Source organism: Callithrix jacchus, chromosome 1 (genome assembly GCF_049354715.1).
Source record: "Callithrix jacchus isolate 240 chromosome 1, calJac240_pri, whole genome shotgun sequence".
Lineage (NCBI taxonomy): Eukaryota > Metazoa > Chordata > Mammalia > Primates > Cebidae > Callithrix > Callithrix jacchus.
This window is the reverse complement of record NC_133502.1, coordinates 211,457,328-211,528,420: the sequence shown is the minus strand read 5'-3', so window position 1 is coordinate 211,528,420 and position 71,093 is coordinate 211,457,328. Positions and strand designations below refer to the sequence as shown.

The 71,093-nt window shown below is 50.9% G+C and overlaps 1 protein-coding gene across 50 annotated transcripts; it reads right to left on the bottom strand.

Moving 5' to 3' along the window:
- Positions 1-32,274: 32,274 nt before the first annotated feature.
- Positions 32,275-63,621, bottom strand: LOC100896535 (glycoprotein Ib platelet subunit beta). Of its 50 annotated transcripts, none has more exons than XM_078341941.1 (13): positions 63,358-63,621; positions 61,157-61,280; positions 59,524-59,725; positions 57,699-57,826; positions 52,957-53,138; positions 52,178-52,351; positions 48,272-48,343; positions 46,577-46,810; positions 42,047-42,093; positions 41,252-41,377; positions 40,089-41,096; positions 38,390-38,423; positions 32,275-34,426 (listed from the first exon to the last, which is right to left on the bottom strand). In XM_078341941.1, the coding sequence occupies exons 6-10, from the start codon at positions 52,221-52,223 to the stop codon at positions 41,288-41,290; spliced, it is 489 nt and encodes a 162-aa protein (XP_078198067.1). In that variant the 5' UTR covers positions 52,224-52,351; positions 52,957-53,138; positions 57,699-57,826; positions 59,524-59,725; positions 61,157-61,280; positions 63,358-63,621; the 3' UTR covers positions 32,275-34,426; positions 38,390-38,423; positions 40,089-41,096; positions 41,252-41,287. The 50 variants fall into 50 exon arrangements, with proteins under 50 accessions (XP_078198067.1, XP_078198061.1, XP_078198062.1 ...); XM_078341935.1 differs by having other exon boundaries at positions 41,049-41,096; positions 52,178-52,374; positions 61,157-61,263; XM_078341936.1 differs by having other exon boundaries at positions 32,275-33,685; positions 41,049-41,096; positions 52,178-52,374; positions 61,157-61,263.
- Between the last annotated feature and the right edge of the window lie 7,472 nt (positions 63,622-71,093).

Sequence of the window (71,093 nt, the reverse complement as noted above, 5' to 3'; positions counted from 1 at the left end):
AAACCAAGATGTACATGGTCTCAGATGGCGCCGAGGGGGTGGCGCATGGACCCCGCTAAACCAGCCCTCGTGAGCCAGAGGCTGCGCAGAGGCACAGCAGCCCTGGGGTCAAGGAACAGGCTGGGCTTGGGGACCTCTGGGCACAGGGCCGTCAGCCTGCACTGGTGGGACTGGTTCACTAGCCTCCCAGCTCCAGGAGACTTCAGCTTAGTGCTCGGGAGAGTTCCCTCACGTGGCCTCAATGTCACTACCCCCTGAGCTCCTCCCACCCATCTCTGCACATTCAAGACAGGATGAGTCTTAGTCACTCCAACCCTCAGAGTGAATCTTTGCAGTTAAGTTCTTTCCTAACGTCTGCTACAACCAGCCAGAGTCTTAAATCAGGACAGAGTGTGTTTCAGTCTAGGGAGAGAAAACATGGCCATAGCCTACAAATGTCTGCAGGGCTGTGTGAGGAAGCAGCCAAAATCTAAGGGAAGAAACTCTGGGAAGGAAGTGACTGCCCCTAAATGAAGAAGAGCTAGGCAACATCAGAGCTGCCTGGGAGGTAAGCAAACCAGGTGCCCCAGGAGAACGCGGAGACCCTTCTCCCCTGGGGGTGGTGGGACACTGGGCTGCAGGGGCAGAATTTGAAGGGCTTTTTTCTGACTCCAGAATTGGGCTTCTGGCTTTGCTTCCTGGGGATGGAGGCACCTTCGGACACTCAGTGTCTCTGCCCCGGCCTCAATGCTACAGACTTTGGAGCTTTCTCTGGGCTTGCTCCACAGCCCTCCTTGCTAGCCCAGGACCAGGGGAGTGTGGGGTGACTGTGTTCTGGATCAGGGGCCAGGGCAGAGGTCTGAGGCTGCAATGGTAAAAGACATATCCTAGTTTGACTCCCTGGAGTCTTATAGGTGTCGTGAGAAGCGATACAATGATTATAGAATCCATAGCCTGGTGTCAGTGAATTATACCTGCCATGTATACCTGTACATACATGTATGTACACCGCTACATCAGAGCCTACAAATTCTACCATCAGGACGCAGCAAGGGTCATTGTGTAGGTGCTAAGGACACTGTCCTGGGGTCTGGACACAGCCTCTTGGTACAGGATGTCACCCCCTGCATTCTACATGTGCTACCACTTTTTCTTTTTTAAGATAGAGTCTCACTCTGTCACCCAGGCTGGAGTGCAATGGCATGATCTCAGCTCACTACAACCTCTGGTGCCCAGGTTCAAGAGATTCTCATGCCTCAGCCTCCTGAATAGCTGGGATTATAGGTGCCTGCCACCTCGCCGGGCTAATTTTTGTAGTTTTAGTAGAGACAGGGTTTCACCATCTTGGCCAGGGTGGTCTTGAACCCCTGACCTCGTGATCCACCCACCTTGGCCTCCCAAAGTGCTGGGATTACAGGCGTAAGGCACCACGCCTGGCCATGTGCTACCTTTTCTTAATGTGGCCCCAACTGTGTCCTGCTCTGATCTTGAGGCTGGAAGTCTCCAAATCGGTGCCCAGGCCCTTTCAGACCTCCTGACAGCCCCCACCCCAACCCCAGTCAATAGTTGGCCTATGGCCTGGACATAGCCCCAGAGGCTCCCCTCCGTGGTTTATAAGAACAGCCAACATCAAGCATCTTGGATTTCAGATAGGAGGACCCCCCACCTGGTGGCAGCTGACACCTGAGCCCACCCTACCCAGTGGCAAGGGGCAGGGGTTAGTGACCCAGCTGGAGAGAGCTGCCATGGAACAGTCAGAAAATCCCAATGTCACTCATCCTGGTGCCAGAGGGGAGACTGAGGCACAGAATAGGGCAAGGCTGTGGGCATCTACACAGGGCCTGGATAAGCCGGGGCCCTGCTACATCCCTGCCTCTGGTGCCCTGCCCACCCCTGTTGTCCACCCGCCCGCCCAGGCAGAAAATGGCCATTTCCTCTGGCCCCCGCCCCAGGGAGCAACATGGAGCTGGCAAAACAAACAGGCCATTCCTCCTGTGGCCGCTGGCTGGTGATGGATGGCCAGAGGGGCTGGCCGTGCTGACTGACGACCGCCCATCATGTGTGGGCTGGGGGTGGGGCCTGTCCCAGCCTCAGCCCAGGCACGGACACAGACTCCTCATCCCACCCGGAGACACTCCTGCCTTGGGGACCCATGGGGATCGAGGCCCGGCACATCAATTCCTGGAGCCTCCAGCTCCCACTAGGGCCATGAGGTATCCAGGTCCCTCACTGCAGGTGGGGATGTGCCAGGATGACAGCATCTGTGAGGGTGGGGTCTCCTGGGCACCTCCTCATCTCCTGCCAGTTGCCAAGGGCAGGAGTCCCCTCCTTACACCACTGTAGCCTAGGCTGACTGAGCTGCTATCCCCTGAAGCATGAGGCTGGGAACCTCCATGGCACAGGTCCCCCAGCAGGGCCCACCCAGGCTGGCCTGGGTCTAGGCTTCTTCCGTGGAGAGGTGTGTCTACAGGACGGACAGGGTGCCAGGTCTGGGGGCCAGGTCCTGGCTGTGGAGAAAAGGGCTTGGAGGGGCCAGGTCACTGAGCTCTGGTGGAGTTGGGTTGGCACACAGGAGGGACAGGGCATCAACAGAAGTGTGTCAGGGGCTGAGGGTGGGGGGAGGGGTGGGGTCTGACAGGACCCAGCCCACATGGCAGTGGCCTTAGAAGGCTCCAGGCTCCTCTGTCCGGGTCAGCCTCTCTGTCTGGCTGGGTCTTGGATTGTCACCTCACTGGAGAGATGGGCAAACCAAGGCTGGAGGGAAGTCTGACTGAAGGGAACACAGGCCCAGGCTGAGGCAGGCCCTGCTTCATGTCCTAAGCTCTGCTACACCAGTCCAATGGCCCCCACAGCTGCCCATACCTCCAGACTGGGCTGATTCAGAGACTTCCGGTCCTGATGCCAGGCTGGGGCTGAAGGGCACCCAGCTCCCCAACCTGAGGCCTGCTGCATCGTGGGCCACCCAGTGGCTGGCCGGCCGAAGAGGAACGGGCAGCAGCAGCCAGGCCTCTGACCCTCCGACTCATCTGGCCAAGAGGAAGCTTCCGAGACCCCTACTTCCTGGACCTCTGAGTGGGCTGAGGCCCCACTTCCGCCCAGAGCCCCCAGCCCTGCTGTCAGCCTCTCCAATCCCAGTCCTGAAGCCCCACAACCCCCAGCTACGTGTTTCCTGCTGCAGGGGATGGTGGTTGAGGGGCAGTGACCAGGACACTCACCCAGATCTGGGGTCAGCAGGAAGCCCCATTGAATAGGCTGGGTAAGGACTGAGCCGAGTGGCCTCCTGGGGACAGGGCTGCCCACGGAGGTGGCTGATGACCTCTGCCAGGAGGGCCCATCAGATCCAGGCTAGCCTACTGGTTCCAAGCCAGCCCTGCAGGGCTGTAGCCAGGAGGGTGCTTCGATGCAGCCATCAGCTTCTGGGGCTGGGCTGTGAATGGCCCAGGCCCCCAGGCCCTGTGGACAGGGCAGCGGAGCAGCAGGTGGTGCCCAAGCGAAACCCACATGGAGGAGGCTCTGTGGCTCTGGGGAAGGCTGGGTGTGGGGGCGGGGCAGGCCCTGCCTCCCTCTGACCAGGGTTGTTGGGCGGGGGATGTGGGGCCCCAGGGGAAGGTTCTTAGGTCCTGGGGTCCAGGAGGTTCCGACTGTGCCTCCCAGCCGGGGTGAGACCGAGACACCCCTGCCCCTCCATGCTATAGGGACAGGAAGTCTGGGGTCTGGCCCAGGCTGGCAGACTAGGGGCAGAACCAAGGCCCATGTGGGGCAGGAAGTGGCCCTAGACTCCATCGGGGGTGGGGTTGCCTCCCAGGAGCAATTTCCTCCCTGAAACATCCTGCCTGGGCAGCAGGAGGGAAGAGGGCTGCAGCCCGGGCTGGGCAGGAAGGGCCTGGGGCTCAGCATCCCCTCGGGCAGGGCTCTGGGAGCTCCCAGGAGGGAATGACCTCATGGCATGTCTGAGCCTCCGGAGCTGAAAGGCTAGGCTGGGCCTTCCGCCAGCCCCCAACCCAACCGGAGCTGCTGGGCCTATCGCCTCGTGCTGGCCTCCTTAGAGTTTCTGGTGCCATCAGCCTCATCGTCCCAAGGCCAGGAACTCAGAGCTGGGACGAGCCTGTTTCCCATAGCCTCCTAGCCTGCACACGACTGATGGATGGGAGAAGAAGGGAGGGGTCCTGCAAGCAGTGAGCAGCCCACGTCGGCAGCCCAGCTGCCCCTGCTTGGGCCTGGAGGGGCTCAGAGGCCCAGCCCCCACCCCGTGGCCTAAATATAACCTGAGCAGGCGCCTGGCCGGGAATAGAGACCTCTGTCAGCTCCCAGCAGGTGCTAGTGGGAAGAAGGTCAGCATGATTGGCAGGGGTGCTGGCGGGAGGGTGGCCAGACTTGGGTCATGTGAGTGTCCAGTGGCACGGTCCGAGGGTAGGGCAGCATGTCCTCACAGGACAGCTGGGTGCCCGGCCCGCCCTGCTCCAGGCAGCCCTGGCCCCTGCCCTTGCCTGCACCCACGACTGAATGTGCTGCCAGGCCCAGGGAAGGGGGGCCAGCTCGGCACTGGCAGCATGGCTGAGCTCTTGTGCGTGGGCCCAACCCTAACCAATGTCCCTCTGTCCCTTGTCCCTGCAGTTCTCTTCTGTCCCTCCACCCTCAGGCCCTATCTTGCCCTGCATGATGGTCCTTGCCCTACCCCTCCCACAAAAAGAAAAAAAATCTCACAAAACTCTCCTCAACTAGCCCCGCTGATGGCGCTTAAGCTAGTGTCCTCTGGAGTCCCCTCTGGTCCTCAGCTCCTGTCCCCGCCTCTAGTTCCCCAACTGACTGTCAGGTGAGCCCTCTTGAGCCCCACATCACTGGGCCCAGGGCTGTAAGAACAGCACAGGGGCTAGCCAGGGTGGAGTCCCTACCCCTCCCTCCCTCAGCTGCCCTCCCCAGCCTCTCAGGTGGTGTCCTGGGCCCCAGGTCCCCCAGCCTGTTTGGGAGCCCAGCACTGCACCCCTCCCTCTGCCTGCCACCCTTGAGCATGGTTCTTACCAGCTGCCCCTGCTGCTGTCCACCAAAGCACAGCCTTCTCTCCCAGTCTTTTCTGGAGAGGAAATGTCATGCTAAGAATCTGCAAATACGCTGGAAAACACCAAGCAGACACGGAAGAGATAAACCCTTCCCGGTTCCCAGCAATAGCCCTGTGCAAGGGTCCTGGGGCAGGAGCAGCGAATGCTGGAGAGGAGAGGCCTGTGTGAGGCACTGTGGGCTGCGGTGGTCTGCCTGACCCTGAGACAGGGAAGCGGGGGGGCAGGGTGGAGGCCGATGAGCCCGAGGTACCCAACTGCCCCTGGACCCCATTGAGGTGTGTGCCGATGGAATAAGCCGGTGTTTGTCCAGCCCCTACGAGGCGCCCACCCCTGTGCCCGCTGTGAAACATGTCACCATCTCAGGGTACAGAATTTCAGCGCCTTAGGCTCTAGAAGGGATTCTTGGGTCCAGGGACTCTGAACAGAACCTTGGGGAGTCAGTGCTACCCATCCAGCCTCCTGAGCCTTCTGGTACCACTTGCACACCCTACTGATGAGAAGCCCACTCCACAGAGGCGGCCTGTGGTGTCTGGGGCAGCTGGCATGGCCGTGCTCACTGTGCAGGCTGGTAGGTGGAAATCCCCTCTGCTGGGGATGCGCAGGGCCAACGTGCGGTGCCTGGTGGGGCAGGCCTTGAGCTCAGGGTCGGGTGGTCTATCGTTCCTGCCCTGGGACTCAGGGCCCTGCAGGGGCAGAACCGCAGCTCCGAGGCCCTGCTCACACTGCTCACACCGCTCACACCACCACTCACACCACTCATATCGCTCACGCCGCTCACACCGCTCATACCGCTCACACCGCTCACACTGCTCACACTGCTCATAGCTATCACACTGCTCACACCACCACTCACACCATGGCTCACACCGCTCATACCAATCACACTGCTTACACCACCAGTCACCGCTCACACCACCACTCACAGTGCTCACACCGCTCACACCGCTCACACCACTCATACCACTCACACCGTTCACACCACTCACACCACTCATACCGCTCACACCGCTCATAGCAATCACACTGCTCACACCACTCACACCACCGCTCACACTGCTCGTATTGATCACACTGCTCACACCACTCACACCACCACTCACACCACTCATACCGCTCATGCCGCTCACACCACTCATACCACTCACACCACTAACACTGCTCATAGCAATCACGCTGCTCACACCACTCACCACCACTCACACTGCTTGCACCACTCACACCACCGCTCACACCGCTCATACCAATCACACTGCTTACACCACCACCCACACCGCTCACACCACTCACACCACTCACACCGCTCACACTGCTCACACCACCACTCACACCACCGCTCACACCACTCATACCAATCACACTGCTTACACCACCACTCACCGCTCACACCGCTCACACTGCTCACACCGCTCACACCACACACCGCTCACACCACTCACACCACCGCTCACACCGCTCACACCACTCATACCGCTCACACCACACACCGCTCACACCACCACTCACACTGCTCACACCACACACCACTCACACTGCTCACACCACTCACACCACCGCTCACACCGCTCACACCACTCATACCGCTCACACCACAAACCGCTCACACCGCTCACACCACACACCGCTCACACCACTCACACCGCTTACACCACACACCACTCACACCGCTCACACCACACACCGCTCACACCACTCATACCGCTCACACCACCGCTCACACCGCTCACACCACACACCGCTCACACCGCTCACACCACACACCGCTCACACCGCTCACACCACTCATACCACTCACACCACACACCGCTCACACCACCGCTCACACTGCTCACACTGCTCACCAACATGGGCGTCCGCAGCCTAGGCTTGTTTGCTCTCAGTCTAGTTTTTCTGGTTTGGAGCCCGGGTACCCAGGCTGGGCCAGGAGGCTGGAGATGGGCAGAGGGGGGCTTTGGGTGGGGACTGGGCCTGGTGTGAGGGTATCCTGGGCCTGGCCTCACTGCTACCTCCTGCCCTTCCCTGCCCTTGCCTGTGGACAGGCAGGCGAGCTCTGCCCTGGGCTGCTGGGGGACACCACATGGGTTCCACGGGCTTTGAGGAGGGGGCCTGGTTTTGAGCCTGTTGCCTCTAGCCTCTGGCCGGGTCACAGGCCTGGAGGGGACCCAGGGTACAGCCCCACAGGAGATTCTGTGGTCAGAATGTCTGGGGCTGAGGATGGGACAGGTTTCCAGTGATCCCCCATCTTAGTTCTCAGCCATTGGCCTTCCTCAAAGAGGCCTAGAAGCAGGCTCTGAGTGCCTGAAATGATGGCTGTGGAGAGGGCAGGGACTCCACCTAGGCTGTCCCAGTGCCAGGGGCTCAAAGGCATCACCTGACAGGTGGGGAGCTAGAGCCTAGGACAGGGGCTGAGGGCCAGTGTGGACTGCAGAGGATGCCACAGTGGGTGGTGGCCGGCACTCCAGCACCAGGCACAGGGAGCCCCCACCCACACAGAGGCGTCCTGCTCGCTGTTCAAATCCTGGCTCCTCCACTTGGTCTGGTGAGCCCCTGACCTCTCTCTGCCTCTGGAGGGGACAGACGAGGGACTTGCGGCCTTCCTCCCCACCCTAGCCCCCCATGTTCCACTGCCTGCCTCTTCTCTCCCTCTCAATCCTAAGTGCCTGGATGCCCTCTCCTCTCCTCACCTCCAAATCTGCCATCTGTCATTTCCCAAGACACATGTGGGGAAACTGAGGCCCAAAGGATGAAACAAAATGCTGAGAGGAAGCGATGGGGGCTGTGAGTGGGGTTGTGGGCAGAGCTGTCAGTGGGGGTGTCATGGGCCTTGCCAGCAGCAGTAGGCCCCCTGGGGAGCACTGGTTCCCTAGGCAACCTGGCTTCAACATCCCCCCCACACTGTAGGCACAGTTCCCCATCCCCCACAGCCTGGCAGAAGTCTACCCACGGCAGCGGCCTGGCTTCTGGACCTGGTGAGAGGCCCCGAAAGTGGGAAGTGGGGCTACAGAGGCCCAGGGTGGGCACCACCCCTAGCTTTCCCACCAGCTCTGGGCAGCTCAGGGCACCTGGGCTCAACACCTGCTGGAAAACTCAACATTTCCCATCTCCATTTCAGTGCTGGGGAAGCAGGCACAGTGACATCATTTGTCTGTCCTCACAGCATGAGTCCAACACTGTCCAGTGAGGTGAGTGATAGGGCCAGTCCTGGGACTGCCCGACCTGGGTTTCCCGGGGTCATGGACAAGGAATTCCCTGTCAGGGGAGAGCTGATGAGTGCCTGGGCTAGAGCTGGCTAGGAAGTGGGGGGCATTCCTGGGCTCATATTTAGGCAGGTTTCCATCGGGTTTCAAGGGTGCACAGTAGGGCCAGTGAGAAGCAGACTAAAGTCAGGTGGTGACACCCTCCAAGGCCCCATGGGACAGTCAGGGCACAAGGTGAGCAGGCAGCACCTGGACACGGGACATGGCCAAGCTGGACTCATGCTCAGCTGGCCAGAGCTCCATCCCTCCTCCAGACTGAGGCAGGAGGGCCTCAGGGGGTGGTGGGGAAAGAGTCCACACAGCCAGGCCAGCTGTGGGCTTTCTGGAAGCACTGTCCTACCCTGTGCCTCCATTTTTCCACCTGTAAAATGGTGGAGATGGCCCAGAGGAGGCTTGTTGGCTGGCGGGTGGGAGCTTGGTGCAACCCTGCCAGCTGAGAGCAGACCAGGGCCTTGGTGCCGAGTGCTTGGGGGGCTGGGCTGGCTGGCAGGGTCCTTAGGATGGCCTGCCTTGGGAGAACCTGGGGAACATCTCTCCTGCATACCTCCACTCCCAGCTGAGCCTGGCTGGGCCCACCTCTGAAACATTTTTTAAGAGGTAAGTCTTTCATTATTAGGCCTTAATCTCTCACTGGCCAACACAGCCCCTGCCTCCCTGCTCTGCTGTCCCTGACCCAGTCACCCCTTCACTTGTGATGCTCCAGCCCTCAAAGGCCCCCAGGAGACTCCCAGAAGGAGGATGGCACCACTGAGTCCCAGTGTGGGGCCTGGAGCCTGGAACTCACACCCCTGAGCCCAGGCCAGCTTCATTCAGCCTGAGCTGAGCATCAGGCTGCTCTGTGATCCAGGCCATGGGGAGTCCTTTCTATATATAGAGAAAGAAACTCTATCATGGCCAGGTGGCGTGGCTCATGCCTGTAATCCCAGCACTTTGGGAGGCTGAAGAGGGAGGAACAGAGTTCGAGAGGCCCAGAGTTCGAGACCAACCTGGGCAACATTGCGAGATCCTGTCTACAAAATTTAAAAAAATAAATTAGCCAGGTATGGTGGTTGTCTGTGGTGCCAGCTACTCAGGAGCTGAGGTGGGAGGACCCCTTGAGCCCAGTGGTTCAAGGCTGCAGTGAGCTGTGATTTCACTACTGCTCTCCAGCCTGGGCGACAGAGCGAGATTCCATATGTTGCGGTTCCAAGCACAGGGATTCTGCAGCACCCCAGGCAGACATCACCAATCGATCCCAGATCTCTCGGCCTCTCAGCCAGGGAGCTTCAGCTGTCAGCCCTGAGCTCCAGGTGGCTCCTGCCAGTGGCTCAAAAGCAGCACCTGAACATGCCCACCCTGCTGGTGGTGGGAAAGGGAGTATCCTTGGGTTCTGGGTCAGGCAAAGCCAGCCCTAGAGGGGTTCAGGGCTCCCATCTGGTGCTGGCAGCCGAGGGCGGGACCAGCAGAGTGAAGGGCCCCCCACCCTCAGGTTTCAGAGAACCTCAAGATGCCCAAGGGGTCTCAGCCTCGCCCCCGCCTCCTGTCACCAGAAACTGCAGCCCAGGGAGGGGCAGGATTGGTTCAGGGGAGGGGTTCTCTCCTCCCCTCTGGCCCTGCCCCCACAAGGCCCGGGCGGGCGCCGAGGCCCAGCTCGGGCTCCAGAAACATTTGCTTTAAGTCTTAAAATATCAGGTTCCCGCATCATGGGGCTTCCCTTGGGGCCTGCTGGGCAGGCGGGAGGGATTTTAGGAGTAAGAAGATTCCCGCTCTGGCCCCCACCCCGCCAGCAGCTCTGCCTACCCTCGGCCTCGGCTGAAGTCAGCCAAGTGTTTTTGGGGTGACCGGCTGTGCACCCACTCTCCTGCTTTGGAGGAGCCCCCAGTTGGCCCAGCCTCTTCAGGATCCCTCCACCCTGCTCGGAACGCTGGACAGGTGGAAGCCAGGCCCCAGTGCCCTGGGTTCCTGTCCAGAGCTCAAGCTTGCTCCCACAGAGGCATGGATGCCATCAGCCAAGGACAGTTCAGATGGGGAAACTGAGGCATTGGGAAGGAGGCCTCCTTAAGGAATGAGCCTTTTGTTCCCGGGGGTGGAGGTGTGCACCCCACTCTGGTGTTCAGCCTTGTGCCAGTTGAGGGGCATTAGGAGCCTTGTAAAGAGAATGACACCAGTTGGGCACAGGACCCAGTATTTGGGGTGCTGTCCTGGGGCAGGGACACTTGCATGGGGTCTTGAAGGTTAAGAAGGAGTTTTAGGATGGCCCTGGTGCAAAGGGTCCCTCCACAGGAGGAGCAGCCACAGCAGAGGCCTGGAGGGTGTGGGCTGGGGCCAGTTCTGCCAACACAGGCCCAGGGAGGAGGTGGGCTTGAGTGCCGGTGAGGGGATGGGGGGTGATTCCAATGCTTGGAGCAGGCTTTGGGACCTGCTGTACACTGGGTTTGCGGGAACGTGAGAGCACCCCCTGCTTTCGGGCTGTGCCACTCAGCTCGAAGGCAGTTCTCTCCTACCTCTGCTGCCCAGGGACCACCGACTGGAGGAAGACATGGCCCCCACGCTCTCTTACTCCCTCCCAGGCAGACCACCGGCCTCGGCCCCAGGGACAGGCCTCGGTGCAGAGTGGGAATTGGAGCCGGGCAGCAACAGCTGGGCCCACTGGTGCATCCCCCGCCAGGGCCCCCGCCTCCGTTCCCAGGCCCCCGAACCAGCCCGTTCCCAGGCTGCACCCCACCCCCGAAAACACACTGCCTGGGATGTGGGCAGAGGAGGCTTCAAGGGGACACCGGCTGGGAGATCTCGCCTGTCCCCTGGCTACCGGGATGCAGGACCAGCCACCCACAGGCTTTCAGAAGGCCCCACCTCCGTCCCTCGAGCTTGTGTTCGTGGGCACTCCCCCTGCAGGAATACACACTCCGGAGTCGGGGCCTGGGAACTCGGCAGTGCTCACACTCTCTCTCCATCGAGGATCATGTCGTGGGGTGAGAACCCAGCAGTTCTCGGAGCAGTTTCACACGGATCTGTGTCTGTGTAGAATCATTTCATGTGGGGGCTGCTGTTCCTTCTAGGCAGCACTCATGGGCTCTCTGCTTGCCTCCCTGGGAGCAGGTACCTACACAGTTGGGGGTGCCAACTTCTTTCTGTGGCCAGCGAGGCTGTGCTGAGGCATCGAGTGCCTGTGTGGCTGCCTGATGCCCTTCAGAGAGACTTGGGTGGGCCTCTCCCCACCCACTCCCACCCCAGGATTCTGGGATGTCTGACCATCCGGCTGCCTGGGCTCAGGGCCCCCGACACCCTGTGCTGGGGTGAATCTCCCGTTTTACATGTGGGGAAACCAAGGCGGTGGCAGAGCCCTGTGGAGTGGTGGGGGCATTCGGTGGCTCAATAGCCAGGGCTGCCAAGTGACAAAGAGACAGTGGGGCAGGATGGATGCCTAAGACCCCCACTGTCTGGGCCCACCCTTCGTGTCTGGGGCCGCAGAAGGCAAGGCTGGAGTGGGTCCCACAACCCAGAGGAACCAGGCGCTGTGTCCTTAGGATCAGCGGTCGCTGGAGCCCCTGAAACCCGAGCCAGCGGCTGGCCCTGGGAATGGGCGTCTGACCCCACTGCGGCCTCCGGGATCCCAGAGAAAATCCTCGAGGCCGAGTTAATACCACGACCAATTTTTATTTCAACAAAGTTAATTCTCAACAATGTGATACTAAGGGAGAGGGATTTTCCTGCTTTGGGGGAGGGGGTGGGGGTCCTGACACGGCGCCACCCCTCCCCCTACAGCTGTCCTCACCACAGGGCAGGGAGCAGGCCTGGAGGGTGCAGCCATGCCCCCATGGAGGGCTGCCTCCCCAGACCCTGCCTGAATGCCCTCCCCTAACTTTAACGCAAGCACCTCCCCTACCCTGAGATGGGCCAGAGGACCTCTAACCACCCCCACCTCTCCTTATCTCCTCTCTGACGGTCAGGTCTGACTCTGTCTGTGACCTGAGCAGGTTGATTGGGAAGGTGTGCTAAGGAATGCATGAACTCCAGACCCTAGGGGACCCCTCACCACGCCCTGTGGTAGCCGGCCAGGATTCAGACTGTGGCTCTGTGAGCAGGAGCGGGGGCCCAGTGGCACAGAGCAACCTTCCAGGCACCTCTGCCCACCTGGAAAGCCCTAAGGGAGTAGGAGGGGAGACTGGAGGAGGAGGGGCACTAGGGCTCGACCTCACTGACCTCTCAGCTGAGCCCACGGCCGGACCCGGAAGCCACTCCTCCTGCTGGATAATCGATGGTGTGGTGGGGGGGGGTCCCAAGCCCTGTCAGAAATTCCTTCTGACAGTGACCACATGGGCTGTCTCACAGGGCTAGACCCTGCCATGGCCGCCTGGCCACCTCTCTCTGTCCTTCCCCATTCCATCACCTTAGCCTCGGCCCCTCCGGCCTTGGGTGGGCGCTCACTATTCCACACTGGACAGAGGGGATCTGGGGCCCAGGCTCGGTATGCCCCCGTCCCTGCTGGGCCCGTGCCCTCCCACCCCCTGCAAACTCCAGCACTGCCCAGGGCCTGCCACCCCAGTGCTGCAGGGAAGGCTCCCATGGGCACAGCCATGGGCACAGCTAGGGGAGCCCATGATAGGAGGACAGATGGGTGCAGGGGAGGGATGTTTCCAGCAAAGAGAGCAGAGTGTGCACAAGTTGAGGGGTTCTTCACTCTGAGGGCACTGCTAGAGGGCAGGGGTGAGGCCCAAGGGCACCGCCGATAGGCCAAAGTCAAACCAGATGGGCTGAGGGCCCTGGGGGGCAGGCGGGCCATTCGTCACCGTTATCTGCCTCACCGCCGAAATCACAAACACATTTCTAAGTGAAGGACTGCCTGCCACTGGCCTGCGGGCCCTGATGCCGCCCAGCTGTGGCCATATTGGGGGCAGGGGTGGTGTCAGAGGGAGGGGTGCCTGCTGCCTCTGGACCCACACCCTCCAGGCTGTGACAGAGGGGCTCCAGGTAGGGGATGTAACTTCCTCATGGGGCTGGTGGTTCAGTGGTCATTCCATAGGATGGGGCTGTGGGCAGAGACCCAGGAGAGAGACGAAGACAGGATAGGGGCAGTGATAAAGAGAGACAGAAATGGGTGCAGTGGGTCTGGTACTCATCAGAGACCCTCCCAGTGGATGCGGCACCAGCCATCCAAGCTTCACGGCACAGCCCAGTCTCCCTGTGGCTGTGGCTGGCCCATGTGATGTGGGCAGGGTCATGGGAGGCTCAGGGTGGCCTGTGGCTCCTCATCTCTTGGGTGCAGGTGAGGGTGGGGCTAGCGCTCCATGTGGCCATTGCTCTGGGAGTCGAATGCAGGTCCTGCCTGGTACCCAGCAGCCCCCTCAGCCCGGCACCCTGGACCCCTGGGCAGGCCCTCGGGGTTGGGGGGCGCCGGGAGAAATGGCCTGTGACGGGGTGGGCGTCCAGGGCGGGAAAGCAAACAGTGTCAGCGGCTAATGAGCGGGAACCGGGCCTGGGGCCGAGGGCCAGGGAGGGGCATGGCTATCGCTCATCCTGACAGCGGGCGGTGCGGGGGGGCCGGAGCTGAGATGGGAGGGAGCTTGAGAGCCGACAGAGGGTCCCCTGGAGACCCGACCCTGCACACAGACAGACCGACAGACAGAGGGGAGGCAGCCAGGTCCCAGCCCCCAGTTGTGGCCCTGATGGGACCAGCTTGCCAACTTGCTCCATCAGCTCCCTGTTGAGCCTTCAGCTGGAGGCCCCACCTCCAGACTTTGTAGGACACACTAGGGAGGAGGAATCTGGGATCTTGAGGCCCTCTTATCCCACCCATGTGGCCTGGGAACTCTGGTCTCCCTGGGCCTCAGTTTCCCCATCTTTACAAGGTAGAGGAGGGCAGGTGAGCTCTGGGAGGCTCTCTGCTCTGATTCAACATCCTCTCCACTCCTCCTCCCTGTGTGCAGCTCCAGCTGCCCTGGAGGCTCCTACCCTTTCTGACAGTCCTCCCCAAATCTGGATGCTCCCCACAGGTCCAGTGGCAGTAGGTGGCTGACTCAGCACCTGAGGGGAGCCACCCCCACACCTGCTCTCCTGGGGCATGGAAGCTGTCCCCTCTTTCACAGGTGGGAAAATGAGGAGGAGACTGGAAGGGGGCATGGAGGCGGGACACTGGGCTTGGCTCTGGGCCTCCATGCCTCTGGCAGGTGGGCAGCTCCTGTGCCCCCAGCCTTCACCCAGGCAGAGTGGCCTCGCCTCTCATTGCCCTGAGCACCCTGAAGTTGCAGGGTTACTGAGCAGGATGAGACCTTGGGAACACTCCTGAGTCCCTCCTGGTCCAGCCTCTGCCTCCATGGCCCCCCAACAGCTCAGTGGAGTGGCCTGGAGGTTCCTGTCTGAGAGGTATCCCAGCCCCTGTCCTGCCTCAGCCAGGAAGGGGGTGCAGCCATAAATTCACACCGCCAGCCGCCTGTGGGATAAATGTGTCATCGACTGCACAATTTACGAGCACACCCCGGCCCGAAAGGCAGAGAAAATAAGCCTCTGTGTACACATGGTGCAGTGGGCAGGGCCAAGCTGCCACGAAGGACACACGGCAGGGGAGGTGGGGTAGGAGGTGTGAGGACACACTCACGGGGGTATGGGACACAGACAGCGATGTGGGACTGCACATCTCCAGCACATCTGCACACTCACATACACAGTGGTGGGACTGGCACACTCAGAAGGTGGCCTGGCATGCCTGGAGCCACTGCAGGCTTGCCACCCAGAAGCTGAGTGGTTAGCCTTGAGGGTGACCCACTGTGGGGCTGTGATCTCTCCCAGGGAAGGAGGCCTTCTGGACTTGCATGTCAGGTTCTCACCCACCCCAGAAGGCCCAGGAGGACACTGGCGGGGAGGGGCCCTAGGGCCACTGTATGGGGAATCAGAGGCAGAGCTGGTACTGCATGACACAGGGGATGGCATCGGGAGATGGGGCATGTGGGAACAAGGGCTGGGGCAGGTGACGCCTTGGCTTTCCTTGGGGTCCCACCTGCTCCGAGGCTTGACTGGCCTTGTCTCGGAGGCCAGGGGAACACAGATAGCCACTGAGCCCACCCAGCACCAGCGGTAAGGGAGCAAGAACATGCAGCCCGAACACTCACAGGCCTGCCGTCACACCCGTGCACTGCCAACCCCCGGGGCAGTTCCAGGTTTTGGCTCCACTGGTACCCACAAAACTCCAGCCCCAGCCACCTGCCAGCACCAGTCCCAGCACAGGCTGACGCCTGAGAACACGGGGAGGACTGCAGGAGGATTCCGGGGGCACTCAGGGAGGATGTGAGGAGGATCCAGGAAGGACTGGGCGGACTCCAGGAGACAACCTGGGGAGGATTCAGGGATTTGGGGTGATTCAGGGAGGGCTCTGGGAGGATCTAGGGAGGACCCGGGGGGACTTACAACAGCAGCAGAGTCTGGCCTGGACTTGGGAGGTCCGTGGAGTCTTCCGGTTGGCCTTAGCAGGAAACATCCTTCTGCCTGTGATCTGGGGATGCTCTCTGTGCTCCAGCTGGTCCTCCTGCTGGCCTTACCACAAGAGACTCAACAGTGTGGCCCTCTGGGACAAGTCCTGTTAGCAGTGGCTCCTTGGCTTACAGAGAAGGGGCTGACTGATGTCCCAGTGACATCCATGGCAGCACACATCCCTGGCATCCCTAGGGAGAAAAAGCCCCATCACTGACCCCTAGTAGGCACCTGTCGGAGACCTGCTGAGCTGGAAACCCCGAGCTGGGACCCAGAGCAGGACTCTCCAGGCTCAGAACCCCAGACCAGGGACTCACAGACCAGAGTTCCATAGACCAGGGATTCCCATACCAGAGCGTCCCATGCCAAGGACCCCAGGGCAGGGGGTACCCAAGTGAGGCATTTAGTGCCAGGAGAGGCCCTGGGATCCCACTAACAGATCTGTCCCCACTTTCCCCACAAAGAAAGTCAATGGTCTCCCACTCTTCTCAGCATGATGCCCAGAACCTGCTTGGTCTAAGAGTGGCCAGGTCCCTGGCCTCACGTATCACTCTGGGCACTGGTGCCTTCCCTGTCCTGGCCCCCAGGATGCCCTCCTGGAGGAAGCCAGTGCAGTCTGTGCCAAGCGAGCACCCAGCAGGCAATAAGGGCACGGGGTGGGCCTGCTGGGACAGGTGGTTGTCGGGGGACCCCGTCCTCTCCAGCCCTGCTCCGACGGCAGCCCCTTCCTCAGCATCTACAAAGACCGGCTAGAACTCTTTAAGAGCATCTTAAATAAATAAAGCATAGAGAAAAACAACCTTCCCCCAAATATAAACCACAGCAAAATAGATTTTGAAGCAGACACCCAGGCAGAGCTCAGCCCTGGATCTGCCCATAGGCATCTCCTTGAAGCCCCACCCCAGCCCGGGCTGCCCTGAGAGGCAGGTACAGGTGCCGCATGGGGCAAGGCAGAAGCCTTGGTCTGCACTGTGGGCTGATGCTGCCTGGGACCCTCACCCTGGCTCACTGGACCCCCAGCCCTAGGCTGAGGCTTTTTCCTGGAAGCAGGCACCCTAATTCTGTCAAAATGGCCCAGCCAAGAGAAGTGGCTGTCATGGGGACCTGCTGGTGCCCTGGGGTCTATGCCCCCACATTCCAGGGGTCTATGAGGTAAAGTTCGACAGCTTTCCTTCCAGATCCTCTCATATCTGAGGGTTCTGTATCCCACTAGGAGTGCAGTGACCTTGTGGGGCTGGCCACAAGGTCCTGTGTGGCAGGGACAAAGACAGTGGAGTCGCACCTAGGCTGCCGGGGGAGGGCAGGGTACGCTGGCCCCTGTGGTTGAATGAGCCCTTGCCTCCCGGCCCTTTGTAAATCTGCTAGGACTGGAGTCCCTCAATTTGTCAGACATGCTTAAACACAGCTAGGCGAACCTCAAAGGACTTCGTACTAGGGAATCCCAGTGCGGGGAGGAGGGAGCTGGCCCCCTCAGGAGGGATGGAAGAGGAGTGAGGTGCCTCTGTCAGGTCGGGGTCTGGGGCCAAGGGATGTGCAGCCTGCAGCCCTGGACCCCGGCGGCCAGTGGGTTCCAGACAGGACTGCACACCGGTGACCGACTGGTGATGGGAGATGTGCTCCCCTGACATCCCAGTACCCTACTCTCCTCTTTCTCTTCTCCCTGGAACATTCTGGAAAAGCCAGATCCTCCTACAGGCTGAGCCAGGCGCACCTCCAGCCGCTGCATGCCCCGAGCCCTCCCCTGAGACGCTGCTAGTGCCGGACTCAAGAGTTTGCTCTGAGGATGAAGGTGACAGTCCAGGGGACAAAGCCCAGGCCAGCCCAAGGACAGTCAGTGCCAGGCACGGAATTCCAACATCTCCGAAGGCCTTTCTAGGCAAGGAGCAGCCCCATTCCCAACCCCATGGCTCTTTGAGACAAGCTGAGGTGACGTCACGGTGGACATTGGTGTTTCCTTGTGTACAATGCCCTCGTGCCCACCATGGCGACCCTGGGGGCTGTCTGCAGGATAGACCCTGGAGAGGGGTTGCTGAGGCCGGCCCAGCTAGAATAGAGTGCTGAGGACACCCCACAGTTCCAGGAAGCACTCCACCAGGCCCTCTCAAGCCTCTCCCACTGGGTACTGACTTTGCACCTGCCCTGTGTATATGTGTGGGGGGTGCACTCACCTGTGGGGGCCCACCTGGCCCATCTCTCATCACCTTTTGTCCAGCTGGCCCTCAGCACCCTGGGAGGGGGGTGGCAGGAAGACAGGATGGAAGGAGGCACTTCCCCTGGGCACAGAAAACCCCCAGGAGGGCTTCACTGGGTGGCACATGCTGACTCCCAGTTCCTGAGGGGCCAGCAACGGAGGGTATCCTGATGAGGACACAGAGTCACTCCCCACAGACATTTCCTGTCTGGAGAGAGAAAGTGAGGATGAGAATGTCTGTGCTGGGCTGGGGGTGGGGGGCACTGGGGTTCTCCTCAGGGCTGTTTATTTTATTTATTTATTTTTTGAGACAGAATTTAGCTCTGTCACCCAGGCTGGCACACAGTGGTGTGATCTGGGCTCACTTCAACCTCTGCCTCCCGCGCTCAAGCCATCCCCTCCCTGCAGCCTCGTGAGTAGCTGGGATTACAGGTGCCCACCACCACACCTGGATAATTTTTGTATTTTTAGTAGAGACAGGGTTTCACTATGATGGCCAGGCTGGTCTCGAACTCCTGGCCTCAAGTGATCTGCCCGCCTTGGCTTCAGGGCTGTCTAAAGAGGGACAGACACAACCAAGGCCAGGCCCAGTCCCCAGGACCAGTGACCCTGAAGCCCCTCCTTCAGCCTGGGGTGGGCAGTGCTTTGAGAGCCCCTGCTGATTTATGATCCTCCAGGGTGGGACGGAATTATGGCTGCAAAGGTCTGCCTCCCTCCTCCACCTCCCTGTTGGGGGTCAGCCGGGGTGGGGGTGCAGTGGCTCTCAGCTGGTTTCCAGATGGGCTTTGTGGAAGGGGCGCCCAGAGTACGGAGCCCAGACACCTAAGCAAGGGTCCTGGCCAGTGTCAGCAGGGCCACTGCAGTGCCACTGTCTCTGTCTCTCCTCTAGACGTGGCTCCCGTCTCTGTCTCAGTCCTCATCTCTGTCGCATGCAGCCCCCCTTCCCCACCCGTTGGCGGGGTGGGTGGGGGTGGGACCCGGTGATTTATCACCTTCAGCCTGTCTTCCATCGGAAACACAGGGGGTGGGCGCAGACGCTGTGCTGAGCTATGGGTCCCCAGGGCCCTGCCACCCACTCCAATGTTGTTGCTCCGTCTGGGCAGGGGGTGCAGTCCTCCCCCACGTGGCTGGGGCTTCAGCTCCGAAGACCTTCCCCAGGACCTCCTCCACGGGGGCCCCAGTGAGGCCCCGGCTCATGGGGGTCAGCCCAGCTCTGAAGCTGAGGCTAGTGCCGTCCCAGGCTGGAGGGAATCCATGAAGGACCCCACAGGCAACTCTCCCCAGGCGGAGCCAGAAGTGACAGCCTCTTTTCCTGCCCGCCGCTCCAGCATCCCTGGCAGAGGCTGTGGAGCCCAGGCTTTCAGGGTTGCCGGCCCCTCCCCCGCCGCGGGGCGCACAGCAGGGGCCCAATAAGTGTTTACCGAGCAAACACCAGCGGGACGGGGACAGAGCACCTGGGTTGACCCCCCACCCCATGCCCGGCGGAAGAAGTCCCTTATCTTCCCAGTTGACAGGCTGTCAGTGAGCCAGGGGAGGAGCGGGGGCCGCGCTCATCCCGCCCCGTCTGTCAGCGGCCACGCGGCGACCCCCTCCCCGCCCCACTCGGTGCCGCTCACTGCCAGCCTGGACGACCCACCGCCCCGACTCCAGGCCTCCGTTTCTCCGCGGACCCCAGCTGTCTGCACCCACAGCGCCCACCTCTTTCTACACTCAACTCTTAGCCAGCGTTTTCTGCAGACCGCGGGCGCCCTCCGGTGCCTGCCTAGGGTTGTTCACGGCGTCGGTCATTCACTCACTAGCTGGCTGTTGTACAGGCCTGAGATGCTGCTTGAACCCCGGGAGGACCCTGGGGACACAGGCCTGAACACTGTCCTGCACCATGTGTCAGGCTAGGGCAGGTCTAGGAAGCTCTGCGAGGATGGGCTTGAGAGGGGCCTCTAAGATGGAGGAGTAACCACAGCAGGAAGGGTGTGGGCAAAGGCACGGACAGCCTGGCCCCCGAGGGAGGGTGCACCAGGGCTGGGCCTTGACCTGGGACTGAGACCCAGGAGCCCAGGGAGGTTGGCTGGGCAGTGGTGGTGAGAGGGCCCTTGGGCTGCAGGGCAAGGAGGCCTGAATCAGCTGGCCTGGGAGCTGGGGGTGTGGGGTCCAGGCAAGGCTTGGAGAGGGGACCCCTCCAACCTGTTCCTGCCTAGAAGGAAGAGTCTGAGGTCACAGAGGGGCCCTGCTCATCAGTGGGGAGGGGCCATGGGGCAGATGTGTTATCTCTGAAATGAAGGACAATGCTAGAGTCGAGGTGGTGCCCAGGTCTGCAGGGAGGGTGTGCATTGCCCCTGTCCCCGCAGGGCCATTTAGGGCTGCTGAGCTGGGACCATCCACTTCTCCATACTCCTTGGTGGCTGAGGCTCCAGGGCCAGTGTGTGAAGGGTCAGCACAGGATCAGGCATGGGGACTGGGGGCTCCCAGGCAGCCAAGGAAGGTCAGCCAGCAAGCGCAGCCTGGTGCCCCCTGTGGTCAGTCCCTCAGAACTAGCCAGTCTAGACCATGGAGAGGCAGCAAGAGGAGGGGTCACGGAGGAGCCATGGGGTTCAGCCGCAGGCAGGAAGTTCTTCCTTATGTCTGACCACACAATGATTCCAGCTGCTTTCCCCAACAGGAGGCCCCCTGCCTCTGCAGCTACTGCCCTTCAGGGCCCCCCTGCCACTCCCTGAGCAAGACACTGGCCCAGGAGACAGCAAGCATTGCAGGCATGGGCTGCCCACTCCGCATAGCTCCTGCTGGGGCCTTTTCCCACAGCCCAGAGGAGTATTCTCCTCTTGGCTGGGGTCCACCTAGTGGACACAAAGAAAGCTCTGAGGCCCAGCACAGAGCCCCCTTCCGGGATCTGGTTTCTTATGAAAAGTGGGGAGCACACCCCCTCCCTGTGCCCTGCTTGGCTGTTGTACAGCCTGAGTTGAGTGTTGCACACGCACTGTGTATGATGATGCTTACCTCTGACCTCCACTAGGAGCTCTGGAGGTGCCAGGCCACCGCTGGGGAGGGCAAGCAGGGCAGTTCATTTGTATAAAGGGGGCCACTGTCCTCGATGTGGCGATAAGGCCGGATGGACGACCACAGTCGGCCGCAGCCCACAATGGGCCGGATGCCCTGCACCTGCTCACAAAGCCGGGGGTGGCTCCTGCCTCATGTCTGACTGGCAGCCTCGAGATAGCATCAGCCCTGCAGGAGGGCCATCTATCTTGTTCCACAAAGGACAGGACAAAGGTTGTGTCAGTGGCAGCCTCCCCGACCCGGTCAGTGGTGGTCAGTGATGGCCACTGGGGGCTGAGGGCCTTCCTGGGCAGGGCAGCCGGGACCTGAGGCTCCTCATCTGGCGCCTCTTGGGATGCATAGAGAATAGTCTCCATTGTGCATAGGGCCAGCCAGGTGGGGGCCACATGGACAGTGGCAGAGGGACCCTGTCCCTGGCACCCCAGGCTGGCTCCAATAGTGAGAAAGGCATCAGTCACCCCCTAAGTTGGGCACCCTGTGCTGACCTGGGCACCCTAAGAGGATTTGGAAGACCTGGTTGCTCAGCTTCAGGGTCTGAGAAGGGCAGTAGGTGGCCAGAAACTGGGGACTCTAAGAAGCTCCTTGCTGGTCTGGGCAGTCAGAGAGGCCTTCCCAAGGGAAGTGGCAGCCTGGTGGAGAACTCACCAGATGCACAGGAGATGAGCAAGGAGCAGTGGCATGGAGGGCAGCATGTGCCAGACAGAAGGAACGGTGTGTGCAGGCCCCAAGTGGCGCAGCCTGGGGGCCTGGAGAAGGCAGCAGCTGTGGGCAGGGAAAGGGATGGTTCTCGGCTGGTAGGAATGGGCTATGAGCCCTGCATGCTGGCAGAAGGGGTCTGGGGCTGGAGCTGCTGCTGTGGGATGAAGAGACATGGTGCGAGGAGGGTTTGGGGGTGTTGGTGGGGCCAGGGGTGGTGGGGGGCTGGGTCACTCCAGGACACAATGATTCCAGACCCTGCAACCCCTGAGGCCCACTCATCGCTGTGGGGCCCTCCACGAAACCCCGCTGCCCATGGCTCCATCACACAGAGGCTGTCTTCTCACTCCGATGGTCCAGGGATCCCCAGATGGAGCAACAGACCCGAACCAACCCTGCTCACCTGTCTCAACACTCCCCTAGTGAACTGAAGGATGCCAACGCCAATGCCGGCCTGCGTCCTCACCCTGCACTGGAGAACCCGCCCAATCCTTGAGATGCTACGGTGTCCTCATAGCCGGTGCTGTGCGTGAGAACCACCGCTGAACACGCTCAGATGACTAGGTCCACTGCTGGGACTGTCCTCACTGCCTACAGCGTCCTCACCATCCCCAAAACATCCTACTGCCCCACAGTGTCCTCACCATCCCCACAGCATCCTCACCATCCCCACAGCGTCCTCATCATCCCCACAGCGCCCTCACCATCCCCACAGCGCCCTCACCATCCCCACAGCGCCCTCACCATCCCCACAGCGCCCTCACCATCCCCACAGCGTCCTCATCATCCCCACAACGCCCTCACCATCCCCACAGTGCCCTCACCATCCCCACAGCATCCTCACCATCCCCACAGCATCCTCACCATCCCCACAGTGTCCTCATCATCCCCACAGCGTCCTCACCATCCCCACAGCGTCCTTACCATCCCCACAGTGTCCTCATCACCCCCACAGTGCCCTCACCACGCCCACAGCATCCTCACCATCCCCACAGTGTCCTCATCATCCCCACAGCATCCTCATCATCCCCACAGCGTCCTCATCATCCCCACAGTGTCCTCATCATGCCCACCGTGCCCTCACCGCCCCCACAGCATCTTCAGCACCTCCACAATCTGTCTTCGAGTATCACATGTGCCTTTCTGTGTTTCTCTGTGAGTTTTCCTGTGTCAGGTTGTGTGTCTGTTGTGTGGGAGGAAAAACAGCTCTGCGTGTCTTGTTCAACTCTTTTAAATGTAATTTGGCTGACATTTTTCTTTTAATTGAACAAAGAACAACTCGTAAATTGGCAGCCTCCGGAGCCAGAGTAGACTCAGCAACTCCAGGGCAGGCCTGTGGTGAAAGAAGCTTTAGGGACAGCAAAAGAAAAGTGACCACAGAAAGCAAGTGAGGGGCAGAAACAGCCAGATTGGTTGTGACTCGGCTTTTGCCTCATTTCAGCACAGTTTGAACAGTGGGCCACATTTAATTGGCCAAAACTCGGTGATTGGTGGTTGGGCGTGGTGGCTCACACCTGTAATCCAAGCACTTTGGAGGCCAAGGTGGGCGGATCACCTGAGGTCGAGAGTTCAAGACCAGCCTGAACAACATGGTGAAACCCCATCTTTAAAAAAAAAATTAAAAAATAACAAAAAAACTCGGTGCTTGGCACAAAAGTAGGCTAGAGTCTGTTTACAATTCCATTTAGGTTATAGTTTACAACGTATAGAGAAACCTTTAGGCTGAACTTAAAATACGTAAGGAGGTAGTTTTAGGCTAAACTTGATTTAACAGTCTGTTTTCACATTCTTCTGATAAAGACACCACTTAGAGAGTGGGATTAGGGTCACCCCATTGACCATGAGGTCATTTAACTTAATCACCTCTGTAAAGAACCTGCCTCCACACACAGTCACCTCCTGAGATAACTAGAGGTCAGGACTGCAACGTATGAACTAGAAGGGGAGACAAAATGGAGCCCCTGGCAGTCACGGGGTGAGACGGGTGAGTGTGTTCCATCACCACCTCCAGGCTGTTGGGGACATGGTCTTCTCTTGGCCCCCGAGTCAGCCTTTGGGAAACTCTTCAGTTCCTGGCAACGAGTTCCTGGCATGGAAGACTACACCTGGGCCAAGGGAAATGCCCTTCTGTGTAGGCAGAGAAAGACCACGATGGAAGATTCAGACAAGGCTGGAGGACTCTGGGCCTGGCTGTGACACCAGGGTATCCCCAGAGAGATCGATGATCTGCCCACAGGGAGGTTCTCTCTCTCCCAGGCCATGGAGGGAATAGGCATGTAAAGATCCCCATCTCAGGGGCAGGGTGTGGGGAAAAAACAAAGAAGATTCCCGTCTAGGCCCAGTGCGGCGGCTCATGCCTGTAATCCCAGCACGTGGGAGGCTGAGTCGGGTGGATCCCCTGAGTTTAGGAGTTTGAGACGAGCTGGGCCAACATGGTAAAACCCGGCTGGGCACGGTGGCTCATGCCTGTAATCCCACCACTTGGGAGGCCGAGGCAGGGGGATCCCCTGAGGGTAGGAGTTTGAGACCAGCCTGGCCAACATGGTGAAACCCGGCCAGGTGTGGCAGCTCACGCCTGTAATCCCAGCACTTTGGGAGGCCAAGGCAGGTGGATCATGAGGTCAGGAGATCGAGACCATCCTGGCCAGCATGGTGAAACCCCATCTTTACTGCACTCCAGCCTGGCAACAGAGTAAGACTGTCTCAAAAAAAAAAACAACAAAACAACAAAACCAAAAAAACCTGTCTCTGCTAAAAATACAAAAATTAGCCAGGCATGGCAGTGTGCACCTGTAGTCCCAGCTACTCAGGAGGCTGAGGCAGGAGAATTGCTTGAATTCAGGGGGCAGAGGTTGCAGTGAGCAGAGATCGTGCCATTGCACTCCAGCCTGGGTGACGAGCGAAACTGTCTCAAAAAAAATAATAAGAAATACAAATAAAGATCCCATCTCCCTTGCTGTTTCCTGGGCATGACCAGAGGCCTGGAGGCCCTAGACCCCCCCTGAGGCCCGTGCTGCTCTGACTGGTGTCTGTCCATCCGGCACCTTCACACCTCCCTCCCCAGGCCTGAGAACTAGAGGGGCGTATGTGGAAATGGCAGTCTGAGGGCACGGGAAAATGAGATGTCCAGCTCCAGCAGTGACACGGGGAAAAGGGAAGTGAGTTCTCCTTCCCCAGCCTTTGTTCCACTCGGGCCCTCAGTAAATTGGGTGATGCCCGTCACACTGGGGAGGCCGTGTGCCTTGCCCACTGCCTCACATGCCAAATGCACCTGGAAATGCCCTCACGGACACACGTGGAACAGTGTGCAATCCGGGCATGCCGTGGCCAGCCAGGATGGCCGACATAAAATCAGCCGCCACAGGACCATGGAGGTTGATGAGCGAGCAGTCTCTGAGCTCGCTGGAGAGAAAGCTCTAGTGAACAAAGAGGAGGCACCGATACCCCAGTTCTAATCCACTTGCTCAAGTATTCTCGGCAGCTCACACCTCACCCGGGGACCTTGCTCAGCTCATTGCGTAAGATCTATTAAAAGGCAGCCACTGCTGCGTGGCCACTCAGTCAACAAGCCTAGAGACCATCCTGCAGGCCACGCATGTGGCTTTTGTGCTCAGCCAGGGCCTGCCCATGCACTGGCCGTGCACCATGCCTGGTGTGTCGGGGGGTGTCTCCCATCAGCCCTGCCAAGGAAAGCCTTTGTTACTGCCTGTGGTCAGGACTGGCAAATCACACGAGCCAGACTCAACTGTGACACTGTAACATGTGACATCACAAGTAGGCAAGACCAGGGACACAGACCTGAGACACATTATGCCGCTGTGTAACGTGCTATTGTGAAAGTAGATAAAATGCAAACGCTGTTGGGAACCCCCAGACACTTGAGCCTTGAGAGAGCTGTGACTGTGGTCTGAGCCGTATAGCGGAAGTTACCGCTTCAGCTTCCTAGATCGTGAAGTCTCGCTTTCTCATTGTCCATGTGCTGTAACTGGCCAGGAGAAACCACAGACCAGGCCTCCCCTTCTAGTCGCTGATCTGGGTCATGGGTTAGCTGCGTCCTTTACTGTCCTGTACCTAACTCAGACTAGATGGTGTAAGAGACCCCACCCCTTTTACATCTTCACTGTGGAATGTTAAATATGCCTTTCTCACAAAGAATACTGCGCTGACGAATGAGATGACTGTAACTGCGTGCTAGCCTTGTGGGGAGTACGTAGAAACCCTGCTAAGCTTCCCAAACCTTATATATGTAAATGAGCCCCAAGAATTCCACTCTTTGGAATCTGTGTACCTGATGGCTGTCGGCAAGTTTTGTGCTCAAATAAACTCCACATTTAACCATTTTTTTCTGAAACTTGTTATTTAGAGTTGACAATATCATATGGCAGCCAGGAGATGGCCTGCAGATGTGAGTCACACACCACTGGATGACACCTAACTGTATTAGAAAGCAACATTCTAAACTGTCACATGACTGCTTCGCTTCCCTCCACGTGGCCAACCCTGGGTGAGCAGCTAATGCCCTTATCTGATAAGGGGCACCTGGGCTGGAGTGTCTGTGGCTTGATGAACTCAGTTTATAAAGCTTCCCACTTTACTATTGATCTGAGCCACTGTCTGTGCAGCTGGACTAAGGCCTGGCTGAGGATGGGCAGTGGCTGCACCAGCACAGTGGACCTTTCTTCCTGTTCATTTCTTCCAAACCAAAGGTCAGCATCTTCAGACTCCTATTTCATCCCGAGCCCTGCAGGGACAATGCACAGAGTCCATTCTCTTAGAGGGAAGCTTCCACAGCTACAGCCTGGAGACCCCACCCCAGGACTGTCCCTGAGGACCACCCAGGCCCTATGTCTAACCAAATGTCCATTCCTCTAACCTGAGGGCTCTGTCTCTTCTCACCACTCTCCCCAGCAGCACCCTAAACAGTAGGGATCCTGTCCTCATCCCACCACATTTATATCCATATCAAAACCCCAGTCTTTCCTTTACAAAACCAAAATGTGGCACACAAACACCATGGAATACTGTGCATCCATCAAAAAGAGAGCTCATGTCCTTTGCAGGGACAAAGATAAAGCTGGAAGCCATCACCCTCAGCAAACTAACACAGGAGCATAAAACCAAACACCGAATGTTCTCATTTATGAGTATGGGAGGGGAACATCACACACTGGGGCTGTCAGGGGCAGGGGGCAAGGGGAGAGCAGCAGGACAAATACTTAATGTATGTGGGGCTTAAAACCTAGATGACAGGTTGATAGGTGCAGCAAACCACCATGGCACATGTATACCTGTGTAACTAACCTGCACATTCTGCACAGGTATCCCAAGCTTGAAGTAAAATTTAAAAAAGCAAACCTCAGAATCAAGATTGCTAATGTACTGTGTGATATGTCGGCAACAGTATTTGAAAGAGTTTGACTTTTAATTCGCCTTTCTTGTCGTGTCTTTTTTTTTTTTTTTGAGACGGAGTTTCGCTCTTGTTACCCAGGCTGGAGTGCAATGGCGCGATCTCGGCTCAAGGCAACCTCCGCCTCCTGGGTTCAGGCAATTCTCCTTCCTCAGCCTCCTGAGTAGCTGGGATTACAGGCACGCGCCACCATGCCCAGCTAATTTTTTGTATTTTTAGTAGAGACGGGGTTTCACCATGTTGACCGGGATGGTCTTGATCTCTTGACCTCGTGATCCACCCGCCTCGGCCTCCCAAAGTGCTGGGATTACAGGCTTGAGCCACCGCGCCCAGCTTATCATGTCTTTTATAGAATTTGCTATCATGATTTTCCCAGTTAAAAGAGAGCAGTGTGAGTGTGTTCTTGTACATACAAAAATTGAAGTTACTTCTACTTAAAATATAGATAGACTCACAGGGAGACAATAAAAATGGACGTTTGCATGATGGAAAGATATGATTTGCATTCGTTTTTAGGTGACGGTTGTTTTACCCGTGGCGCAGTGCACACATGTGACATGCGCAGGCTGCTGCCTTCCTACAAACACCGTTACACCACCCAGATGTAAGCCCCCTGCCGGTCCCTCTGCAGCTAATTTCCAGGCAGTAACCCCAGGTCATACCTACTCTGATCATGATCAACACATTTTAAATGTATTTTTAAACATCATATAAATGCAAACCTACAGTATATACTCTTTTGTTTCTGATTGAAAATTATATGTGAATATGTGAATTTCACCCATGTTCCACGTGATGAAACATCTGTCATTTTGTACTGCTGGGTCAGTATGTAACATTGTAGAAAGTTGGCACAACTAGTTCACGCCTCTGTGTTTTTTACTTTGTCTCTGCTGTTTCCCATGATGGTTGCGTGAAACAAGGCTTCTGTAAAGTCCCCCAGGTGGACACCAACATCCTTGGCTCATACACGTCTCCTGGACATAGGTGGCAGGAGTGGGACTGTAGGGTCACAGATGCTGATGACTGTGGTACACACTAGAAAGCCATTTATCAAAATGGTTGAAACTAAGTATGTTCCCAGAGTAACACGACAGTTCAAGCTCCTCCACATCCTCACCACCCTTTGCATTCTTGTCTCTGATAACGTGCCTATTCTGGTGGGTGTAAGAGCGAGAAACTAGTTTCAATGTGTTCTCTGCTAATGACTTGGGAGTGAGCGCATTTTCATGTGCTGAACTTGCTGAGGTTTCTAGGATTTTGATAAGTCACACACCATTATGAGCTCCTGAATGGCTATTTAAGGTGCTTTGTTAGAAGAAGGATCCAACAGGCAAAATTGCAGAGGGATATGGAACAATGGAAAGATATTAGCAAGGACAATCTAGATTTCAGGAAAAAAAATAGAAAAAAACATAAAATGGAAATGTCACTAAAAATGGACAAATATCACAGCAAAGCAATTAAGAGAAGGCAAAATGTGAGTGAATAAAAGTCACATGAACACATGTTCTGATCCACCTGAGTTGAAAGAAACCCCTGTGGAGCCCAGCACGTCTGTGTGGGAGGAGCTGCCTGGAAGAGCAGAGAGCAAAGCAAAAGGGCTTGGGGGGAGCAGGATAGGAGTGGCAGGAGCAGCCAGAGCCCCCTCAGCAGGAAGCCAGGGAGAGGGTTTGGAGATCAGCCAGCCAGGGGCAGGGGCAAGCAAAACCTATAGGTTCCTGTGGATGCCCTAGAATTGTGCAGTTACTTCTGAGTGAGGCATGAAACCCATGAGTGTTGAGCAGACAACTAACGTTGCAATTTAAAAAATAAAAATAAATTTCCAGTCAGGCTGTGGAGCTTCAGAAGCTCTTACTCACAACAGGGCTATTTACAAGCTCAGCCATCCGGCAGGAAGTCCCTCAGCACATAGTAACATTAAGTGTGCACCCTCCATGCGGCTAGTCCACTGTGGTTCAGATATGGAGGGAAACGCGCAGGAGGAAGTCATCACTGGTCATGTGGTATCAGCAACAACCTGGCTGCTCAGCGCAGGGTTTAAATGAAAATGTAGTTTACACAGTGCTGACCCGTTGGAAGTAACAGAAATGGTTCATATGCAAATGGATGAAACTAAGTGTTTAAGTCTGAGTTTAAATCTTAGAAAAAATAAAAAATAAACACGATGAGCCCTAAAGAGGAAAAATTATTTGCTTAAGAAATAGAAACACACTATGAATTCTTTAAGTATCTGTAGAGATGATTTGGAAGTTGGAGTGGAACCGCATGATTTACACTTGAGTTGGTGACTAAGAGATGCAGGAAAACATGATTTGAAATGGTGACACAGGCCGGGTATTGTGGTTCAAGCCTGTAATCCCAGCACTTTGGGAAGCCAAGGCAGGTGGATCATGAGGTCAAGAGATCGAGACCATCCTGGTCAACATGGTGAAACCCTGTCTCTACTAAAAATACAAAAAATTAGCTGGGCATGGTGGCACGTGCCTGTAATCCCAGCTACTTAAAAAGCTGAGGCGGGAGAATTGCTTGAACCCAGGAGGCGGAGGTTGCGGTGAGCCGAGGTCACGCCATTGCACTCCAGCCTGGGTAACAAGAGCGAAACTCTGTCTCAAAAAAAAAAAAAAAAAAAAAAAAAAAAAAAATGGTGATAAAGAAAAATATGAAAAAGAGGCCTTTAGGTGGCTGATGATGAGTGTTAACAGTGTGAGTAAACTCTGTGCTTCTGGGTCCCAGGAAACACCGACAGATAGAAAGTGCCACACATGCTCTGCTGGCACAGCTGGCAGGAACAAGTGACCTCCCTTCAACCCACGCCCCCTTTATTTAGGATTCCCGGCTGCCCTGGCCCCTCTCTGAAATCATGAGCAGCTTCAGAAAGGAGGATCAGGACAGCCAAGGCTCTCCACCTGAGATTCCCCGGTGTGTCAGAGGCAGGAAGGCTCTGGGGTCTGACGGCAGTGAGGGACACTCCTGACATGGCCTCTCCCAGCTGGAAAATGACTCAGAGCCTCCATGGGAGTTTGGTCATCAGGGTGCCCACTGGGTAGATTTGGGTGGCAACACTGACCTGCTAAGGCACACCTTCACCCCACCGGGTCAGCTGTGAGAACTCAGGGCAGAGGGGCCCAGGAACAGGCAGGTCACAGCTCTTACTTAAATGCAGTGGCTCTGCTCCCGTAAAGGTTTTGCGAGATGTAAGGTGCCTTCGGAAAGCTGAGGCTCCACAGCAGAGTGTCAGGAAGCGGAGTGGCATCTGAACCATCCCCAGGGCTACTCTCTACCCTCCTCACTCACTGTACAGAGGAGGGGGCACCTCACCTGGGAACAGGGATCCACAGTCGGCTCTGCTCCACACACCCGCCCTCCTCACTATGCTGATTCTGACCCACAGTCCCTCCCCTGTCCAATTTAGGGTCTGTGGCCCAGGCAGGGCCGGCTCAGCCACCCTCAGCATCCAAAGGTTCTGAACAAATGCCACAGCTGTCTGCACTGACAGCAGCAACACTGGCAATGCTGACAGCTGGGGCCAACGTGACACGTTCTTCACATATACAGGCTATGAGCATTTTCTGTCACTGTGCTTTGTAAGGCATTTTCTTAAAGGGGACTTTTGCTAGGCCAGATAGCTTCAATACTTATGGAGACCAATGCTTTTTTCTCAAGATCAGTATTTTTCTGTCCTAAAACAACTATCTATGTGCATAGATATACAACCATGTGTATATATACATACACACACATGTATATAGCTGTATATATACACATACACATGTTCATATAAAAAACATTTGAATTATATCTCAAAGTTCCGCTAAAAAATGAACGGCTTGATATTCTAGTGCTAAGTAAGGGAGGGCTTTATTTGAAACAGTTTCCAGTAGATTCCTTTAAAAATATTATAGCAGGGATTTCTGGATCACCCCACTCCCACCTTGTTATAATTTTTGACTCTTTTCCAGTCTTGAATGCAATGAGGTGGAGGTGGAGGAAAGCCAGTGGGAACAGGAGAGCTGGTGTCGGGTGAGGCAGAGTGGGGAGAGAAGCTCCTTTAAATGGAAGCCTCTAGAACCCGAAGAAAGCAAGGGTGAGGTGGGCAATCTTCCCGCAGAGCTACCAGAGAAAGACATTAGACCCAACACTCCTGTTCACAAACACAGACAGAGGCATCTGTTTTCTTTCTTTCTTTTTTTTTTTTAGAAGAAGAAGGGGAAAAAAAGAAAAAGAGGGAAAAAGGAATATTACTTCATTCCTAAAATGGGTTTCAATAATGGCCGATCAATATTTTGAGTGTTTAAAGTGGTTAATGCGTATTTTATGTGTTTAAAATGGAGACCTCTATTGTGTTTATTTGTTCTGGCTCTGAGTTCAAGTCCTGGATATCAATTTGTTGTCTCATTGAATCTAAATCTCATTATGTGTCTTATGTATCTGGGTGTTAAGATCTCTTACTGTTGCATTAATCCTTTTACCCTTGCATCCTTGTAGCTTTGAAATCTATTTTATTAAGTGTGAGAATTGCAACTCCTGCTTTTTATTTATTTATTTTTGCTCTCCATTTGGTTGGTGAGTTTTTTTTCCATCCCCTTGTTTTGAGTCTTTGTATATCTTTAGATATATCGTTAGATTTTGTGGATAATGTATATTTTGTGTGTTTAAAATGGAGAGCCCTATTGAGTTTATTTGTTCTGGATCTTAGTTCCAGTCCCGGGTATCGTTTTCAATTTTCTGTCTCGTTGAATCTAAATCTCATTATGGGTCTTATGTATCTGGGTGTTAAGATCTCTTATTATTACATTAATCCTTTTATTCTTGTAGCTTTGAAATCTATTTTGTCAAATGTGAAAATTGCAACTCCTGCTTTTTATTTATTTATTTTTGCTCTCCATTTGGTTGGTACGTTTTTTTTCCAACCCTTTATTTTGAGTCTATGTATATCTTTGGATATACCGTTAGATTTTGTCTGTATCTTTTGATTGGGAGATTTGGTCGATTTAAATTTAGGGTTCCTGCCGTTTGATATTAACTGGCTATTTTGTCCTTTTGTTGATAAAAATTCTTCTTTATGTTAATGCTCTTTACTTTTTGGTGTATTTTTAGAAAGGGTCATACTGGTTGTTCCTTTCTGTGTATAATGCTTCTTTTAGAAGTTCTTGTAAAGCAGGCCTGGTGGTAATAAAATCTCTGAGTACTTGCTTGTTCCTAAAAAATTTTATTTTTCCTTCAAATGTAAAGCTTAAATTGGCAGGATATGAAATTCTGGGCTGAAAGTTCTGTTGATTAAGTATATTGAATATTGGCCCCCACTCTTCTAGCTTGTAGGGTTTCCATTGAGAGATCTGCTGTAAACCTAATAGGCTTACCTTTATGGGTAACTTGATCTTTCTCTCTGGCTGCCCTTAATATTTTCTCCTTCGTTTCGATCTTGGTGAATCTAACGATTATGTGCCTTGGGGTTGGTCTTCTTGAGGAATATCTTTGTGGTGTTCTCTGTATTGCCTGGGGTTGAATAGTGTCCTGCTTTGCTAAATTAGGAAAATTTTCCTGGATAATGTCCTGGAGAGTATTTTCCTGCTTGAATTCATTCTCTCCGTCACATTCAGGTACACCAATCAAGCGTATATTAGGTCTTTTCACATAGTCCCATATTGCTTGGAGACTTTGCTCATTCCTTTTTATCCTTTTTTCTCTATTCTTGTCTTGTTGTTTTGTTTCATTAAGTTGATCTTCGACCTCTGATACCCTTTCTTCTGCTTGATCCATTCGGCTGTTTAAGCTTGTACATATTTCACTAAGTTCTCGTGTTGTATTTTTCAACTCCATAAGTTCATTTGTATTCCTCTCTATATTGTCTATTCTTTTCAACATTTCATCTAACCTTTTTTCCAAGTTCTTAGTTTCTTTACATTGGGTTAGAACGAGTTCCTTTAACTCCCAGAAGTTTCTTATCATCCACCTTTTAAAGCCTACTTCAGATAATGGAACACAGTCCTTTTCCATCAGGGCTTGTTCCGTTACTGATGAGTCCTTTTCCATCAGGGCTTGTTCGGTTGCTGATGAGTCCTTTTCCATCAGGGCTTGTTCTGTTGCTGATGGGTTCTGATTTTGAGTATACTCGGCCTTCTTAGGCTGTTTTTTTCCCTTCATTGTAGATGAACCGCCTTTCTAATTAGTTTTCTGAGTCGACGTCTGACTTATTGATTCCCAGTGTTGGGATCCGAGCAACCCACTGTGGCAGCCTAAATAGCAGCGGTAAGACTGATGGTGCTCTTCTGCCCGGGAATCTCTGGTCTGGCTTCCCTCAAGTCCGCAACAAGCGGAGCTCCAAACTCCAGTCAGTAGGGGAAGCAGTCCCGTTGGCTCTGCATGAAGAGCTGCTGCGCCGAGACGCCGGCAAAACCGCTGCAGCTGCCACAAGAGTCGCGCTGGCAACCCGTGGGGCTCCTCCACTGCGAATCGGCTGATCGGTGAGTGACGAAAATTTGTCTAAAAGTGTGGTGTCGTCTCATTCTCTGGGCTTTCACTGGGAGCTACAATCCTGAGCTGTTAGTGGTCGGCCATCTTGGATCGATCTCTATCGGCATCTGTTTTCTTAAAACAACTCTTTCTATATAGAAAAGAAATAATTAAAAGGGGAAAATTCTGGTTTAGTTATTTCATTCAATTATTAATAACTTTTGAAACAAAAACTGTAAAAGTGGAACTCAAATTATTGTTTAATAATCTGGATCTGTGGCTCAGATACAGATTGAGCAAAACAGCCATGGATGAAGTCCCAGCAGTGGATGATGTCCCTAGCAGTGGATGTTGCCCCGGCCATGAATGAAGTCCCAGAAGTGGGTGATGCCCCGGCCGTGAAGGAAGTTCCAGCAGTGGATGATGCCCCTGCCGTGGATGAAGTTCCAGCAGTGGATGATGCCCCCGCCGTGAAGTCCCAGCAGTGGATGATGCCCCCACAGTGCATGCCCCCAGCAGTGGATGATGCCCTCAGCAGATGATGCCCCCACAGTGGATGATGCCCCCACAGTGGATGATGCCCCCAGCAGTGGATGATGCCCCAGCTGTGGATGATGACTCAGCTGTGGATGCCCCAGCTGTGGATGATGACTCAGCTGTGGATGATGAACCAATTGTGGATGATGCCCCCAGCAGTAGATGATGCCCCAGCCATGGATGATGACTCAGCTGTGGATGATGCCCCAGCTGTGAATGATGACTCAGCTGTGGATGATGAACCAGTTGTGGATGATGCCCCAGCCATGGATGATGACTCAGTCCTGGATGATGACCCAGCCGTGGATGAAAGCCAACAGTTGTTTTCCAGAAAAGTCTAATACATAAGTCATTACTGAGATTTATCAAGAAAAAAGGGAAATCACAAAATGAATATCAGAAATTAACAGAAAGACAACCACAGAGAGAGCAGAGATTACAAAACAGTGAGCGGACATTATGAATACATAACTTGCTTTAAAGCAACGTTTTGTTTCACTTGGGCTGGTGGCTGTACGCCACAGTCAGCCAATAGTGAGAGTCCTCATCGGGGAGGCTTGGGTTGAGACTGAGGGTCTTTAACCCACATGCACAACAGAGTTGCCACGAGGGGGTGGAAACCAGGCTACCAACCACATGCTGCACAGAGTTCCTACCTGTCCCTCCCCTCACCATTTTCACCTGGCTGGGTTTGAGCATTTTAGGGCTTGGGAAGATATTACTACATCTACTAAAAGACATCATGGATCCTTATGTGCATTGGCCAGCTGCTGAGCAAATTAACTTCACAACTGAAGTGGGCCACCCTGGCCCGTGTGGTCCCCCACGCCTCTTAGAATTTGTGAGCTTGGGGCCTACCGGAGGGTGGACGGTGGGAGGAGGAAAGGATCAGGAAAATAACTGATATGAGGCTGAATACGTGGATGATGAAATAACCTGTACAACAAACGCTCGTGACCCATGTTTATGCATGTACCGAACCTGCTCATCCTGCACAGGTTCCCCAAACAAAAAGAATCTGTGAGCCGACCCGAACACCTGGGATCTGTGAGCTGACCCGAACACCTGGGATCTGTGAGCCGACCCGAACACCTGGGATCTGTGAGCCGACCCGAACACCTGGGATCTGTGAGCCGACCCGAACACCTGGGATCTGTGAGCCGACCCAAACACCTGGGATCTGTGAGCTGACCCAAACACCTGGGATCCTTGTGCTTTTCACACTGATGACTATGCCGGTCTGTGGGGAGATGTGCCTGTAACTGCCCTGGGTCGTTTGACCATGGAGGCCACTTTATAACGATGGGCAGGCAGTGTCTGGGACCTCCTTAGGGCTTCTACACAAATGCTGGACTCCCTGCGTGGTGGCAAACACCCCGTGACTAACAGCATGCCAGTAGTTGCCAGTGTCGGCACAGGCCCACACCACTGGGTTTGTTTTCACTTTTTCATTCAGGAACTCGGGAGCTGGGGCCACCCCTTGGCCCTTCAGGTTCTCCACCTGAGCAGTGAGGATAATAAACCAGATCCAGGGATGGCTCTGGTGAGGGGGGAGGAGTCACTGTACAGAGTAGAGTGGGGCTGGATTTTATTTTATTTTTTTTTTTAAGAAGGGGAAAAGAAAAAAGAGGGAAAAAGGAATATTACTTCATTCCTAAAATGGGTTTCAATAATGGCTGATCAATATTTTGAGTGTTTAAAGTGGTTAATGCATATTTTATGTGTTTAAAATGGAGACCTCTATTGTGTTTATTTGTTCTGGCTCTGAGTTCAAGTCCTGGATATCGTTATCAATTTGTTGTCTCGTTGAATCTAAATCTCATTATGTGTCTTATGTATCTGGGTGTTAAGATCTCTTATTGTTGCATTAATCCTTTTACCCTTGCATCCTTGTGGCTTTGAAATCTATTAAGTGTGAGAATTGCAACTCCTGCTTTTTATTTATTTTTGCTCTCCATTTGGTTGGTGAGTTTTTTTCCATCCCCTTATTTTGAGTCTTTGTATATCTTTAGATATATCATTAGATTTTGTGGATAATGTATATTTTGTGTGTTTAAAATGGAGAGCCCTATTGAGTTTATTTGTTCTGGATCTTAGTTCCAGTCCCGGATATCGTTATCAATTTTCTGTCTCGTTGAATCTAAATCTCATTATGGGTCTTATGTATCTGGGTGTTAAGATCTCTTATTATTACATTAATCCTTTTACCCTTGTATCCTTGTAGCTTTGAAATCTACTTTGTCAAATGTGAAAATTGCAACTCCTGCTTTTTATTTATTTTTGCTCTCCATTTGGTTGGTACGTTTTTTTTTCCAACCCTTTATTTTGAGTCTATGTATATCTTTGGATATACTGTTAGATTTTGTCTGTATCTTTTGACTGGGAGATTTGGTCGATTTAAATTCAGGGTTGCTGCCTTTTGATATTAACTGGCTATTTTGTCCTTTCGTTGATAAAAATTCTTATGTTAATGCTCTTTACTTTTTGGTGTATTTTTAGAAAGGGTCATACTGGTTGTTCCTTTCTGTGTATAGTGCTTCTTTTAGAAGTTCTTGTAAAGCAGGCCTGGTGGTAATAAAATCTCTGAGTACTTGCTTGTTCCTAAAAAATTTTATTTTTCCTTCAAATGTAAAGCTTAAATTGGCAGGATATGAAATTCTGGGCTGAAAGTTCTGTTGATTAAGTATATTGAATATTGGCCCCCACTCTTCTAGCTTGTGGGGTTTCCGTTGAGATCTGCTGTAAGCCTAATAGGCTTACCTTTATGGGTAACTTGATCTTTCTCTCTGGCTGCCCTTAATATTTTCTCCTTCGTTTCGATCTTGGTGAATCTAACGATTATGTGCCTTGGGGTTGGTCTTCTTGAGAAATATCTTTGTGGTGTTCTCTGTATTGCCTGGGGTTGAATAGTGTCCTGCTTTGCTAAATTAGGAAAATTTTCCTGGATAATGTCCTGGAGAGTAATTTCCTGCTTGAATTCATTCTCTCCGTCACATTCAGGTACACCAATCAAGCGTATATTAGGTCTTTTCACATAGTCCCATATTGCTTGGAGACTTTGCTCATTCCTTTTTATCCTTTTTTCTCTATTCTTGTCTTGTTTTGTTTCATTAAGTTGATCTTCGACCTCTGATACCCTTTCTTCTGCTTGATCCATTCGGCTGTTTAAGCTTGTACATATTTCACTAAGTTCTCGTGTTGTATTTTTCAACTCCATAAGTTCATTTGTATTCCTCTCTATATTGTCTATTTTCAACATTTCATCTAACCTTTTTTCCAAGTTCTTTCTTTACATTGGGTTAGAACGAGTTCCTTTAACTCCCAGAAGTTTCTTATCATCCACCTTTTAAAGCCTACTTCAGATAATGGAACACAGTCCTTTTCCATCAGGGCTTGTTCCGTTACTGATAAGTCCTTTTCCATCAGGGCTTGTTCGGTTGCTGATGAGTCCTTTTCCATCAGGGCTTGTTCTGTTGCTGATGGGTTCTGACCTTGAGTATACTCGGCCTTCTTAGGCTGTTTCTTTCCCTTCATTGTAGATGAACCACCTTTCTAATTAGTTTTCTGAGTCGACGTCTGACTTATTGATTCCCAGTGTTGGGATCCGAGCAACCCACTGTGGCAGCCTAAATAGCAGCGGTAAGACTGATGGTGCTCTTCTGCCCGGGAATCTCTGGTCTGGCTTCCCTCTTGAGTCCGCAACAAGCGGCTCTGACTTCCCGGAGCTCCAAACTCTAGTCAGTAGGGGAAGCAGTCCCGTTGGCTCTGCATGAAGAGCTGCTGCGCCGAGACGCCGGCAAAACCACTGCAGCGGCCACAAGAGTCGCGCTGGCGACCCGTGGGGCTCCTCCACTGGGAATCAGCTGATCGGTGAGTGACGAAAATTTGTCTAAAAGTGTGGCGTTGTCTCGTTCTCTGGGCTTTCACTGGGAGCTACAATCCTGAGCTGTTAGTGGTCGGCCATCTTGGATCGATCGTCTGGATTTTATTTTTTAGAAGTGGACACTGGTGACTGGGCTGTGTAAATGGGAAATCTCTCCTGAGAAAACACTCGGCCTCGCCTGCACAGAAGCACACACATTCACACACATGATGCAGCCTCACACAAGACACCGCCAATCCTCAAGGACCCAACTCAGTGCCACCCAGAAGGGAGCACAGCTGCTGCCTCAAAATTTGGCCATGATTTTTCCCTGGAAAACTCAGGTTTTTAAAGAACACTTTCACTATGCTTATTCCTATCACAATCCCAGAATCAGGGTGGCACTGCACATAGAAACCAGCTTTGTTTTCTTGACAATAATTCCAGAATACATACCAGAGTCATACTTCAGATGCAACACTGGCACTACCTGCAACACAGAAACAAAGCAGTATGAGGGCACGGCGTGCTGTGGATTGTTTGCACGAGGTTCTGCTTCTCTCAATGAGTACTGAAAACCTGATCAGAAACATAGTCAACTGCTACAGTAATCAAAACGGCATGGTACTAATACCGAAACCGAGATGTAGACCAATGAACAGAACAGAGCTTCACTGGATGGGACAGAATGGGCGGCCACAGAGGCCTGGGATAGATTTTATGTCCCTGCAACACAACAGGGAGCACACTTCATGGCATGCTGATGCTTACTGAATGGTACAACTGAGGACAGGGTGACTCTGATTTTATCTGTTCTTATTCCAAGAGGCTCAACAACATGCTCTATGGAAGCGTGATCCTTCCAACGCACTCATCTATCCTTTCAGTAAGTTTTCACTCCCTCAGCCAAAGAGCTTCTCCATCTGGGTTTCTGCAACACCAATCTCAAACCCATAAAGCAATGGGTCACAGCAACCCCACTGGGCTCACACGCCCAGCTGCGGAAGCAAACTTCACTTTACGGCAAGTCTACTTCTCCATGACAGGCAGTGCAGCACGTTAGTTCATAGATTAGCCTTCGGTGTTAGAGATCCAGCTGTGGGCGTGTCTCATGAATAATTTACTTACCCGAGACTCACATTCCTCATCTGTGTAATGAATAGAACCAAACTAATTATGCCTCAGAGTGACTGTGATGCTTCAAGGAGGCAACACAGAGATGTGACTGCGTAGTATCCATGACTCAGATGTGTGTCAGTTACCCTTTCCATTTTAATAACTTAGTCATGTGGCACAGTGACATTTTGATCAATGACTACTTACATGGCTGGGGTCAGACGGGCGTACACAAACCTACTGGCCAGCATCATTAGATTAAAACAAAATTTTTGCTTAAAAATTTTAAGTAAGATGCTATACAAATGAAAGACTAACCTCAGTGATGAAATTTTTAGGGAAAGAAAAAACAGAGTTCACAAGGATTTGGAGAAATGTCTCCTCACATGTGCTGCTACAGGAGCATGAATTAGCATCACCATTTTGAAAAGTATTTGGCACTATTCATGACAATAAAAGATATGTTCCCTTCTAACAATCTACTTCACAGAAATGAGTGCCAGTATTATTCCAAAACCATTGACAAAAATACTCAAAGCAACATTACTTATGTTATAACAGGCATAATTATTTAAAAACAAAAGAAGAAAATTCTATGTCAATCAACAGTAGAGTGGATAAACTGTAATACGTGACTACAGTGGAATGGTACGCAACAAGGAGATGGAAGAATGACAGTTACACTTACAAACTTGAATGAATTTCAAATCATAATGTGAGCGAAAAAGCCAGACACCGAGAAACACATATTGACTTATTCTATGTATGACAGTCCAAAGCTGGAGAGTCTAAACAAGTCATTAGCAGTCAGAGCAGGTCCCTTAAGGAAGATTAAAGGAGGAGGGAAATTTCAGGGAGGAACCAGGGATGTCTGCACTGGTGCCATCTCACCCTCTCAGACGTCAGGGTCCCAAGAGGGTGCTGGCAATATTTAGGTGGTTCAAAGGTCTCATGAAGAAAAGCAAATGGCAGCAGCGAACCCAGTTCTAATGAAGCGCCCCAGACTGGAGAGAGGGTGCCGCTGAGTTTTGCATCTTACTATGTAAAATCAGGATCCTCCAAAAATAAAATGTCATCCGTAGCGTGGACAGAATCATGTGCTGTCAGCACATTTTATCCTCTGGAGTTTCCTGCACAACTTTTAGCAATCTGTGAATAAAAGGTCCAGCACTTAACTTATAAATATCAACTTAGAGAACAATGGAAACCTAATTTTTGAAGACAGGAAATAGTGTGATGCCATATTCTGTGGGAAGAATGGAAACCTAATTTTTGAAGACAGGAAATAGTGTGATGCCATCTTCTGTGGGAAGGAACTCTTGGTTTCCCCAAAAATTAGAGAACTGGAGAGAAAGAAGCCTCATCTCAGAATCTGCGGTAGGGGTGGGAAGTGGAGGCTACAAATGCGCTCAAGGTCAGACTCCTTCTCTGCCTTCCCAGGAGACTGGAGATGCACCAGTGAGCCCAGAGTGAATATTCACTCTGCCATCCACCCCTGGGAGATCCCTTTAAACCCGCAGACAGGACAGAAACATAAACGTGCTATATATAACAAGTCTTAAAAGTTCAGAGGGTGATTATCAATTTCCCCCCAGCAGAGCTTTTTCTCTAAGTTCAAGTAAATGCCTGTGAGACAGATGTTCTGACAGATTCCTTCCTTTCCTTACAGATGACACTCAATGCCCAGCGCTACATCCCTTGTGCATAATCCCAAGGAGTGCTGAGTAATCCAAACCAAAGGTTTTGATGCTTCACTGGGCAGAAAAGAGCAGGTGTACTGCAGAGACCATCTCTAATGATCACAGCACCTTCACAGCCCAGAGACACAGTTCCTACCTTTATGACAACAAACTCTGAAAAGAGCAAACCAAACCTTGCACACATTTTCATTTTTTCCTGATTTCATACCCCCTTCTTCAGCCCCTCAAGCAGCGGGGATAACATGAAGGCTCTTAGGAGCCCTTTCCCATTGGGTCCTACCTGGCAAGTAGTTCCCTACCTTGGGGGTCGTCTTTACTGAGTGTGAAGACCCTCTCCAGAGGCCGGTCTTTAGAAACAAAAACATCAGGACAAGTCATTAGAGTGACTCACCCACTCCTCTTCCTCCAGCTGAAGCCACGTCGGCTCACACAACATCCCCTGGCTGGTCCTCGGGGTTCACATGCATTCATACAGCCCCTCTGATCAGAGTTATACACTTACAAAATTATTTGCTCTCATTAGACGCCCCCATGTTCTTTAACCAGAACCCAGGGTCAGGTTTCTATATATTAAAATCAGCAGATGAGCTACTTCCAGGTACATGCCGCAATCAGAAACTGACGAGATCTGCAATTAGACGAAAGAAGACGCTATGAGGATCAGATTAATTCCTCTCACCCCCCCCCCCCCACAGATCTGTTAGTCTCTTGAAGACCTCAGGAAACTAGTTGTAAGACAATGGTTGAGGCAAAGGCCAAGAATCAAACATGCTAGAATACAGGACAGCTGTGGAAAAGACAAGCCCTTTTCCCACAGAATTTATCTATGAAGTTGATTGACACTGGCAAATACACAATGCCTAAACCAAAGAGGAGAACTGGTGAGGAAAATTCCTCTGCGTTACAGTTGATGATGGATGCTGTCATTTAGAAACATTCTAATGTATCACCTATCCGATGGGAAGACACTCCCCCTGAACTCCACCCCCACCAAGAGGATTAGACATGTTCTACATAATGTGCCTTCTCAGATTATCACAATTAACAAAAGGCAAGAAATCAGGAAAGAAATCATTCTTTTTACATTTTGTTTTCTTTTGAAGTTTAAGTTCCAGGATGCATGTGCAGGACTGTGCAGGTTTATTACACAGGTAAACACGTGCTATGCTGCTTTGCTGCATGTATCAACCCATCACCTAGGTTTAAGCCCCGCATCCATTAGCTATTTATCCAGATGCTCTCCCTCCCCAATCCCCACCTGACAGGGCATTCTTTAGAGGACAAAAAGGGTTCTTACCTCGTAATCATCCACAGAAGTAAATGTCTCACTGTCCTCAGAAGGAGCTGGAAGGAGACAGGGTAAAACTCAGTACCCTGGTGGCTGGAGACTGTGAGTAACTCAGGGAGCTTTGCTGCGTGTGGCATATGGAGTGTGGGACTGAAGATTCTGAGACCATCTCACAGAAACAACTATGTTCAAATAGCGCCGTGAGGGAGTCGCACCAGATATCCTTCATCTTAGACAATGCCAAGACCTAATAATACTCTCGCATTCCCAATTCCCTTAAGATATTGACCAATCAAAAAGCAAGGCTTAGATGTTTGCTGTGACATAGGCTGGAAAAACTGGTCTCCTGAAACAAGTAATCATTAAATACCAGAGCAAGGAATGACAAACGCTGCCCACAGAACACATGGACACACATCCTCTCATCTCTATCTTATTAAAATACAACAGGAACAGGTCAGACCTCTACAGTTATTTTTTTATTTTTGTTCTGGCTTCACAGCCCCCCCTAGGTTCCAAAGCAACAGGTGTAACCCAACTGCTCCCAGAAATACTCTTAGGGTATCATTTTCATTTTTTTTGTTTGTTTGAGACAGAGTCTTGCTCTGTCACCAGGCACCAGGCTGGAGTGCAGTGGCGGGATCTTGGCTCACTGCAGCATCCGCCTCCTGGTTTCAAGCAATTCTGCCACAGCCTCCCGAGTAGCCGGGACTACAGGTGCACGCTAATTTTTAGTAGAGACAGAGTTTTGCTATGTTGGCCAGGATTGTCTTGATCCCTTGACCTCGTGATCCGCCCATCTCAGCCTCCCAAAGTGTTCGCACTACAGGCGTGAGCTGCCACGCCTGGTCTAGGGTATCGTTTTCCACCTGCAGAAATTGTCCTATTGCAGCTTCCCTCATGGTGTCCACTGGCCAATCTTTAGAGACACAAATCTCAGCAAGAAGTTATTTCAGAGAGTAACTCACCCACCCTCCTACTCCAGGTGAGGTCACACTGTATGAAAAGAGGTCACCCTGAGCTTTCCTAGTGTTCTCAGATGCCCTCCAGGCCCTGTGGAGCCAGAGGTCTTCAACAAGGCATTGCTCACACTTTCCAGCCTTCAAGTGAAAAAGAGGAGCTGGAGGAATCACCTTCCATTTGTCCTTCCACTGGCCCACGACAGGTCTCACCTCCAATCCCACAACCCTGAGATCCCAACTTTGATGTGCACGCTTTCAATGAGATGAGTCCGACAGTCAGACCCTGGGCCAGGCTCACAGCAGACATGCAAGATGGCATTCTGTGGGGATGGAAATGCTCTCTGCTGTATGGCTGCTGGGCCACTGCATGGTGGCTGTTGTGATGAGGTTTTAAATATTTCATTGTATATCTTTAAGTTTATTTAAGTAAAGAGAGACATGTATATGACTGAGAAGCACGCTACATGGGACAGCTCCAGAGATCCAGACATGAGGAAGACCTGACTCCCCTCTCCTGGTGTTTTTTGCAGAACTGTTTGCTGCTCTGATCCTACCACACATTTACAGTTACTTCCTGGGCATCTGCACAAGGGCCAGTCACTGTGTGGGGCTGGGGATAGAACAGTGAGGACAATATCCAGGTCCAGATGGATTCCAGCAGAATTCCAGAGCTTGCACCCAGCAGAAGAGCGTGGCCCTGCACACCCTGTCTAGAATAGATCAGAGCAGCAGGAGCAGAAAGGTGGGGGTGTCTCACTGTCCGCAGGAGCTCGCCCTCATCTCCAGGGACCCTGACTCAGAAGCTGGGCAGGCTCCAGGATGAGTGTGGGGCTCAACAGGCTGGACAGGCTGAGAACACCTTTCCACACCTGCACTAGATCCCAGACCAGGGGTGACTGAGAGCTCATCCCAGGGGTGTGTTCATTAAAACATCCATGGAGCCTAATGTATCCTTCCCAGGACTGAGCTCTGGGGTAAGGACAAATGAGGAAGACACAATCACTGCCCTGCTAGTAAACACCCAGAGTCAGGGTTCCCCTATTGACCTGTGGGAAGACTCAGACTTTGAGATAAAAGATTTTAAACCATCTCCAATATAAGTGGAAACTGAGATGTTATGGATCCACAGAAGAGTTGAAAGAATGACCTGGACTCTGGGATCAGTCCCCATCCCTTTGCTGAGACCACCCTGCACTGGAACTCATGTCCCTCCCCACCTGCCCTGCTACTTGGGAGTGCTGCAGCTGCCCAGGCCAAGAGCTGGGGGACTCTGTCCAGTTGAAAAGCATTTCTGGGTCAGAAGACCCTTGGCCAACAGGGTCTACTGAAAAAACATTCCTCAGGAGACTTCCCAAATAGGTGAAAAATATAAACGTACCTGTATGAGCCCCAAGATCAGGCCTGGGACTCATGGGAACCTGATTCCTGTTCTGCCCTTCTCAGCAATTTCTGATGTCATTGCAGAGACACAGAGATGGAGAAGACATGGGTCGGGAAGGAAGCCCCTTTCTCAACGCATTTAGGGTTATGTTCACACCAAGCTTTCGACAGAGGAAGGCCAAGTCCTACTCATTCCTCCCCAGAAAGGGTCTCATACCCTGCCTGGTCCCTGGTGATGATGCTGAACTGATGCCCCTAACATTGCAACCTTGACATTCTCTTTTAACAATGTCCCAAATGTCCTCATTTTTTCCCCCTCTGATCCTCTAGATCATGTTCCCCTTCAGGTCTAGCACGAGGCTCTCTATTGCTCTCTCCCATGGAGCCCACTGAGCAGCTGTCCATGAGTACTGAGAACCTCAGTGTTGGTAACACCGACATTTTCCTTGACTCACACACACAGCAGCGCCCCTGCAGCACCACTGGGAAGCTTCAAGATTAAAGATGTCTAGGACAATCTGGTCCTGAGAAAATCACTTCTGGGGTGAACAAGTGACATTGCCTAATCAAACAGTTTCATTCTTTTGTTCCATTGCAAAAATACTGACACATACAGGACAATCAAGTCTTACTGAAAAGCAATGCATTTCCACAGACGCATGCTCCAAAAAAAACCCTCAAACCATCATGTGGTCCACTTGATCTTCATCATGACCTAAAGCAGCTACCTTGACTCTGCGTGTGAAGGTTTTCAGAAAAAAACAAAAACCTAATTAACAGTAGCATCAATAGGGCATGATGGAGATTCTCCTGTCCCAGAGCCGAGTTCTTCACAAAGCCATCTGTTTCTCACACCACGCCCCAGATCCTCACACCTATCAGGAAGCTGAAGCAGGGGTTCTCCAGAGAAAAGCAAGCAACAAAATCCCCCGACTCATCGCTTAGATCTGTCATTAGGAAGAAGTGGTATCAGAATATGTACAATGTTAGAGAGAGGAACAACACACACGGGGGCCCGCTGGGGGCCAAGCGGGAGGGAGAGCATCAGAATACACAGCTAATGTATGAGGGGCTTAATACCTAGGTGAAGGGTAGACAGGTGCAGCAAAGCATGCCACACTTTGACCTGTGTAACAAACCCGCACATACTGCACATCCTGGACACTGAAATCAAATTTAAATTAAAAAAGAAACTGCCAGAGTAGGCAAATCTAGAGAAACAGAAAGTAGATTAGCGGCTGCCTAGAACCAGGGGTGTGGAGCTTGGACAAAATAGGAAGTGGCTACAAATGGCTATGGGGTTTCTCTGAGGGGTGATGAAAAGATTCTAAAACTAGATTGTGCCGACGGCTGCACAAACCTGTAAATACAGTAAAAACACACCACCCACGTTAAATAAGTGAACGGTTCTGCATGTCAACTATGTGTCAATAAAGCGGTTTTAAAGAAAAGAACACTTACAGGGCTGACTTGGGGCTGTCGCGGTGGTCTGAGACGAGAAAAAAACAAAACGCCATGAGCATCAGACCACACTGAGTGCAGCTGGGGAAGGTCTTTTCACTTGGTGACATTAGAAAGCAAGATAGCAGGCTAGGCGCAGTGGGTAACACCTGTAATCCCAGCATGTTGAAACACTGAGGCGGGCAGACCATGAGGTCAAGATACTAAGAACATCCAGGCGAACATGGTGAAACCCCATCTATATTAAAAACTACAATAAAGCTGAGCGTGGTGGTGGCGTGAGCCTGTAGTCCCAGCTACTCGGGAGGCTGAGGGAGTAGAATTGCTTGAACCCCATAAGTGGAGCTTGCAGTGATCCAAGATCACACCACTGCATTATAGCCTGGTGACAGAAAGAGACTCTGTATTATAAAAAACAACAGCAACAACAACAAAACCATATGTAAAACATTGATACAGTCACTGGCCCCAAATGAAAAACAGGGGATGTTTACAGAAAATGCAGGGGGTTTAGAATATTTAGCAAGTGTATATGCTAGCTGGGAAATACAACATTATTTTTCAAAAAGAAAAAGTTGCTACTAAGAAATATGCTTGCTGCTAGTTGGTCAGTGATGTTATCTTTTGAATGACAACATCAATCAGGCCTCAGTTAGTCATAAACTCCAGTGACTGGTAGCAAGAGTCCATGACAGCTGAGGCCTGATTCACGATGGCAGTCAAAGATGATACTCACTTGATATTCTAGAAGCATGCATCTTAATATGTGAGGTGACGTCTCCTCCTGAAGCCTCTAAGTAGCACACTCTTCTGGGTCTTGACCAGGAGGTAGGAGAACACCGAGAGACAGTCAGTGCACTGGTGCTGCTGAGGAATCCCACAAGGAGGCTTGGGGGATGTGGACCGAAGCTGCAGTGTATGGAGCTGCACTGCTGACAAGCATGGACTGAGATGCTCCTGGACCACTCTCCTTGGTGTTGAAGGAATGCAAAGGAGAGGGGCAGAAGAAATGAGAGAGTCTTGGCTTTCTAGCTAGGGCACTCATCACTGTGAAACAGTCTGAGAACCAGTTAATACAGAAAGGTATGTATGGCTCAGCGAAATCATCTCATCACACCTGCTGCCCACCTGAAGATCTAGGCAAATCCCATATTTTATGAAACATTACAGGATTATTTAACTTTTGTGGATCTACATATCCTGGTACTACATCTGTCATGTATCCTGTTGTGTTTCTAAAATTGTAGTAAAGCATACATATTTATTATTTTAGTTAATTGTGCATTTTAATGATATTATATTCTGTGAGTAACATTCATGATGCTGTGTCAATAATGAGAAAAATCTAAATTCATAATCTAGCTTCCACCTTGGGCAATGAAAGGAAAACAGCAGTGTAATGTCAAATAGAGAAAAAATACAATGATTGCAGAAATTAATGGAATAAAAAACAGTAAATCAGAGAAAATTTACAAAACAAAAAACCAGTTCTTTGAAAAGATCAATAAAATTGATAAACCTCTACCTTGTCCAACCACAAAGAAAAAGAAGGAAGTCACGATGTACCAATAATATCAGTTGAAGACGAGTGGAATCAAAAATAATAATAAAGGAATATTGTGAACACATCTGTGCTCACACTTGGATACATTATATGAAATGAGCTAATTTTTTGGATCTGTTTCAGGTTAAAAGTCTTCTCAGGATAAATGAATCATCTGAATAGGCCTATATTTATTTTAGAAATTGAATCAATAATTAGTATCTTCTCAAAAAAACCCAAAACACTACCTTCAGATGAATTCACTGGTAAATTCTACCAAAATTCTCACAAAGAAACGTAGTGTTACCATACAAGTAAGTAACCATAATTTTAGCATTGCCTTAGTTACATTGTAAAAATTATGTTTCCAAACAAGACACAAGAAGGTTTATATCTGCTGTATTCATAATTGCCCAAACTGAGAGCAAATGTCTAAATATTTGAGATGTCCTTTACTATCAAAAGTGAACCAAGTCTGGGCAACATGGTGAAATCCTGTCTCTACAAAAAAAGTAAAATTTTAAAAAATAGCTTGGTATAAAGCATGTGCATTACAGCCAACTGCTTGGGAGGCTGAGGTAGAAGGATCAGCTGAACATGGGGAGGTCAAGATTGCAATGAGCTGTGATTGCACCAGTGCACTCCTGGGTGACAAAATGAGACTTTCTCACAAAAATAAAGAAACAAAAAGAACCAAACTCTAAGTTGTCAACGTAACTTTCCTTGTGTAGTTGCGTCACCCGTTGATTAAATGCATTTCAATGGGCACAAATGAAATAAATGAAGAACCTGACACAGCATTTACTGAGTTTCTCTCATATGGGACACTGGATGAGTAAACTGAAATTATTTGCTTCAATCATCTTCATGATATAATTTCCACACTACCTTCATTTTCACTGTGGCAAATTTTCTTGCGCCTCCTCTTTGCTGCCCAGCTCCTGGCGCGGCCAGCCAAACCTGCAAGGCAGAAATGCATCATAATAAAGACAGTGCTTGACATCTTGCTGGCAGAGGACCACAGAGAAATTAGTAAAAATGTTCTCAGTTTAAACTTTTGATCCTAGTTTTCACCGAGTGCTTTTCAATGCTACCTGAATTCGATCTGGGTTCTAGGAAGATTTGTTTGTGCAGGCAGATACCTTTATTCAGATGAGACAATATAGAAAAGCAGAAGTTCCAAGTTACCAAAAAAATAGGCTGGGTTCAAATCCTACTTAGAATCTGCACATACCTGGGAGAGGGATATGAACCCATCTGTGCCTCTCGTCCCTATTCTCAGATGTGGAAACGTTAGTAGATCTAGGCTATAGACCTACTAAGCTCTATAGTGTCTAAAAGGATGAAATGCAGATAAAGACTTAAAAAGACTCATGTTTTTGTAAATGCCCTAAAATGTTCAATCAATGTCGGGAAGAATAATCCAGACACTTGGTAGTGGTTGACTACAGAGAGGGAGCTTGCATGTCTGCGCAGGATTAGGATGGAAAGTGACTTCACAGTTTCCATGGCCACATGATTTCCAGCTCATGACAGAGATCTGTGATTTCCCTGATCCCCAAAGGACAGGCAGGGAAGGGGCTACAACCCCTATTTTCAAATTCAGTGAATTCAAATTCAGACATTTTGAGTGACTTGCCCAGTCACCACAGTGAGGAATGATAGGTCTGAGGTAATCATGTGGTTGGTTCCCCGGGGAGAGAGATCCCGGAACACCCGAGTCCTCTAGATCATGCCCAGGACCCTGGACCGAGAGCTCTTCTCACAAGCTCTGTGAAATCCTGCTGCACCAGTGTTTCTGTGGGATGGTTGAGGCTATGGAGATGTGGCAGGTGGCTTACTGCATTTACTGACCTACTCTATTATCCCTATGTTGTCACTTTTAGTAGTTTTATGACCCATAAGGCAAATATTTTAAGTCTCTCCGTTATGATGCACGGTCTGAGATTTTACCTGAATCCACTCTTTCCACCCATCAGGTGATTCTCATCTGCTGGGCTGGAGCTGGCCTGCCGTAAAAGAGGACACACGGCATACCACGGAGCGGCTGTGTGCCCCACTCCTGCGCACACTCTTGCCTTGCTTCTGCTTTCCCAGCTCTGACAATCCTAATTCTGGCTTCCAAACCAATCCTGTACGTCCCTCTCAGTTCTCAGACTTGCCTCAACTGTTGGATATTTTAATCACTGTTGTGACCATGACTGAACGGTGACATTTCATATGCCATAGTATATGTTTATCTTTTTACATATTTCTTAATAGCATTTAACTTATTGTTTCAGACTTTTAGGAACATTTCCGGGGTAGGTGTGCTGGCCCATGGCTGTTATCCTGACAGTTTTGGAGGTTAAGGCAGAAGGACTGCTTGAGGTCAGACGTTTGAGACCAACCTGGGCAACACAGTGAGACCTCATCTCTACAAAAAATCTACAAATTACCAGATGTGGCGGTGAGCCCTTGTATCCCTAGCTACGTGGAAGGCTGTGGTGGGAAGATTGTTTGAGCCTAGAAGATTGAGGCTGCAGTGAGCCATGATCACGCCACTGCCTGGGTGACAAAGCAAGACCCTGTCTTTTCACAATAAAAAGCATTACTGTGTCACAAGTATCCCCATTTTATTTCTCATTATCTAATATTGCTGTTTTCATCCTGAGGCTTAATTGCTTTAGTAAGCTAAGAAAAAAAAGTTGTGTTTTTTTTTTTTTTTTTATAAAGGGTACTATTTAAAGCAGGTCATATGCATGCCTTTTGTAAATTCTAGTTTTATATGCCATAAATCTAAAATTTACACTCTTGATGTACTGAGTCTTCTTAGAACCAGCCTCCTCATATGTAACACAGTATAATTCCCATTTTACACCTGACTCGAAACATTGAGAGGATAGAATAAAATGAAAGAGCAGTCTGTATACCACGTAATGCACAATGAATCACAAAGTGAAGTTTTCTCTAACTCAAAGGCGAAAAGTGCACAGTTAGCGTCCTCTGCAGATCCCATAGCAAAATGAAATCTTGAGAAAATATGCACTTTGGCTGCCCAGTGAAGTTAGAAGGAAACTGTCACAGGTCATCATCAAGACTTCCCCAACATTGGCTTTTATTTTTAAATAATGAAATACACATGATTTTGCCTGCTTTCTTTCGTGTATATTACTGCATGTTCTCTTTGCTTTTCTGCGTACCCTATCTTGGGAATCACTCCATAGCAATAAAAAGACATCTTACTCTTTTTTACAGCTCCATACTTCTCCTTTATGTAGAAGTACCAGCTTATTTTTTTTTTTTCTTAGAAAGAAACATTTAATAAGGACTGAAAAACAGAAGCCATGTCTGTGTCTTGAGTGGTGGCAAGACAAGATGGTGGATCCCTGTGCCATTACCCCTCACAGCCCTCAGACTGAGGGCATGTATACCATAGGGAAGGGATGGTTCAGAAGGTGTGGGACAATTGAAGTATGATAACATTAAGGTCTTTTTACCTACAGGCAGGGTTTAGAGTAAGTACCTGCTCTACACAGTGGCTCACAATGCCCCGCCCCACAGCCCCACCCAGTGGCTCACAATGCCCATCCCTGCTGCTGCCCACCTGTAATCACCATGACCCTCTGTGTGACTGCATTATTCATCCTGGGCTTCCTGAGCTTTCCAGTCCTGAGAAAAGTACGTGTGTGGAGGGGAGGGTGGTTGTTATTGGAAGTCGCCCTGGGTGCTGAACTCAGTAGTAAACCCTGGTTACTAATGTCAGTTCCATTAGCATCTCTGGTTTTCTGAGTCTGGTAGCTTCCATTTGCTCAATGAATGTAGTGATACACAAATGTTTGACTGATTTTGTAACTAAATGCTCCTCTCCTGTCTTACAAGTGTTAGTTTTTGTCTTCAATTTGACCATAAGCAAAAACATGAAATGTTTCCTCTCTCCTCCCCTTTTCCATCCTGTAGGAAGGGGAGCCATGAAAACAAACTCTTTTCCACAGGCAGGGTCTGGCCTTCTAACTCCAAGTCTTTACCTTCCAAATTCAAGTCTAAAGTCATTTCATCTCTTTTGGAACCTGTAACCATGAGCTAGCTCTACCTGTCTTTCAGAACAAGGAGGTAAACTAAGCCCGTGACGTTACTGGAGTAGGGCTGAAGAGACGTTCATGTCAAAGTGGGAATGTTGAAGTAATCAGAGCTCCACGGCTACACTTTTGGGTAAAACCACAACAAAAACAGCTTTTTTACAGCTCGGGCAGTAACATTTCACACCTTTTGCAGTCATTTTAAGCATGTCCCTCAATTTTTCCTTCGGTTTTCAAATTACAATTGGAAGACATAAAGCTGCTTCTGTCAAGGTGACTTCAAACCATCTATTAAGAACACCATATAATCTCTTCCATGGCAAACTCTATTTCGAATTTAAGAAGTCTCCAAATATTTGAGTCTGAATTATCCCAATTATTAGCTTTCTTATCGAATAGGAGAAAAGAAATCATTGGGCCTTTAACCGGCTCCTTCACTGAGGTGCCATAGTAGCTGGACAGCCAAGGCTAGAGAATGGGATGGAGAGTCCAAAACTGGAGTATCTGAATTTTCATCGGGGAAAGGGAGAGACTAGACCAAAAAGGCCTCAAGCAAGAAGGCTCAACAACGAAGACAAGAGGCAGGACTAGCCTTTGTCCCCCATGCCCAGCCCCGGGAAAGCTGGCTATAGGCAGGAGGGAGCTGGAAGCTGAGGATGTCTCTGGGGTGACGGGATGGGAAGGAGGTGGGGAGGGGGTGGCCAGAGATGTGCCAGAGAGTAAATGGCTTCTTTACCTTTGCACCTCTTTGATTTTATGGGCAGCATGTGCTGGACCTCCATCACTCCGGGATGTAAGGCGGCAGGCTCTGCAGTGGTGGATGCCACAGACTGGCCACAAGGCTCGCAGCAGGCACAACTGACGCCAGCGCCGGGGCTAAGCAATTCCCCATGGGTGATCTACAAGGGGACTGTAACAACAAAGCAACAAAATCTAAAAGAAAAAAAGAAAACAAAACAAAGAACACGCAAAAAAAAAAAAAAAAGCAACAGACAAAATAACATAGAATAAAATAAATCAAAGGGAAAAACAAAGCAACAGAGCAAGCGCCAAGCACACAAACACTTCCGTGAGAGTAGTCGGAGCTTCTCCTCCTCCCACTACCAGCTTCCGACTGAAGGCTGCTGGTCCTGGCTGATGCCTGTCCCCCCACAAAGCCTCCTATGTCACCTGATTGCCAGGAAACAACAAAGTCAGGCCAGTGACTCACAATGCCATTTCCCACAACCCCATCCAATGGCTCACAATGCCCATTCCTGCTGCTGGCCACCTGTGGCCACCCTGCCCCTCTTGGTGACTGCATTATTCATCCTGAGCTGCCTGAGATAATCCATTTTTCACTATAGGCCTCAAAAAATTCAGCAATGTCCCTTCATAGATTCTATATGGAGAGTGTGTCTAACCTGTGAATAAAAACAAAGGTTTCATTCTGCGTGAGAAATCCACAAACACAAAGCATTTTCACAGAATCCTCTGGGGCCCACCTCTCACCTTCAGCGTCCCCTTCTTAGTTACCTGGGCTTCTGTCTTGTATGATCTGTCAGGTTCTAGGCCTTGTAAGGGTGAGTTCCATGTCTCCACTCACATGTGCCCAGGACGGTTGGCTCTTGGGAGGCTCTTCATGGTGATTGAGGCCATGGATCCTTCGCACTGTTCCTTGAATCCACTTGCCAAGAAATACTCATCCTGAAATGATGCTTTGAAAGCGATGCTTCCAGTCAATTGTGGGTCCACTGTATTATGGATCCCGAGTACCCAATACACGGCATATAAGAAATGAATGAAAAATGAGTACATGGACTCAAGTGTGCCTACAAGGTGAGAGAAAAGGGTCCTACTTACTAGGTGTGCTACGAAGGCATCTGGGACCATTGGCTTTGCTATTTCATAGCAGGCCTGGGGCTTTGAAGACTGGTATTTCCTCACTCTAAACCTCAGAGTCCAATGAATTACCACCAAGTGGACAAAGGTCCATGGGCCAGAGCTCTTGGTGTGAACAACATACCTTTTTTGGGTGTGATTCATGGACGGGGACTATACAAAACTAAAAACCATGTTTATGTGCTGACTACCTGCAAGCCGCGGTGAGAAAACACTCTGTATACATGATCTTATTCAATGCTTGTTACAAATACCTGAAGTGGATTTTTAGACAAACTTTCTATTCTACAGCTTTTTGGAACAAGAGGCTAGTGTAGTGAGCTTCCACCTACTCAGCAGCAGATTCAGGTATTTGTTATCTGACGGCCGATTGTGTTACATGTATACTCCTACATGCTTCTCCTCTTCCTCTCGTGATTTTATAGCAAACCCCACACATCATAGAATTTCCTCCTTGACTGTCTTGGTAGATATCCGTAAAAGATACGATTCTTGTTTGTTCTTTCAACACGAGGTCTCTGTCACTCAGGCTGGAGTTCAGTGGCATGCTCTTGGTTCACTGTGGCCTCTCCTGCCTCAGCTTCCTGAGTAGCTGCAACTACAGACTCACACCACCATGCCCAGCTAATCTTTTTACTTGTATTTTAGTAGAGACAAGGTCTTGCTATGTTGCCCGGGCTGGTCTACAATTCCTGGATTCAAAGGATCTTCCCGCCTTGACCTCCCACACTACTGAGATTATAGGTGTGAACCGCCATGCCCGGAGACAAGAACTCTAAAAAATATAATCCCAATACCATCATCAACCAACCATCTCACACCATTGCTCTTTATCACTGTCAACTCTCCTTCTAGCTCCAAATTTCCAGTCGTTTCATGTATTTATTGTTTGAATCAGGATCCAAATAAAGTCTCTCTTTGGGATTGTTTGATTCACCTCTTAGGATTTTTTTTTTTATCCTGACAGCTTCCCACTTTGATCTCCGTGCTATCCCTTGCAGTCCATTTATTGAATAAATATGGCCATTTCCCTATAGTTTGAATTAAGCTAAGTGTATTCTCATTATGCTGGTTCTCATACTGTGAATTTCGCTAATTGTATCTTCTGATGTTGGTTAACTTGCTCTTCACTTTGTTCTAGTTTTGATAAATTAGTAGTTTGATCTCAAGACTTGGTGAGATTCAGGTTGGACTTGAGGGTCAGGGCAAAAAGGCTGTGCTAGTTTCCTCTGCGAGGAGGTGTGCACTCTCTGGACATTTTTTTTTTTTTTAATCGGTGACGTTAATGGCCATTGATCAATTATGGATTAAACAATGAAGGCATTGTTGTAACATTCCTTATTTATGAGCTGCCACACTTCCAGAAAGAGATACTGCTACCCTAAGAAGGGCCTTGCATGAAGAAAAAAATGAATATAAAAGAGATGCTGCTTCTTATGAACTGTTACTGACTTGTACAACTTATATAGAAAACACCAGTTCATGGCTTGATTTCTTCTGTTGACCATTTTCAAAATGATGGGCTGTTTCATTTATATCCTTCAACGGTGACCACTTCTATTAATTAATTTATTTAGACAGGGAGGGTCTAGCTTTGTTGCCCAGGTTGGTATGCAGACAAGCAGTCATGCCACTATAGCCTCAAACTTCTAGGCTCAGGTGACCCTCCCATCTCAGCCTCCTGAGTAGCTGAGACCAAAGACACAGGCCCTCAAACCTGAGTAATTTAAAAAATCTTTTGTTGAGACAAAGTCCCCCTGTGTTGCACAGGCTGGTCTTGAACTCCTGAATGAAATGATCCTTGTAACTCAGCCTCCCAGAGTGTTGAAATTACAGGCACGAGGAGCTGTGCCAGCCCACTTTTATTTTTTCAAAAGGATCATTATGAATGCAGATATTCAAACATATCTGATATATCTCAATTTACTGCAACTATTATCCTTACTAATGTACAAAATGTCCTATCTTTGGTTAGAAGGAGGCCCTTCAGATTGGCCCTTTGGACCTGTTGAAATCATCCTAATAACCTTTGATGGATTCTTTGCTATCCAGAGTGATAATATGTTCCAGGCTCCTTACACATTTCTGGCCTAGACCTGGAATCAGCATTTTGTCCAGGAAGCCTTGTTTCCTTTCATTGGGCAATGGTATTTTGAGACTACAATCTTGGTGCTAGGGGTAAATAGTATAATTTTAGAACTTAAAAAACTGCCTGGCTCGTGTCTGTAATCCTAGCACTTTGGGAGGCCGAGATGGGTGGATCACCTGAGGTCACGACTTTCAGACCAGCCTGGACAACATGGTGAAACCCCATCTGTACTAAAAATACAAAAAATTAGCCAGGCATCATAGCAGGAGCCTGGAATCCCAGCTACTTGGGAGGCTGAGGCAGGAGAATCACTTGAACCTGAGAGGTGGAGGTTGTGGTGACCTGAGATTGCGTCATTGCACTCCAGCCTCGGTAAAAACAGCAAAACTGTCTCAAAAAACAAAAAAAAAAACCTTAAAAATAATTTTAAAATTAACAGCTTTATAGAGGTGTAATTTACAAACTAAAATCTACCAATTTTAAGTGTACAATGATTGTGTATGTGTGTGTGTGTGAGAGAGAGAGAGAGAGAGAGAGAGAGACAGGGTTATCACTCTGATACCAAGGCTGGAATGCAGTGGTGCCATCATGGCTCACGGCAGCCTCAACCTCTTGGGATCAGGTGATCCTCCTGCCTCAGCTCCCTGAGTACCTGAGACTACAGGCTTGTACCACTACACCTGTTTAAGTGTTTATATTATTTGTAGAGATAGAGTCTCTTTATGTTTCCCAGGCTGTTCTTGAACTCCTGGGCCGAAGTGATCTTCTTGCCGTGGCCTCCCAAAGTGTTGGGATTACAGGTGTGAGCCACTGCAGTTAGTCCAATTCAATGATTTTAGTATATTTACAGAATTATGTAACAATCACCAAAATCTAGCTTAAGGACATTTCATCATCCCAGAAAGAAACTCGTGCTTATCAGAGTCACTTTTCTGTCTCATTCCCAGCCCTAGTCAACCAGTAAGCTGCTTTCTATCTCCATATTAGGCTGTTCTGAACCTTTCATATAAACGAAATCATGTGACGTGTGTTCTTTTGCATCTGGCTTCTTTCCCGAAGCCTTGCGTTGCTGAGGTTGATCACTGTGGTAGCATGCCTCAGAACTCATTTTTGATTGCTGAATAGTATTCCTTTGTATTCCCCACATTTGAATTCCTTCATCAGTTGATGGGCATTTGGCTTGTCTCCACTTTTTGGTTCTTGTGAGTGGCGTTGTTGTGAACATTCACCCACAAGTCTTTGTGTGAACATACATTTTCATTGTTCCTGGTTAGATACCTAGAAGTAAAGTTGCTGACTTTAAGGAAATTTGACTTTATTTTATTTTATTATTATTTTTGTCCTGAGCCCCTTGCAGTTCTGCTAGAGAAGGCGATTTTATTTTTAACATTTTGAGAAACTGTCATACTATCTTCCAAAAAAGTGGCTGTACCATTTTACATTCCCACTGGCAGTGTGTGAGGGCTCTGGTCTCCACGTCCTCTCCAGCACTTGGTGTCATGCGTCTGCTTGGTTGTAGTTATTCTAGTGGGTGGAAAGAGACATCGCGTTTTGGATTAATTTGCATTTTCCTAGTGACTGACGATGTTGAACGCTTTATAATGTGCTTATTGGACATTAAAATATTATCTTTGGAGAAATGTTTCTTCATGTTCTTTTCCCATTTTTAAGTTAAATTGTCTTTTAATATTGAGTTGTAAGAGTTCTTCTGGATATATCGGTTATTAGACATAAGATTTATAAATCTTTTCTCCCATTCTGCGGCTGTCTTCCCCTTTCTTGAATCTTTTGCTGTGCCAAAGGTTTAAATTCAGCTGATGCTCAATTTTTTTATTTTCTTGCTTTTTCGCTTTCTTCCTTTTCCAGGTCTCACTAGGTGGCCCTGACTGATCTTCAACTGTGCTTTTGATGTTGTTTCTAAGACATCAGTGCCTTACACAAGATCACAAGAATTTACTCTTACGTTTTCTAAGAGTTTCATTGTTTTCAGTTTTACATTTAGGTCTGTGATCCATTTTCAGGTAATTTTTGTGTATGGCGTTAGGCAGGGACCCAAATTAATTTATTTGTACATGAATATCCAGGTCAGAATGTTAATTAGCATACATACTACAGACACCAGTGGGAGCTTCCTCCAAAAGTTTAACCTACAACTACCACTTCATCTAACAAGTCTACTACTAAGTATACTTTCAGGACGAAAGAAATCAGTCCATGCAAGAGACATCTGCCATCCTATGTGGACTGCAGCACTATTCACAATTGCCAAGACAAAGAATAGACTTACCTGCCCATCCACACATGAAGGGATACCTGGTGTATGTGCACAAATAGAATCGTCTTCAGCTAGAAAACCGGAATGAAATGTCATCATTTGGAGCCACGCTGTTGAACTTGGAGGACATCATCTATGACCTAAGACAGGCAGAAAAAGAACAACTAATGTAGAATCCAAAATAAAAGGCTTTATTGCATAGGTCTAGAAAGCACAATAGTAGTTACTAAAGGTTGGAGGGAAGAAGGGGCACAGGCAGAGGTCAGAAATAGGCACAAAGTTACACTTAGATAAGAGGAATGAATCGCTCCTCACTGGTCCACAGCCAAGTGACCAGAGGTTAACACAACATCACACCCTTTCCACAAAATCTGGGAGATTCCAAATGTTTTCACCACAAAGAAATTCGCAACTGTTTCTGATAAGAGAGGCTCTAAATATCCTGATTTGATCATTCCTCTGTGTCTGCATTAATCAAAATGCCCCACTCTAACTCCCCCCATTGTATACCTTCACCATATGACCAACCTTTTAAAAACTATGTCAATATGCAATGCTAAAATTCATGTGGTCCATAAAACACACTGAATTTCCAAAGCAATCCTGAGAAATCCAAACTAACTCGGTTGTGTCACAGTTCCTGATATAAAATTTCATTGAAAAGCTAGGGACCCCATTCCACACAGAGCAGTGGAACAGATTAGAGGACCCAGACTGAAACCCTCACCCCTAACACCATCTCATCTTCAACAAAATCCACAAAAATAAGCTTTGGAGAAAGGACTCCCTCTTTTCAATAGATGGTGCTGGCATAAATGACTAGCCAGCTGCAGAAGAAAAACAGTGGGCCCTGTGCCTCACGGTGTACAGACACAAACTCAAGATGAATGAAAGACGTAAATGCAAGACCTCAAACTATGAAAAGCCTGCAAGAGAACCTAGAAACAGCCTTCCTGACAGAGGATTTGGCACAGCGTGGATATGTCTCAGTCTCCAAAAGCAAGTGCAACTAAAACAATTATTGCCCAGTGGCACCTAATACACAAAGAGCTGCTGCACAGAAGAAATGACCAACAGAGTGAACAGACGGCCCGCACAACGGGAGAAAATGTTCCCACGCATGCATCTGATGAAGGCTAATATCCCGGATCCACCTTAAAGATGTTAAGCAAATAAACCAGGAAAACAAAAACTCAATGAAGAAAGGGCAAGGGGCATGAAAACACACGCCTCAAAAGAAGGCTTACAGCAACCAACAGACATGACAACACTTCTCTGCCTCAGTCAGCATCAGAAAGAGGCAAAGCAAAAGGCCCACGAGATAGTATTTCACACCGGCCAGAATGACGATTAGGACACAGTCCCCAAGAACGAATGCAGGCGAGGCAGAGGACAGGGACGCTGCTCTGCTGCTGGTGCAAATGCAAACCAGTTCAGACACCATGGAAAGCAACGTGGGGATTTCTCAAATGACTTTCTCCACATCACTAATACTCACAAAAACGTCCATGGAAACCATGCTAAGATTCCGTCTCCTTCCACTCGCTATGAATACTACCAAAAACAAAACACAAATTTTGGAAGGCGCCAGCCAGTGTAGACTTACAGAAAGGTGACCTCTTCAACACTATTGGTGGAGACCTGAACTACTATACACACACTGAGAAACAGCAAGAGGTTCCTGAAAAACTTCACGGTACAACTACCATGTCAGCTGGCAGCCCCACCACTGGTTCCACATTTAAAGCAGTTGAAATCCCTGGGCTGAAGAGAGCTATCTGCCTTCCATGGGTACTGAAGCACTTGTAACTGTGGCCAAAGTACAGAACCAACCTACCTGTCCACCCGCAGCTGCAGGGATGAAGAAACTGCTGTACAGATACACCATGGAGTATGTTCCAGCCATAAAGCTCTGGGAATCCTGCCATCTGCAGCCACATGAAGAAACCTGGAGAACATCAGGTCCAACGAATGAGCCTGGTAGAGAAAGTCCCATTCCACACGATCCCAGGCATGCAGACTGAAAACATCTTCACCTCCTAGAAGCAGAAAGTTCAATAGGGGTTACTAGAGGTTGCTGGGAAAATGGAGAGGGTCTGGGAAGGAATCAATAATGGGTAAAAACTTCCCCTCAGATGAGAGCAATCAATTCTGGTCTTCTATTCCACAGCAGGGTGACTGGCCTTAACACAAATGTAACATATGTCTCAAAGTAGCTAGAAGAAAATATTCTGAATGCTGTTACCACACAAAAAAATCATAACTATACCAGGTGAAGAGATGCTAAATAACCCAATTTGATCATTACTCAGAATACACATGTATCAAAATCTTCCCTGTACCCTCTCATTATATACATTTATATATGGCAAACGGTATTTTAAGATATATAAAGAAAACAATGTCAAAATTTATATGGAAATGTGAAACACCCTGAATTTCCACAGTTACCCTGAGAAACACAAACCACGTGGCATGTATCACATTCCCTGAGTTCTAATTAAATGAAAATCCCTAGTTAACCAATCCATATGCTACTGGTAAACACAGAGAAACACAGACAGACCAGTGAGCAAAATGAGGGTGTTTAATAATAAACAGAAATTTATATAGAGTGAATACATTTTTTCAAAACACTATCAAACTGACACAATGGGGAAGGTTTTCAAAACTAGGTATCCATATGCAAAAGAATAATACAGGACTCTCATGGTATGAAATACACAATAATCAACTGAAAAGGATTAAAGATTATACACAAAACTTGCAACCATAAAGCTCCTATAAAGACAACCTCACTGTGCGGATATTTATTGCAACTTGGATGTATGCTCACGATTTGCAAAAACAAAAATACAAGGAAAAGAAAATCGTGGACAATGGACTGCTTTGGTAGTGATTGAGTTTTTTCTTCATTAGTAACCAACAGCACAGCTAACCAAGAAATCATACACATGTGGGGCCACGTCACACTAAGGAGTTTGTGTCTAACAAACAATGAATAAAATGAAAAAGCATACTAAAAACTGTAAGAAACATTTGGGCAAACATTCAGTTGGATAAGGGGTTATTTTTGAAAAGGTACAAGCCAGTAAAACTACCGGCTGGCAAAAAAAAAAAAAAAAAAAAAGGAGAAAAATAACCAAACCAAATAACCTGAAGAGATATTTGTGCAGACAAGAAACTGATGCAACATTTGCAAAAATGTGGTTACCGTTACTATGCACGAGAAAAATGAAGATCAAAACCACACTCAGATCTTATCTCACTCCAACTAGAATGAACATTACAAACAGATTAAAATATTTAAAAAGACAACTTCTAGTATGAATTTCCACAAAGGGGAACTGTTTGTGGAAACGTATATTAGTATTAATGCTATAAAAAACAGTTGGGGGTCCTGCAAAGAATAGAAAGGAAAAACAGCATACCAGCTAGCATTCCCACTACTGGGTATACACTCAACCAACCTGTCCATCCACAACGGGATCAAGAAACTCTCGTATGCATACACTAGGGAATATTCTTTGGCCACCGAAATGATGAAACAGTGCCATGTGCAGCAACCCAGATGGACCTGGAAAACATAATGAGCTGGGACAAGAAAGACAAACACTGAATCTTAAGCTGTCTCTCTTAAAGAGGTAAAAAGCACAATATTGGTTACCAGGGTCTGGGAGATAGAGGGGGAGTAGGGATTGGTTATGGAAGCAAAGTTATCTTAACTTTAAAGGAATCAAACTGAGTGTTCTCCTCAGCCTGGTGACCGGAGTTAACAATATTGTATTTTTCAAAAGAACAAGAAAGGAGAATTTTATGTGTTCTCGCCACACAAAAATAATACCTCATGAGGGAACAGGGATTCTAAGTACCCTGATTTGTTCATTACCCAATCTATACGTGTGAAAACGTACCCCTAATTATCACCTTTATGTTGCGAAAAAAAAGTTAACAGAAATAAATACGTATCGCTAAAAATCACAGGGAACCATAAAAGCAATTCATATCTAAAGGAATCCTGAGAAATTCAATCAAAGTGAGGACCCACAATCCTCGATATTAAATCACATTGCCAAGCCGCAGTTATGCAGCACATATATGGTACCTGGATAAAAACAATACCTAGAATTGTGGATAAAAATAGGGAGGCCAAAACAAGATCAACGCAAATATGGACATAGTCAACTCACTTTGATAAAGACCACCGCAGTGTGGCGGGCAGAGTCTGCTCAATGAATACCTTTGAGAAAAATGTTATCTGAATGCAGAAGAGAGAAACAGGACCCTGATTTTGCATCATATATGAAAATCGACACTACCACCCCCCCCCCCGCAAAAAACAAACAAACCAAAAAAACCCCCAAAGACCAGAACAAAAGACCATAAACCACAAAATGTTTTTAACTAAAACACAGGTTGAGCATATATTCTGGGTCACTTGACTCTCTGCTCACCTTTGCAAAGAGAGAAAGAAACAAACACCCTGGAAGGAAAACCTCCTTGACAATTAAACGCTTTGTCACTGATAAGTATTTTCTTATATGGGTGACCAGAATTACATGCATAAAGCGCAAAAATAAACATGGACTACATCAACCTGAAAAGTTTCTGCACCGCAAAGAAACTACCTTCCAAATTAAAAAAGCATCCTATAGATTAGGCAAAAATTTCAGGTAATCATGTAATTCATGAGTTGTCATCTAAGGTGTACACAAAAAAACACTACAAAGTAGCAAAAGAATCTAATATTTCGCAAAGGACCTGAACAGACAATTCTGCGACAGAAAATCGAACAACAGATAAAAGGTCCTCAAAATTATCCAACAAATTAATTAACTGTGTGTGGTTTAATTGAAACCCACACACGGATAATCTCACACTTATTGAATATCCCTAGAAAGTTTTTTAAAAACAGGAGAGGCCAGGCTCGGTGGCTTACGCCAGTAATCCCAGAACTTTTGGGAGTCCGAGGCAGCAGATCACCTGAGGTCAAGAGTTTGAGACCAGCCTGATCAATATGGAGAAACCCCGTCTTTACTACTGATACAAAAATCAGCCTGGCGTGGCGGCGGGCCCCTGTAGTCCCAGCTACTCAGGAGGCTGAGACAGGAAAATTGCTTGAACCCGGGAGCGCAGGTTGCAGGGAGGCCAGATGGCACCACTGCACTCCCGCCGGGGCAGAACGAGATTGTCTCCAAAGGAAAAAAAAAAAAAAAAAAAGGAACACGGGTATGGTTTTGGAGAAAAGGGAACTCATACACTGTAAATGAGAATCAGAATAGACACCTCGGAAAACAGCGAACTACCTGGAGACTCCTCAAAGAATTCACACTACAAATGTCACCTGTTCTGTGTTCTAGCGAGGTCTCTCTCTAAAGGTCCCGAAACATCAAAATAACCCTGGACCTCAGCTCAGAGGGCCGGGGGCTCGGAGGGTCCCAGGTCCCGCGCTTCACCGGCCTCTGGGCCAGGTGCTCCTACAGGCTGGACGCGGGTCGCACACCGTTCCCGGCCAGGGTGCGCACGCTGCGGCGGCCAGGACCCCACAACCACCGCCACGCAGACTACTGGGGCCCAGATGCCCACAAGGAGTCAGGGCCCAAAAGCGAGCGGTGGGGAAGGAGCAGGGAGGCCCGGAGGGTTCCGGGGGGGTCCATGCCCCGCCACTTACCGCGGAAGCGTCCCTCCTGCTCCTCCATCACATGGAAGCCACCACGGCTTCTCCGAAGCTCGCCGCTTCTGGACGCCGCCACTTCTGTTCGCTGGGACGCGGCCTCCGCTTTTGCCGGCTGGGACCGCGCGGTCGCTTCTGCTCGCTGGGACGTCGACTGCGCTTCTGCCCACTAGGACTACGCCCCAGACTCTGGCCGCCGCTTTCGCTCGCTCAGACCACATCGCCGCCGCTTCCGTTGGCTTCAACGACGCCGCGGCTTCTGCCCGGGCCCCGCGGAAAGAGCCGTCTCGGCTTCCGTAGAGGCGCGCACGCCGGCAGCGTCCCTAGCGACTGGCTGAAGCACCACCCCTTCTTAAAGGGGCCGCGGCTCGGACTGCACAGAAGCAGCTTCGCGTTGCGGCACAGGCTGAGCCTCTGCCCAGCCCCAGCGGTGGACGAAAGGCCCCCCAGTCTCTCCTCCCGGCTCTAGGGCCCTAGAGATCACAGGAGTGGAGCCCTGTGACCCCAGCCCCGAGATCGGCTCCCTTTGCTTGGGGAGCTTCCAGGGCCTGCCCCTGCCCTCCTCTGGACCTCAGCTTCACGATCCGCAAAGGAAGCGGCCTGGCCGGAGCTGTGGGGTCCCTCAAGCGCGGCGCCTCAGGATGCAGGGCGGGCTCCCTGGTCCCTCTGCAGAGGGGGCCCTTAGAACCACGGAAAGCTGGGGGCTGCAGGGACAGTCCAGCAGGGAGGCCTCCCCGGCTTCCCTGTCCGCATCCGTCCTGTGGGAGCCCGGGGGCCTCACCGGGGCTGCCTGGGTCACCCGGCTCCCCAGGAGGCAGGCAGGGGCCCTGGGGTCCAGCGCCGCAGCACCTCAACTCCATCCGAGGTCAGCGCCCGGAGGGGCCCTGCGGACTGGACCCAGCCCGCCCCTTCCCAGGGAGAGGGACCCGCATCGCGTCTGTCTCTGTGACACCCATGGGAGGGCCGTGCTGGCCTCCCGGGGATCTGGGGCGAGGCGGGGGAATCCCAGCCACCTGGCCATCATGCTGAAACCTTGTCTCTACTAAAAATACAAAAATTAACCGGGCGTGGTGGCGCCCGCCTGTAATCCCAGCTACTGGAGGGGCTGAGGCAGGAGAACCGCTTGAACCCGAGGAGGAGGTTGCATTTCTGGGGTCACTTCAGTCTCCGCCTCCCAGACTTAAGCAATTCTCCTGCCTCAGCTTCCCGAGTAGCTGGGATTACAGGCACCCGCCACCGTGTGTGGCTAATGTTTGTATTTTTAGTAAAGAGAGGGTTTCACCATGTTGCCCAGGCTGGTCTCAAACTCCTGACCTTGTGATCTGCCATCTTGGCCTCCCAAAGTGCTGAGATTACAGGTGTGAGCCACCTTGTCCGGCCGTGTCAGGAGTTCAAGACCAGCCTGACCAACATGCTGAAACCACATCTCTACTAAAAATACAAAAATTAGCCGGGCATGATGGCACATGCCTGTAATCCCAGCTACTTGGGAGGCTGAGGCATGAGAATCACTTGAACCCAGGAGGCGGAGGTTGCAGTGAGCCACTGTACTCCAGCCTAGGCGACAGAACGAGACTTCGTCTCAAAACAAAAGCAAAAACAAAATAATAGTCAAAATGGTAAAGACAGAAAGTAGAGTGGTGGTTGCCAGGGGCTGGCAGAGGAGGGAACAGGGAGTTTGTATTTAACGGGTAGAGAGTCACCAAAGCACGCTGAGAGTGCCCCAGCCCGGGAGCTAAGCAGGGTCAGGCTTGGCTAGGGCTTGCATGGGGGAACACCTGGAGGGACAGGGGGCTGGGGACTTGTGGCTTCTTGCCTCCTTACTGCTTTCCTCCAATTGTCGCAACTCTTTCTATCTGCCCCCAACTCTTTGGCCAGCCCTTTTGCGCCTGCCTGCACCCCTGCTCTGGCCTGGGACCTCACCTTTTTGAAGGCACCAAATTTCATTGAAGCTAAGAGGGGTCGAACCTGGCTTGGGCTAGGATTGGGGACTGCCCAAGGAGATGGGGCTGGTTGCTTTTGGCTTCTTACTCTTTTCCCATTTTTCCTGCTTGTCACAAAGCGTTCCAACAGCCCAATGATTTCTGGCTTTTCCTTATTGACTTCCACACACTCCTGTGCCCACTCTGTGTTGTGAAGTGTCCCTGAGGAGGACCATGATAGCAGCCCTTGGGCTTCATAGCAGCCTGAGGGTGCCCCAACATAGAAGCTAAGCAGGGTAGAGCTTTGGTGGGGCTTGGACCGGGGACTACCTGGGGAGACTGTGGTCTAGAGGCTTTTGGCTTCCCACTCCCGTTTGGTTTTTTTTTGCTTGTCACAACACTTCCCAACCACTCTCTAACTCTCTGGCATTTCTTTTCCAGCTAACCTGCCCCCCACCCGTGGCAGGCACCTGCCTATGGGGCTTCATCTATGCAGCCTCTGCAAACCATAGCAGTCTGAAGGTCAGGGTGTGGTTGAGAAATGTTGCTACAAGGGGGAAAAGGTCGAAAAGAGCAGGAAGCCAAAAAGCTCGAAGCCTGGTCATTCCACGTGGTACCCCATCCAAGCATCTGTTAGTCCCAACCCTGCTTAGCTTCTGGGCTGGGGGTCCTCAGTCTACTACGGTGATGGGAGGCTGCTGGAACAAACCCCCATGGAGAAGTTGCAGTTCAAGGTGGGGGCACTGGCGGGAGGAAATGGGAGATTAGGGAGTCAGAGGGCAGTTGGAAATCGTTGCCAAAAGTGAAGGAAAGCAGGAAGTTAGCAGGAGTCCAAAAGTCTCCAGCCACCGGACTCCCAAGGTGGTCCCTCATGCCCTACTCTGCTCAGCTTGCATGCTGGGGCACCCTCAGGCTGCTATGCCAACTGGAGTCAGCTGGGATGGACCCCCACGGGGAGGTCTGAGTATGCGTTGGGAGTGATATGGTGTCCAGAGAGTCCAGGGGTGGTTAAGAAGTGTTTCAATAAGAGGAGGAAAGTGGGAAAAGAACGGGAAGCCAAAAGCCTCCAGCCCTGATCTCCCCAGGTCGTTCCCCATCCAAGCTTCAGTTAAGCCAAACCCTGCTCAGCTTCCAGGATGAGCCACCCTCAGCTGCAGGGGCCCACGGAGCCTGCCAGTACAAACCACTACAAAGAGGTACCAGGCTGCAGTGAAAACACCGGCAGGTGGGGGCCAGGAAGCTAAGCAAGGACCAGCCTGGCAGGGACTTGGATGGGGGACCGCCTGGAAAGACTGGGGCTGGAGGCTTTTGCCTCTTCATCTTCGTCAAGCTTTTCCTTCTTGTCCCAACGCTTTCCCTCTTGCCTACACCCACACCAAGACCTTGGACCTCCCCAGGTGGGTTTGTCTCAGCAGCCCCTAGGTGCCATAGTAGCCCTAGGGCACCACAGCCCAGAAGCTAAGCAGGGTCAGGCCTGGTGGGGCTTAGATGGGGACTGCATAGAAAGGCAGGTGCTGGAGGCATTTTCTTTCAGACATCAACAAGCTTTCTCCCACTAGTCCCAGGGCTTCCCAACCGCACCTGAATCTGCATCTTTTTTTCCCACTTGCCTAGACCCACGCCTTGTCCCAGGACTTCCCCATTTGGGTTTGTATCGGCTGTCCCAAGGCACCGTAGCAGCCCTAGGGTGCCACGTCCCAGAAGCTACGCAGGGTCTTGCTTGGCTGGCGCTTGGATGGGGGACCACACCGGGAGACCAGCAGCTGGAGACTGTTGCCTTCCCCGTTTCTTCCACGTTGCCCCACTTGTCCCAACCACCCTCTGACTCACTGGCTCCACCTTTTCTGCCAGCTTGCACCCCTTGGCAGCCCAGGACCTTCTTCTGAAGGTCCTCCCAGCAGCCCTCAGATGCCATAGTACCCTGAGTGTGCCCCAGTGTGAAAGCTAAGCACGGTTGAGCCTGGCTGTGGCTTGGATGGGGGGCTGCTTGGGAAGACCAGGGGCTGGAGGCTCTTTACTTTGCACACCCTTTTCTCTTTCCCCAACTTGTCCAGATGCTTCTCAACTGGGGGCTGGAGGCTCCCCCCCCCCACACCGCTTTTCACTTTTCCCTACTTGTCCCAACGCTTCTCAACTGCCCCCTGACTCTGGCCCCATATTCCATCAGCCTGCAAGCCTGTTGTGGCCTGGGACCTCCTTGTAAGATTTCCTCCCTGTAAGATCCCTGGTGCCATAGCTTTCTGAGGGCACACCAACCCAGGAGCTAAGCAGGGTCGGCCGTAGCTGGGGCTTGAATGGAGGATGGCCAGAGGGTATAGGGGGCTAGAGGCTTTTGGCTTCTGGCTCCTTTCCCTCCTTCCCTCAAATGTGGCCACCCTTCCCAAATACCCCCTGACTCTGGCCAGCCCTTTTCAGCCTGCCAGCACCCAAGCGATGGCCCAGGACCTCCCTGAATGGGCTTGCCTCTGAAGTAGCCGATAGCCACTGCAGCCTGTGGGTGCCTCCGCCCAGAAGCTAAGCAGGATACATCCCAGCTTGGGCTTGGATGGGGGACTGCCTAGGGAGACAGGGGCTAGAGGCTTTTCACTTCCAGTTTTTTTCTCAATTTCCCCTACTTGTCACAAAGATTTCCAGCCTTCTCCTGACACTCAGGCTGTCACTTTCCTACTCCCGCATGCTTGTGCCCCCCTTCCACATCCTGGGGCATCCCTGAGGGGGTCTGTCCCAGCAGTCGCTGGGTGTCATGGTAGCTCAAGGATGCCTCAGCCTAGAAGCCAAGTGGAGTCAGGCCTCGATGGTGCTTGGATGGGGTCCGCTGGGGAGACTGGAAGCTGAGGCTTTTGGCTTCCCTCGCCCTCCTGTTTTTTTGCTTGTTGCAATGCTTCCCAACAAGCTGCTAACTCTCTGGCCCTCACATTTCATCCCACCTGTTCCCCACTGTGGCCAGGGACCTCCCTGTTGGTGTCTGTCATGGCAGCTCCTCAGGTGCAGTAGCAGCCTGAGGTCACCCCAGCTCAGAGCTAAGCAGGATAGGGACTGGCTGGGACTTGGATCGTGGACCGCCTGGGGAGATAAGGGCCTGGAAGCTTTCGGCTTCCCGCTCCCTTCCCACTTTCTTCGGCGTGTTGCAATGCTTTCCAACTAAACCCTAAGTCTCTGTCCTTTTCTTTTTGACCCCCTACACCCCTGTTGCGGCCCTGTCAGCAGCTACCAGGTGACATAGCAGCCTGAGGGCTCCCCAGCCTGGAAGCTGCGCAGGGTCAGGCCTTGCTTTGGCTTGTATGAAGGACCACAAGGGGAGACCGGGGGCTGACAGTTTGGGCATCCAGCTCCTTTTCTCATTCCCCCACTTCCTGCAGTGCCAAAAGCAGGGGAATGTGGGAAGTGAGCAGGAGGCCAAAAGCCTCCAGCCCTGGTCTCCCCAAGTGGTCTCCCATTCAAGCCTCATTCAGTCATGATCGCCTGTGAGGCCTTTAAGGGCAAACCCCCATACAGAGGTCCAGGGCTGCAACAGGAAAGCCTGTGGGCAGGGCCCCAGAAGTTAAGCAGGGTCGGGCTTGGCAGAGTCTTGGATGGGGGTCTGCCTGCAAAGACCGGGGGCTGGAGTCTTTTTCCTTTTCACCTTCTTAAAGATTTCCCCTGCTTTTCCCAACGCTTCCCAACTGCCCCCGACTCTGTCTCCCATTTCCCGCTTGCCTACGCCCCTTCCAAGGCCCACAAACTCCCCTCATGGGTTTGTCTCAGTAGTCTCCAGGTGCCATAACAGCCCTAGGGCACTACAGCCCGAAAGCTAAGAAGGGGCAGGCCTGGCTGGGGCTTGGATGGGGCTTGGATGGGGGACTCCCTGTAAATACCACGGGCTGGAGGCTTTTGCCTTTTGCCTTCTTTAAGCTTTCTCCACTTGTCCCAATGCTTGCCAACCACCCTGACTCTCTGTTCTTTCTTTCCCGCTTGCCTACACCCCTGCTGCAGCCAGGGTCTTCCCTGTATGGGTCTGACTCTGCAGCCCCCAGGCATCATAGCAGCCCTAGGTCATCGTAGCCTGGAAGCTAAGCAGGGTCTGGCTTGGGAGGGTCTCGGATGGGGGACTGGCTGGGAAGACATGGGCTGGAGGCTGTGGCTTTCTGTTTCCTTCCCGCTCTCTCCTGCTTGTCACAAACCTTCTTAATTGCCTCTTGAAACTGGGTTTCTATAAGTTTCCCGGCTACCGGCACCCCTGCCAAAGTCAGGGACCTTTCTGTAGGTTTCTGTTCCACCAGCCCCCTGGCACTGTTGCAGCCTGAGGGTGCCTCAGCCCAGAAAGTAAGTATCAGGCTTGACTGGGGCTTGGACAGGGGACCACATGGGGATACCAGGAGGTGGAGGCTTTTGGCTTTCCTCTTTCTTCGGCTTTTCTTCACTTGTCCCAGTGCCTCCCAATCCCCCTGACTCACTAGTCCCCTCCTTTTCACCTGCCTGTGTCCCCACAGCAGCCTGTGACGTTCTTGTGAAGGTCCTCAGGACAAGTGCCACAGGACACTAAGTGGGCCCCAGCACAGGAGCTAAGAAGGGTCAGGCTGGCTGGGGACTGGATGGAGAGCTTCCTGGGGAGACCATGGGATGGAGGCTTTTCCGTTCCCGCTCCCTTTTCACTTTCTTCTTCTTTTCTCAACACTTCCCAACTGCCCTCTGACCCTGGCTCCCTCATTTCCATCAGCCTGCAAGACGGTCTCTGCCTAGGATCTCCCCATAAAAGTTTGTCTCAGCAGACATGTGCCATAGCAGCCTGAAGGCACCTCAGCCCAGAAGCTAAGCCAGATCAGTCCTGGCTTGGGCTGTGATTGGGAACCCTCTGGACGGAAAAGGGGCTGGAGGCTTTTGGCTTCTTGCTCCCTTCCGTCTTTACCCTGATTGTCACAACACTTAACAACCACCCCTGACTCTGGCCAGCCTTTTCCCACCTGGCTGCACCCCTGCTGTGGCCCAGCACCTCCCTGAAGGGGTCTCTGAAGTCACTTAATGCCATTGCAGCCTGGGGGCACCTCAGCCCAAATTCTAAGTAGGGTTGGACCTTACTTGTGCTCTAATGGGGGACTGCGTTGGTTGATGGGGGCTGGAGGCTTTTGGCTTCCGGTTCCCTTTCCAATTTTTTCTGATTGTCGAAAAGGTTTCTAACCACCCCCAACACTAGATTTCCCTTCCCCACTCCGGCACGCCTCTGCCTCTGCCACGTCCTGGAGCATGACCAAGTGTGTCCGTGCTAGCAGCCCTGGGGCACCAAAGAAGACTGAGGATGGCCCGGCCTAAAATCTAAGCAGGGTCGGGCCTCACTGGGGCTTGAATAGGGGCCTGCTTGGGCAGACTGTGGTCCAGAGGCTTTTGGCTTCCTGATTCCTCCAGTTGTTCTGCTTGTCACAATGCTTCCCAACCACCTGCTAACTCTCTGGATTTCCCATAAAACTGTCTACTTTTAACCTTTTTTCTTTTGTTGCTGTTGAATTAGTTATTTTTAAACCACTACCAGTTTGTTAGTATGTTACAATTAATAAAAGAAGTTCCATGCAAAAGCTTTTAATAGGTTGTCAAATATACATTATTATAATTATCTATCACTTATAAAAATTGTACACCACATTAGATGATTCTATAAAATAAAAACACAAATCACACATTGACAGTAACCCCTGCAGTCCAAGAATACCCTGCCAAGAATACAAATTGCAAATACATTTTTTAAAACTCTGACACGGTTTGGCTCGGTGTCCTGACCCGACTCTCACCTCCAAATGTGATCCATACACTCCCCAGCGTGTTGAAGGCGGGACCTAGTGG

Excerpts from the sequence above, each read along its gene's own strand:
- LOC100896535 (XM_078341855.1), bottom strand. The coding sequence starts at position 52,223 with ATGGAGGTCCAGCACATGCTGCCCATAAAATCAAAGAGGTGCAAAG. Across the intron at positions 48,344-52,177 it reads AAAATCAAAGAGGTGCAAAG|GTTTGGCTGGCCGCGCCAGG; the intron begins GTAAAGAAGCCA and ends TCTGCCTTGCAG. Across the intron at positions 41,378-42,046 it reads CTTCTGTGGATGATTACGAG|ATCTCGTCAGTTTCTGATTG; the intron begins GTAAGAACCCTT and ends GTCTAATTGCAG.